The sequence below is a fragment of the Salvia hispanica genome, chromosome 2, assembly GCF_023119035.1.
Source record: "Salvia hispanica cultivar TCC Black 2014 chromosome 2, UniMelb_Shisp_WGS_1.0, whole genome shotgun sequence".
NCBI lineage: Eukaryota > Viridiplantae > Streptophyta > Magnoliopsida > Lamiales > Lamiaceae > Salvia > Salvia hispanica.
The window spans coordinates 7,363,891-7,435,979 of NC_062966.1; the positions used below are offsets into that span (position 1 = coordinate 7,363,891).

The 72,089-nt window shown below is 34.5% G+C and overlaps 6 protein-coding genes and 1 non-coding gene across 8 annotated transcripts; 1 reads left to right on the forward strand and 6 right to left on the reverse strand.

Annotated features, from left to right (window-relative positions):
* Positions 1 to 17,337: 17,337 nt before the first annotated feature.
* On the reverse strand, positions 17,338 to 19,923 carry LOC125207760 (glucomannan 4-beta-mannosyltransferase 9-like). Of its 2 annotated transcripts, XM_048107238.1 has the most exons (8): positions 19,320 to 19,923; positions 19,000 to 19,252; positions 18,815 to 18,925; positions 18,598 to 18,734; positions 18,409 to 18,522; positions 18,139 to 18,338; positions 17,866 to 18,060; positions 17,338 to 17,775 (listed from the first exon to the last, which is right to left on the reverse strand). In XM_048107238.1, exons 1-8 carry the CDS (start codon positions 19,737 to 19,739, stop codon positions 17,616 to 17,618), a joined length of 1,590 nt encoding a protein of 529 aa, XP_047963195.1. In that variant the 5' UTR covers positions 19,740 to 19,923; the 3' UTR covers positions 17,338 to 17,615. The 2 variants fall into 2 exon arrangements, with proteins under 2 accessions (XP_047963195.1, XP_047963194.1); XM_048107237.1 differs by having other exon boundaries at positions 17,866 to 18,338.
* A 955-nt stretch (positions 19,924 to 20,878) lies between these two features.
* LOC125204766 lies at positions 20,879 to 21,556 on the reverse strand. The gene has a single exon (XM_048103494.1). The coding sequence runs from the start codon at positions 21,422 to 21,424 to the stop codon at positions 21,005 to 21,007; it is 420 nt and encodes a 139-aa protein (XP_047959451.1). The 5' UTR covers positions 21,425 to 21,556; the 3' UTR covers positions 20,879 to 21,004.
* Positions 21,557 to 25,193: 3,637 nt separating this feature from the next.
* TRNAR-UCU lies at positions 25,194 to 25,266 on the forward strand. The gene has a single exon. It is a non-coding gene; the product is annotated as a tRNA-Arg (tRNA).
* A 259-nt stretch (positions 25,267 to 25,525) lies between these two features.
* LOC125204289 (transcription initiation factor TFIID subunit 7-like) lies at positions 25,526 to 27,373 on the reverse strand. Its single transcript, XM_048102894.1, has 2 exons — positions 27,014 to 27,373; positions 25,526 to 26,933 (listed from the first exon to the last, which is right to left on the reverse strand). Exon 2 carries the CDS (start codon positions 26,923 to 26,925, stop codon positions 25,702 to 25,704), a length of 1,224 nt encoding a protein of 407 aa, XP_047958851.1. The 5' UTR covers positions 26,926 to 26,933; positions 27,014 to 27,373; the 3' UTR covers positions 25,526 to 25,701.
* A 3,497-nt stretch (positions 27,374 to 30,870) lies between these two features.
* LOC125206205 lies at positions 30,871 to 31,485 on the reverse strand. Its single transcript, XM_048105492.1, has one exon. The coding sequence runs from the start codon at positions 31,483 to 31,485 to the stop codon at positions 30,871 to 30,873; it is 615 nt and encodes a 204-aa protein (XP_047961449.1).
* A 1,679-nt stretch (positions 31,486 to 33,164) lies between these two features.
* Positions 33,165 to 36,214, reverse strand: LOC125207663 (sulfite exporter TauE/SafE family protein 4). Its single transcript, XM_048107097.1, has 12 exons — positions 35,836 to 36,214; positions 35,547 to 35,706; positions 35,259 to 35,459; positions 35,101 to 35,162; positions 34,754 to 34,799; positions 34,619 to 34,671; positions 34,446 to 34,532; positions 34,289 to 34,339; positions 33,976 to 34,215; positions 33,804 to 33,897; positions 33,589 to 33,729; positions 33,165 to 33,499 (listed from the first exon to the last, which is right to left on the reverse strand). The coding sequence occupies exons 1-12, from the start codon at positions 36,007 to 36,009 to the stop codon at positions 33,417 to 33,419; spliced, it is 1,392 nt and encodes a 463-aa protein (XP_047963054.1). The 5' UTR covers positions 36,010 to 36,214; the 3' UTR covers positions 33,165 to 33,416.
* A 27,128-nt stretch (positions 36,215 to 63,342) lies between these two features.
* On the reverse strand, positions 63,343 to 67,717 carry LOC125204128 (probable glycosyltransferase At5g03795). The gene is made up of 4 exons (XM_048102691.1): positions 67,174 to 67,717; positions 65,325 to 65,572; positions 64,855 to 65,203; positions 63,343 to 64,249 (listed from the first exon to the last, which is right to left on the reverse strand). The coding sequence occupies exons 1-4, from the start codon at positions 67,519 to 67,521 to the stop codon at positions 63,575 to 63,577; spliced, it is 1,620 nt and encodes a 539-aa protein (XP_047958648.1). The 5' UTR covers positions 67,522 to 67,717; the 3' UTR covers positions 63,343 to 63,574.
* Positions 67,718 to 72,089: the final 4,372 nt, after the last annotated feature.

The window sequence follows — 72,089 nt, forward strand, 5'->3', positions numbered from 1 at the left end:
CAGACTACGTTGATTATAACCCGAGGAATAATCATCTAATAATAATATCCACTGTATATTGAGCATTTGGTCAATAAAAGGCAAAGGGTAATGATCTTTCCTAGTGGCTGCATTTAACATCCTATAATCAATGCAAACTCCCCAAACCCTAGCTACTCCTGGAATCATCTCACCATCATTCCGGGCCTTACGTCATCCCCCTTTCTTAGCTACTACTGTGTAGGACTCACCCATTCACTATCCGATAGACATGATAATCCGCATCTAGCAACTTAATTACTTCTTTCTCACTCATCTTGCATGATGGGGTTTAAAGTTACGTTGGTTTTGCACACGAGGTTTATGCCCTTCCTCAAGTAAAATCTTAGCATGCATGGTTGGACTAATCCCTTTCAAATCACCAATAGATCATCCTATGACAGACCTATACTTGTTCAACACACATAACAACTTTTCACATTCTTTGTCACTCAAGGTGCGACACGACAACATGGTAAGTGTTCTCGGCCATAGAAATGCGTACCGGAGGTGATTCAAGAGTAGCTTCAATTTACCTTAGGTGGACCTCGCGGTTTCCTAATGCCTTCTTCCTCCTTTCTTCTTCTTCAAGGGTGCAGAATGTGTTAGCCTTGGGGAATTCTTTGGGAAGAACCTCGAGTTTCGAATCATAACACACATTAGCATCACAAGTAGATGAATCAAGTGGGAGTGAAAGAATTTATAAGACAAGTTTGAGGGGCCCTGGTTTGATGGTATGTGACTTCCACTTCCCCCACACTCGTGACTATTTGTTTTACGCACATTTTTGATACCTTCTGCTCCTTCCTTCCCATGGAATTTCAAAGCATCATAGATGTTGAAAGTGATACTCTATTATGTAACCGAATGTTAGCTCAACTTGTACACGCCCTATCATTGGCCCCTGGTGGCTAGAAATGGTCTTCCAAGTATTAAGGGCACCTTCATCCTCCCATGTCCAAAACAAAAAGTCGGAGAAAAATGAATTCTCTACTCTTACCAAAACATCTTCGACAATCCTCCTTGGTGGTGTTGTTGTTTTGTCCGCTTTGCAAGGTGATGCACTTTTATTAGCATTAAAAATACCTCAAGTATACAAGTAGATCTAGTATCCTAAAGGTCGATTTGGATATCGAATTTTGAAGATTTTTGAAAATAAGAACAACTTGAAAAAGTAAACAACTAATTGCAATTAATTCACAAAGATAAAAGTAGAGAGAAAGAGAATTCTAGGGAATGCGTCACAATTATGATTAACAAAATTTCCCAAATACAATCCCCTAGCACTTTATACTTCATAGAACGAGTCACATAATTTATACCCATCGGTACAAGCTAGATTCAACACATGGTTGTCAAACCCAGATCCGTAACTCCCAAAAGCTCTAAGACCCTTGAAAAGTCCTCACTCTCAATTCGTTGCCGTTTTAAAGGGAAATTAACCGTAGTGTCTACTAAGTGGATCTAACTCGCTTTAAACCCCCTCTCACGATTATGTAGAAAATTATATTAAATCTTCATCGAATGCGTCACTCAAGCATGAAGATTACAACAACGACGAAGAAACGAAGTAAAAACAAAACGGGTATTAAATAGAAAATGGAATTGTATAAACCAAAAAAAGTTACTAAGGATCCTAAAATCCTATGAATTTAGTTACACATTAAATAATAAGCTAAAAACATGATTGTAGGGGAAATCATAATGAAAATAAGAACTAAAGCAAATAGAATCCAAAAGGGTTTAATCCTTGTAGCCTTGATCTTCTCTGATTCCTTCTTCAACCCCTTGCACAATGAAGAACTCTCAAATTTATCTATGGAATTAATTGGCAAAAAGATGAAGGATGAAAAGATTAGGGTTGGGAAAAGGGGCTTATGAAAGCTCCCTTTTTGGGGATGGAAGGGTGAATTCTATGAATTAGGTTATGGAAAATATAGGGTTAAGAAGGATTTAAATTAGATAAAAAGTCTCCTCCAAGCAATAGAAAAGATGGAATTTTTGCCCCCATAGTACAAGGAAAGATTTGTCTTCAAAGTCCGAAAGATCTTTATTTTTTGTTGGGGCCCAAAAACCTCATGGATTCTAACCCCCCACTTTTTGGGTAATTGCCAACCTTGCTCTAAAAGGCCAGGGTTACTTTCCAAATTAAACAACCTTTGATTAGTCACCTTCATATTTTCCTAGATCTCGATGATGTTTTTGTATTTCCCACCCATTTGGAGCGGGTTTGCTCCTTATCCTGCACATTTTTCAAATTAATAAAATAAACGGCATCGTATAAAAAAATCGAGGGGCCGGTTAATACAACCCCCCTTGCGGGAGCCCCCTTTCGAGATTCCTTGCTCCATCATTGTATGGATTCTCCTTTGTGAAGAAATCCATTAGACTAAAAAAAAAGAAAATAAAAATAAAAATAAAAACCAAAAAACTTTTTGTCCTTGAAGATATCAATCAAAAAGGGAAAATACTCCGGCAACGCGCCAATAATTTAGCATTTTTTTATTAGTACTAAAAAAACCCCAAGATACGATATATAGTATAGAAAAGGAAAAAAGGGATACGAAAGGGAATAAAGTGATGAAAATTTTACTAGCTTTTTCACTATTCAAAACCAAAAAGTTTGAAAGATTTTTGAAAACAAGAACAACTTGAAAGAAATACAAGAACAAATTTTAAAAATTAAAAGAGATAAAGATAGAGAAAAAAGAAATTTCCCGTGTTTTCCCCCCGGTTTTTTATAAAAATTTCCCATCTACAATCCCCTGAAAGGTTTAATTAATCAGTCACACTATTTTCCCATTTAAAGCGTAGATTACTAACATTTTGGGGCCAATCCTAATTGAACTCCAAAAAGCTCAAACCCTTGAAAAGTCCCCCTTCAAAAACAATGTCGTTTTAAAAAAAGAATTGAGTGGGTACTAAGAGATCTAACTCCCAACCCCCTCTCCATTATAAAGTTATATTAATTCATCATCTAATGTTCACTAAACATGAAGTATTTTCTTGGAAGAAAAGGGAAATAAAAAAAAACAGATATTAAATAGAAAAGAATTGTATAAAAAAAAGGATAACACGTCTCTAGAATCCAAATTTAGTAAAATAATTGAATAAGCTAAAAATATGAAAGAAAAAACAAAGTAACATAAGAACTAAAGAAATAAAATCCCAAAGGTTTAAAACCTTATAGCCTTGATCTTCTTTTTTTCCTTCTTCAATTTTTCAAAAAACTCTCTAAATTTTATGTCAGAATTAAAGGAAAAAAGAATAAAGGGGTTTGTGTTGGGGATAATCCAGGGAAATTGAAAAAAATAAATCCACATAAGAATCTATTTAGGTGATTATGTGGGTCGATTAATTTCATGCTTGAACATGTAGAAATATATAATTGCGAAATTAATCACATAATTTAAATTAAATTATGTTATTGAATACTTACAACAATGATTTCCAAAAAATCAAGGGTTTGTACTCTCCACGGTAGATCTTAAGTTTGTTTGGGAATAAAAACCCAAAGATTTTTAACCTATGACCCAACTCTATAGATCTAATGGGGGGAATCTCTTGGAAATTATAAGAATCTTGAAGGAGAAGACAAGAAAGAAAAATGGGGAGGCTGGGGTTTGTGATAACACCTTTGTCTCCTCCCTTCATTCTTATTTATAAGTTTATGAGGGGATTAGGGATCTTGGGGTTGTTGGGGGCCCCCCCTATGGACCTTCTTTACTAATTGTTATAACTCATAATTTTATGGGCAAACGGAATATTTTTTGTGCCACTAAAAAAGAAATATTGAGCCCATAAACCCGTGATTCGCAACCCCTTTAAACCCTCTTTAATATATTATTTTCCGTCTAGACTTTTATATCCATTAATTAATTTGACCCCTTATAGATTTTAAAATTTAAATTTTAATATCTTTTTTTTTCCCAAGAGTTTGTCTAGAGAGATGTATATCAAAAAATACTTTTCCTTTTTTTATTCTTGGGAAAAAAAACCGCCGTTTTAATAATAGAACTTTTAACACCTCTTGGGGATATAGTCAAACCACCAGAATTCAATGTAATAAAAAAACAACCCTCTAGTTATTAATTACTACCCCCCAAAATATCATGAATATGGGGTTTAAAAAAAACCCCACCCCCGATAAGTCAAAATACGATGATTAAATAACGGGTCCTATTTTTCAAAGATTAGGGAAAAATTAAATTCCAAGACACTTACGGGGTACAACAAAGACGGCATACTTTTGATCCATTCAAGCTATACCCCAAGTTTTCACTAGTCATTCTCAAGGTAAAAACGACCGGGGGAAAACCCAACCTTTCAATGGAGCCAAACCTATCTAGGGGAAAAGTTTTACTTCTAAAAGGGACCCTTGGGGCCCCCTCCGTGATGACCGTTTACGACCCAACCTTCAATGTAGAAGACTTAGCCCATTTTTTTTGGCTTTTAATTATATAATTTAATATATAATTAAATACGGTCAATACCCATTTAAAATAAAATAAAAAAATGAAGAAAACATTTAATTCTCATTAAAGAGGAGGTTTACAATATACAAGCAATTTATCAAATTCAAAAATAAACTCGAAAAATGTTTTTAGTATATATGTTCCAACAGCTTTGTTGGGGTATATATATAGGAAAAATCGAGCTCCATGAAATAAGGTAAAAAGTTTGCTAAGTTTGCACTTGGCGCCGAATAATGGTCTATAACCTCGACTCTTGGATAGCTTTTACACTATGTTGCAGTAGCGTGAATATTCTAGTAGCTTCGGAAATTTCCTCGATAGCAGCCGCCGACTCCCCGGTCCTGGATGTGTTCTTCGTTTCAAGACAACTTTCCCCGGGGAGCAGACCTAGGGGTACAAGGTCTTAGGCCCCAAGACCTGAAATGTTGAATGACCACCGGACTTCTTGAACGCTCCAAATTTCCAACTTGACTTTTTTCCGTCTTTTGAAACACGTTAAAATCCCAAAAATAGAGAAAATATGCAAAATATGGACATGAATTGTGATTTTGACATTAAAAAAGCCCAAATAAAGGCCTTAAAACTCAATTACAAAATATGGACCGACTTTTTGAACGCCCAATCGTATTAGCTATCTTCTAAAAAAACTCAATTACTATCTCGGGCAACCGAAAGACTTTGGGAATTTTTGAATACAAAAATAATTGAAAGCAATAAACAACTAATTGCAAATAAATCAAGGAGATAAAAGTATAGAGATAAGAAAATTTCAGGATGTGCGCTGTATGGTTATACAAATTCCAACTACAATACCCTAGCATAGTTAATACTTTGATAGACCAGTCACTTGACTTATGTTCATGCGATGCAAAACTTGATAACTAACATTGGGTTGTACCCTAAATCGAACTCTTAAAAGCTCCTAAGACCCTTGAAAAGTCCTTATCTCAATTAACATTACGTTTTTAAACGAGCAACTAGTGTCTACTAAGTGGATCAAACTCCCAACCTCCTCTCACGATTATGTACAAGTTATATTGAATCATGCATAATTGTGTCACTCAATTATGAAGCATGAAGAATTACTTAGGAAAAACAAAGTAAAAAAAAACGAATATTAAATAGAAAAAAAAATTGTATAACCAAAGTCGTTACTAACACATCCCTAGAATCCTATGAATTTAGTTACACATGATTGAATAATCTAAAGACATAGATTGAAGAGAAAAAAATTGGAACATAAAACTAAAGCAAATAAAACTCAAAGGTAGAATCCTTGTAGTTTTGATGTTCTTGAATCCTTCTTCAACTCATTGCACAATGAAGCACTCTAACGATGGAATTTTCATCCCCCATAGTAAAAGGGAAAAAGTTTTGGGAAAAGGTAATGTCTTTTTCTTCTTTAAATTTCCGTCACAAATTTACACTTGGCTTTGCGCGACTTTGTGAAAAGGCATAACTTTCTTCACGAACTCCATTGAGATGACCTGAAAAACCGAGAGAAACTTTTGGCCTTTTCCGGGGTGGGGGGCGAATCTCTCAAAGGCCAATCTTTTGGGTTTATCCCCTTTTTCCCCAAAAAATTTATGACCAGAATTACCCCTTTACACCAAAGTAACATTTCTCCCAATTAAGAACAAGGTTAGTTTCTACACATCTCGCAAACCTTAGCCAAGTTTTTTAAGACATTGATTATAAGACTTTCCAAAAAAAAAAATATCCATAAAAACTTTAACTTTCTCAATCAAATCATGAAAATGGCCACCAGCATCTTTTAAAAATCGGGGGCATTGAAAGCCAAAAGACATCTTCCTATAAACATATATCCCATAAGGGGAAGTAAAAAAAGATTATGTTGATCCCGGGGCAATTGCAATTTGATTATAACAATAACCATCTAAGAAACAAAAGGGGAATAATTCCTCCTAATCTTCGGCATTTGATCAACAAAAGGGCTTGGGGATTTAACATCCTATAATCAATGCAAACTCTTGTTTCTATCCTTGCAATCATCTCACCGTCCTTTTCCGGGGTTTCTCCTCCTTTTTTTGCTACTACGATAGGACTCACCCATTCACTATCCGATATGGCATAGATAATCCATTAGCAACTTAATTACTTTTTTTTCATACATTTGCATGATAGGGTTGAGTCTCGTGACATTCACCCCTTTTTTTATGACACTTTTGAGGGGGACTAAAGCATCTATACTCACACATAATCTCTAATCACATTTTTCAACCTCACACTTGCTATAATTGCCATCATAGAGCTTCAGGAAGTGTTATAATGTCGAAACTTAAAAATTTTATCGAAAGCCATTAAGGAAAAAAATAGTTTTTGGACACTAACAAAGTACATATCAAATGAAGGAAAACTACCTTGTCACTGATGCTATTCCTACCGTTTGAATTAAACTGCATTATAATAATGGGATCGTATTGAAGGACAGCTGGATTATTTCATGTTCTTCTTCTTTCTATGATAGGAGGTGGTTAAAGGTAACAAACAAGAGACTTTGGTCCAACAACAATTAATGCAACATAAGATTTCACATACTGATTGTCCATCCAAGTATCATCCAAAAACATCCTATGTATTAGTCAATGCCTTTGTTTATACTTTAAAATGTATAAAAGACAACCCATAAGCAATTGTAATGATTTGGCATCTAAAAACATCCTACGGAGCATTAGACAAGGACTTTGTTTAATATATATTTACAAATTACAATAACAACTGATAGCAAGTAGTTGCAAAGTTGCATATCACAAGAGCTTGGTAATAAGCTGTATTGGCATAATACTCAGAACAGTATCGCAAACCTGAAACGAGTAATCACTACTCAGGATCCAAAGGAAAACATGACAAACAATTTTCAGTTTATGACAAGTTTGACATATCTAAGATATTTGGCCACATTAAAGAAATCTCTAGACACACAAAAAAATACACAAACAAAGAAAATTTGACAACACATAATCATAATAGCATTCGAACGTATGGACTAACACCTAGGCAGGATTCGCACACAATTGGAAAATCCACCCACCAGCTTGAGTCCCTCATCAGCCTGTGAGTCATTCTCTCATGAGTTTGAAATTATTCATCCTGAACGGAAGCAATAGAAAGTAAAATCAGTTGAGCCCTAATCACAAAATCAAATGGTACATGAAAGAATCCCAAACTCCAAAACCACAAAAATGCTAAAATTGGAATTGGGCAGGGAGAGTGATAGAGTTGGGCAGGGAGAGTGGAGGAGATTGTGCGGTTTCATCCACCCATGTTTAGCGTAATTTTAATTTTTTTGCCTCTTATCCCTAATATTCTAATCAATGGCGCTTATTTCTTTTCTTTTTGCCCTGATTTTTTGCCACTTATTTGCCTAAACAAATCCTTTTAAACTTTAAAATACTACTACTGTGATAAAATATTTTGAAAATATATTGTATGTTTACTTCTATATTGTATAGTAAAATAAAAGCATCAAGCTGCATTGCCAAATATCATTCGTTTATTTATATAATAGTACTACTAAATATCGATTTAAAAATAATGATTCTGATTACTTTCTTAACTAATTCAAATCTAAAGATATAATTAAATTTAGTCGGTAGATTATCAAATCTAAAAAAAACTTCAGTGAATAAAGTTAAACAGAACTAGGTCTCATTTTACATAGTAGTATATCACTCTATTTATATATTCATTTTATATTTTTGGTTTGTATATCTAAATGAATAATGAATTACTTCAATTATTACATGACACTGAATAAAAATGCCAAGCAAGGAGTCCTATTACTGCATGCATTTTAAAGTGTGGTATTAGGAATTGATATAAACGTGGTAAATGGCTGGTGTATGGACTGAGTGTCTGTATTGGCACTTATTATGAAGTATCATAACGTAAATGTCATTTAATGTCAATTTTCTAGTAGTACTTGGCAAGGACGTTTGTCTAAGCCCTAGGCTTTCTAGGGATAAATTCTTTGTTAGGTTTGTGATGTACACCGGCTTGATATAAGCCCTTAAATATGCCCAAGTTTCGGTTGTACTGTGTTTTTTCTCCATCCCGGCTCGCTAGTTTAATTAGTTGGTTGTATCCCTCGGGTATACCCGTGTACTTTCATTTATTTTATTTTATTTATTTAAACACCAAAAAAAAAAGAGAGGAACCGCGGCTTGGCTATGCTATCTCCGTCCCTGCCTCCCTCCTCTCTCTGTCCCCCCACCCCCACCCACCCACCCCAAAAAAAAACCCAAAAACCAAATTGGCTAATTTAAAAATACAAGTAATAAATTTTGGAGTGCAATTTGCAGGTAAATCTGGTGGGAAATGGCTGAAATTATGTTGTTAATTAATAATTGAAAGAGAAATCATGTAGTGTATGAATATAAGAAGAGCATACACGTCTTTTCACTCATATAAACAAATCATCTCATTTCATATCTTAAGCTATCAAACACTAATTAAGGTTAATTTGTATTATCTTACAAAATTAAGATAAATCATCTCACTTTGAGTTATCACATGTTATGACATATAGCCAACCAAACACCCCCTTAAAGGATGATTGCCCTATATCACTACTCTATCTTTATATCTTTTAATATTTCTCAAAACTATTTTTACTAATTTAATTTATATAATATTTTAAAAATAATAAATATTCATCAAAATAATTAAGATTTATTAATTCTACAAAGTTAAGATAGTTTTTCTTAGAATAAGATTTCAAGAATTTATTCTAATAAATTACTACAACATTTTATAGAACCTAAAGTAAAATAAAATTTAATTGATTACAAGCAAATAAAGACTAATATATTAAAATTCAAAAAAAAACAAAATACCAAACCTAAAATTTCAAAAGTTATCGATTTTAACTGTAGTAATATTTGAATATTTTGGACATAGTATAACATATTTATTGAGTTAATTCCCAATTAATCTAGAAATTAAATAAGGTTTGTATCACTAATTTTATGTAATTACAGAAGTTAATTCCTTTATACTGCATTTAGTAAAATAATAGTTTGAATGTTCATTTTTAGGAATGAAGCTCATTTCAACAATACATAGTTAACCTAATCGTCTACAAATTGATATTTCTTCATCTTCTTTCGAGAGTCTTCCTCTATTCCTCGCAGAATAAGTACATTGCTCTCTTTCCCTATTTGAAAATATACAAATAAATAAAGATGAAAACACAATTTTCATAAAAAAAAATTGCAAAAAAAAAGAACAAATTGGATGCATTTTGCAGTACCATTGGAACTATTTTCAACATTAAAACTGAGTTTTAATAGCGCAGATAGGCAGCGGCGATACTCACCTCCTTCGCACTCGCACTCGCACTCGTGACCGATGACGATGGTTCGTGCCTTTCTTAGAGTTGCACGTCCATTTCACTCTGTAGTTAAGTCTAAACTTTCAAGGGTAAAACACGTCCATTTCTTAGAGAAATAATGAAATTCAAATACAGCCTCAAAACTTTGTTCATGTGTAAATTCTCAAGAGTCTCGTTGATTCAATTGGCCCTTATTACTTTTGTGTTAATTAACATTAATTGTAGAACCCGAAATTCCCTTTTTATATCAACTATTCAAATCCATATCCAAAATTCATAAATATTCAATATTAACCCAAAATTCGCCTTTTATATATGTATAGAATCTTAATTAAGTTCGGTGAAAAGTGGCGATGTGAGGTATGTGCAGCGGCAGATCCAGGTGGAGTCGAGCGGGGTTGGCCGACCCCACCGCCGGCTAACTAAGGCACGGGGAACTCCCTTAGCCGACCCCACGGTGCGCCGGAGCGGGAAAGAGAGCAGCCACAATTCTTGGTGGTCATATGTATGTGAGACCAAGAAATTTATAGACAAAGGATTTGTTTGAATATTTGAAAAGAAGAATTTAAAAAATTGAGTTGCAGAGAGTGAAAATGGAGTTACACACAAGTGAGGAGAGGAGGGAAGAAGACTATTAAAAATCGAAAATGAAAAATTCTCATTGCGAGACCCAAAATACTCCTACGTGTACAAAATTAATTAAATGTGATAGACACTAGTTTCAAATTAGTACCTAGAAATTTAATTACTATTTTTTCATATAATAGATATCTTTTCATATAATGGATTGCTAATTATTTATATAATGGATTGATAATTATTTATACATATCTATCTTATTTATTAAAAGGAACAAAAATACATGATTTTATAATATTAAAAAGTTATGTTTAACAATTTCATAAAATTTTAATTAGTTATGAAAGGCATCATATTATTAAGTCTCATTTAAACAATATAGTTGTCCATCTTAGTACTCTTTTTCCAAAAGACTTCTTATCGAGTTTATAATTTTACATTAACAATGAAGTAATAACCGGATATAATGTTATTTAAGGTGAGTTGCGATTTCTAAGCCATGTATTTTCGACGAAGTATTAAGCATGAAAATAATAGTTTAGATGTTGATAATATTTGCAGATCTGATTACTTTAGTAGGATTTATGAAGACGACAACAGAGGAGGAAGTAACGAAAAGGACGCCATTAGAGTCGAGAAATAATAAAAAATTCTTTACTATATTCGACCCTACGAATTTTATTTTCTAGATCCGCCACTAGGTATGGGGTCATGATACATGAATTCTTTGCCAACTAAATTATTCGTGCGTACACAAAATTTTATTAACTATTCAAATTTAGGGGTGGTGAAACGGGTTACCCGCGGATATCCGCACCCGACAAGTCGGATACCCGTACCCGACTTTAGCCAAATTTATTGTCCCCAATACCCGCCCTGCGACATACCAGGATTACCCGATACCCGTGTCGGGTATCCCGTACCCGACATTGCGGGTACCCGTACCCGACCCGAAATCCTAATAAAAAAATTTGGAAACCATAATAATCGTCATTGTTCCCTAATTTACTTTATTAATATCGATGATAAACTTCGAATAGATTGAGAATAAAAGTGAGGGGACACTCTATAGATAATTCCAGTGAGTTTTCAATTGTATGTTTGTTGGAATATAAAAATGTTTCAAAACAACTCTTAGATTATATAATGTACTCTCACTATTCTGCCTTAATAGGGGCATTTTATTTTCTTCACTCATTTTGAAAAAATAATACTAATATAAATACTCTTCTCTTCATTATTATCTCTCTTACTTTATTTTTTATCCATTCTAACTATTTATTTTTAATTTTTCAAAATGAGTGCGTATATGGCTATTATTATTTAACTATTTACTTTTTTTTCCTCCACTCTAACTATTTGAAACGCCTCTATTAATATGGAACGGAGGGAGTATTAAGAGATGGTATATGGCTAATACTAATAATAACGGGTATTATCGGGACTAACGGGTATACCCGCGCGGGTAATGGGTATACCCGCTACCCGCAAAACTCTAAAACACACTACCCGATCCCGCCCCGTTTTCCGTTATCGTCGGGTAATAGGTACCCGATACCCCGCGGGTAGCGGGTTGAAATGAGAATATTAAAATCATACCTAAAATTCATAAATATTCAAAACTAAGTTAAAATTCGCCTAATTCAAATTCATACCTTAAATTTATAAATATTAAAATCATACCTAAAATTCATAAATATTCAAAACTAAGTTAAAATTCACCTCTAATATATGCATAGATGTATAGATTTCAAATTAGTATTACCATATCTATATGTTTTAATTTAAAGGACAAGACGAGTCTCCTTCGCCAAGAAAATATGTCATCCTTTCTTTATTCTCCCACCTTTTAAAAAATTTTCAATTGTCCTATAATACTCTCCCTCCGTCTTTCTGTAATAGAGGCATTTCCTTTTCGCACGATATTTAAGAAAAATTATTTTAAATGAGTTAAGTAAAAAGAGGAATAGAATGGAAAGGAAAAAAGATAAAGAGATGTAGACAGATAAAGTAATAGAGAGTAAAATACTTTTTTACCAAAAAATGAAATGATTCAGCTACTGTGGGACAATCCAAAAAAAAATACGACTCAGCAACAGAGGGAATAATTTTTTTGGAGACAAATCAATGTTAAATTGGTGCATAAGTGTAAAACTTTAGTGTTAGCAATAGGGGAGTGTTATATTGCTAACTCAATACCTAATTGCTAACTACAACTAAATAATAGCCATTAGATATTCAAATTAAGGGCTAGATCATCAACCAAGAAATATCAATACGATCAACAAAAAACGTCAATAAAGCCATAGGATTAATTCCATAAAATATCAATAGGGGTATTAATGTCAATTAACTACATGTTTAGTTATAACTAACTTTTAAAAGAAATCCCAAAACTTTAAATTCATATAACATATATCAATTTAAAGATAATTTTATAAGGATTCCAACGATATCATATATGCATATGTTCCGACGTCAAAATTTGAAAAAAAATTCAAAAATTTTTCAATTTTTTCGTACAAGCAGAAATGTCAACATACTATATAAAATATGTCGATATAATACATGTAGAATGTCAATATAAGCAATGGGTTAACATTCTTAAAGCATCGTATTGACATTCTCAAAGCATTGTGTTGATATTTTCGAAACACTATATTGACATTTTCATCTAAAACCCTAATTTGGCGTTTTTTTTATCTTTTTTTATTTTTATTAATAAAAACGAAAATTACACATGGCAAATTGTAGACCACACATTTTCTAAAATCCTATGGCCTTAAATTAGTTATAGTTAGCAATTAAATGATGAGTTAGCAATTGATCACTCCCCGTTAGCAATAAATAGTAACTTAAATGTATATTTATGTGACGGGCGTAGACGACTAACGACATAATTTTTAGTTTACGAAGTAAAAATAATAATAGCACAAATTTGATCAAATGTAATAATTGAGAATTTTGAAAATTTTATTATTTGTCATTCAAATTTTTAAGATATAAAATTTCATAAAATTTCATAATTTTGTAAATAATTAATCCAAGTAAATATACCTTAGAAATTAAGACAGCCCATAAAAGCTTATTTTTAGTAATTGTGATTTTTCATTATAGGGGCTTTGACAGCAAATGTTTGGGCTGGAAAAATCATCCTTGAAATCATAGTATATTAGATATCCCGGTTATGAATCGCAAATAATATGATCAAAAGTTTATTTCGAGATCAAATTTTATTGAAGATTAATTTTTGCATTACTCTATTAAAGTTGAAAATCTAGACAAAAAATAGAAAAAGAAAAAGAATGGACAAATAGATGTACGGCATTTAATGGCAAGGATAAGCGGTAAACCTAATTCGCAAATGAATTGTGATTCGTCTCCCCATAAATCATACTCCTAGCTAGTTAATACGACAGTCGTAAAACATACGGTATCTCATTCTATTCTATGTTTGTACCCCATTCGCTACTCATACAAAACTTTTTTACATTATTTTTCAAATTTTAAATTAAAATATTATAATATTTTAAATTTTAATTAAAATTTATTAAAACAAAAAATTACACAATATCTACACATTAATTATTACTCCCTCCGTTCCACAATAATTGTCACTTTTTTCCATATCCCATAATAATTGTCAACTTCATTTAGACCATAAATGGTAAAATGATGTCTCACATTTCACTAACTCACTAATTTACTCATATTTTATTATAAAATCATATAAAAAAGTGTGTCCCATATTTCACTAATTTTTTTAATAATTTTTCTTTACATTCCTTAAAACCTGTATCAACACCGTGTCAACACCAAGAGTGACAATTATTAGGGACGGATAGAGTATTAAAGAATGCCTTCTTATATTTACTACAGCATACATAAGATTGATGCTAACTAACCACCGACTTTTATATATTAATTTTATAATAAAATGTGAGTAGAAATGAGTTAGTGGAATATGTGGTTCACTACTAAAAATGATAAAAGTGAAATAAGACAAATTTTGGGGGACGAACAGAAATGGAAAAATAGGACAAATTTTGGTGGACAGAGGTAGTAAATTTCTTAGTGTTAGATGATATATATTCATACAGTTATAACTTTACAAACATACTATTTAGACAATGTAAATGATTTTATACTAATTCTATTTTCACCTAACTATCTAACTATCAAATCCAAGCCAATTAATCAATTATGATTTATGAAGATTGAAAATTGAAGCATACTTGTACAAATTAAATTAAAAAGCATTGAAGCAAATAAAACTTGAGAAATTGAAATTGAGCCCTTGAGATACTCAATATGATATATCACCTATTTACATGAATTCTTACCTAAATCGCGCTAAAGAACTCCGGCAGAGGCAGACGAAATCAATCAATTCGAAAATCTCTAGCTTGTGTAAGGGCTTAGGGTTGGCATTGTTTGATATTTAAATTAAAAGGCCCAAAATAAAATAGTAATCCAATAGTTAATTAAATAGTCCAAAATAAAAAAAAGCCTACTTTTTTCTTCTTCTTCTTCCCCAATTTTCTGTTACAGAAATTAAAATTGAGGGGGAGGACGGGAGGAGTACAGCCTGCACAGGGGAGACGGAGTCGGGGCTCGGCGGCTCACTCCAGGGCGGAGACGGTCAGAGCACGGCGGTATAAGGGTGGTTCGAGGTCCGGCGCCGGGCAAGCCCCCGCTGGCGCGGGGGCTTGGCACCGAGTAGATCCGTCGCTGTATATAGGGATGTCAATGTAGCCCGCAACCTTTGGGCTGGCCCGAATAGCCCGCTAAATTTGTAGGGTTAGGGTCGGAAATTTCTAGCCCGATAAAAATAAAACCCGATAAGCCCGCACCCGATTAACCCGCAACCCGTTAGGGCCAGACCCGAAAACCCGATGGGCTGGCCCGGTAACCCGGTAAAATTTTCATTTTCCATTTTTTTACTCCTAATTCGACACTTCGTTGACTAATTTTATGACATAGATAACTAAAAAAAGATAACTTTCAATTTTATGGTAAATATATAAATTATGTATTGAATTTTTATTAATATAATAATTGTTATATAAACTAATCTCACTAAAAGAATATTAAAATTTTTAACATGTATTAAAATTTTACGAAATATCACAAATATTAGTATTTTATGATTGAGTTTAAGCATATATACCAAATTTATCATAATTAAATATTTTATATTTTATAAATATAACTAATTTTCATCATGATCTATTGGATTGTTCGAGCCTTAACCTTATCGGTAGCAACCCGATTAACCCGTCGGGCTAGCCCGAAACCCGAGCTTTTAGGGTTAGGGCCGAACTTTTACAACCCGAAAGAAATCACAATCCGGCAAGCCCGGACCCGATTGACCCGCAACCCGAGTAGGGTTGGCCCGAAACCCGATGGGTCGGCCCGATTGACATCCCTAGTTGTATATATGTACTAAAAAATTGTGTGAGCAACGATAATGTTAAGTGCATGGACACATAGTGGTAATTCTGACTCCTGGAGCATATATAGATGCGGTTTCAACTATACTATAGATTAAACGCATTGTTAAAATTTTTGAAGAAGTTAGAAGTATTATTTTCTCAATTATTAAACAATCTTATCTGTTTGATGAGTCCCTTACGGAATTACTCTATCCGTCTGCCATTAGGAGTCTCATTTATGAATGGCACGGGTTTTAAAAAGTGTTAAGTAAAGTGAGTGGAAAAAAGTTAATGGAATTGAGGTCCCACTTGTATATATTAGTTTTAAATGAAATGTGAGTGGAATGAGTTAGTGGAAGGTGGGACCCTATTACCATTTATGGAAAAAGTGAACCGGGACTCCTATTCGCGGACGGACTAAAATGGAAAAACGGACTCCTATTCACGGACGGAGGGAGTACTCCTTAAATTGGAGCATCCACGGCGCTCCGGGCCAGACCACACTTGGGTCCAGCTCGGAGTGTTGTAGATGGAGATTGGGTCTGGGCCCGTGACTTGGGCCGCCAAAAGGCCTGAGGCCGTGCCTGTTGCAGTCCGGCTTGGTGTTGCGAGCTCCTGGGACGCGCCCCGTTACGATTCGGGCCGACGTTGTGGGTACAGGCCAGACACAGACCCCAATTTCTTTTATTAAAAATTGATTTTAAAATTTTTTAGCTATTTAAACTCCACAACATTTTCATTCCTTTTACATTATTCCTATGAATTTTCAGAAATATAATTGTTCAACATTTTCAATTTTTATGAATTGTAATTTTTAGTTTATAGGGTTTGTAAATTTTTTTAAAGTTCTAGGGTTTGTATTTTATAAATTCTGAATAAACAATGAATTTTTGAAATATAATTATTCAACGTTTTCAATTTTAAGATTAAAATAGTTTGAAGTGGTGAATAATGCAATTTAATGTTGGTGGCCTGAATGGGCCCTGGATGGGGCCTATAAGGTTGTGGGAGTTGTGGCCTGAAGCATAAAATGAGTTGAATGATGATGTGGAGGAGACTTGGGCCTGGAATTCGGGAAGGGATTGTGGATGCCCTTAGTTCTTTGGTTTTTGATGTTGAAATATTTTATTTATGAGTTTATATAGGACTCACAACTACCGGAATAGAGAGCCTTACCTTTCAATTTTTCTGATCATCAATATTTAAAGCAGCACTTGGGTGAATACAATATTTTATTGATTGCATCTCCTATTAATCCCAGTAGCTGGAAGCAATAAGTTTCTACTGTTAAATTACTATTGTGTTTCTCTTTTTTTTTACTTATTTATTTTATTTTATCAGAAAACAAAATTAAGATTGGAAGTTTGTTTGGTATTACAGTGCAGTGTGCGCTAATGTTCCATCTGCTGCTTTCCAGACTAGCTTTGATTTCCTGTTTTTTGCTCTCTATTAGACACACAATTTTGAATCCACAAACAACCAGAAAATGAAATTGATACAAATAAACAATAGTGTTGTGTACAATTTTCTGTGAAAAAAAACATAATTCCACTACCCTGAGCTCCAACTCTTATGCCTAAACCTAAAAGAATACACTTACTTTCTACATGAAATCTAATTAAAAAGCAGTATAAAAGATTAAGAAATGAAGAGAAAAGTGAAGCAAGAACTTGGAAGCCAAGACTGCCCCATGCTTCCAAATTCAGCAAAACACTAATCGAAGCAAGCAACGAGCAGTTCCTCCACGTAGTGATCTCATGAAGGGACGAAGGTGCCAACATAGCCAAATCCCATGATGATGAAGGCCATTGACTGGACAAAGAGGTATATGAAGAAGTTGTGTTTCCCATACGAATAGTCATAGCAGCCACAAAAGAAGAGGTAGCAACCAGTAAAAAGCTCTACCAATTGGATTCTGTTTGGGGAAAAAAATAGCTATCAGATTCTTGCATATATATATTTATATACGTGATCAAGAAATGCACTCACTGATCACAAACTGTACCTATCTCCAATCCTAAACCGATGTTTCTTGAAAGCTTTGATTGCGGATTTCAACCTAAGGGCCTCCCCGAGTTTCTCAGTGACAATCCATTCGTTCACTCTCCCAATCTCAAACAACCCCATCAGGGTGGCCTTGGCCCGGTGCATTGCCATCACATTCTCGAACAGGATCCAGAAAATAAGCAAATGGACTGACCTACACACACACACATTCAAACTCATGACAACAAACAAAGAAAAGTGAAATGAGGCATTAGGCCAACTCGAATGGGACCTCGGAGTTCCAACTGCGTTGAGGAGGGTGATGATGGTAGGAATGTAAACCGCGCCCCATTTCGGGATCTCAACTTCGGGTATCAACACAGTAGCAGGAAGCACTATGCAGTAGAACAGAAAAGTGACTATATGGGCTATTATCTTCCTTATGAAGAAGAAACTGTATATCACATAAACCTTCTTCCATGCTGTTACTTTCTGCAAATAAACACATGTAGACTAGTTAGTTTGATCATCTTTCCCAATCCATATTCATATTCAGACAAACCTTGTTTCTTATAATCTCACAAAACATCTTTCTAAACAGATTTGCAGGGCCACACGACCAACGATGTTGTTGGTGTCGATATGCCTTGAACGTGCTAGGCAACTCGCTTCTCACCTGCAACAACAAACAACAATCTCAGTATATTTTTCAGTACATCATTTCATCAAATATGCATTTTCCAGTTAATACCTCTAGAGAGCCAAGATACAAAAACTTCCATCCCTTGAGGCTCGCGCGAACAGCCAAGTCCATATCTTCAACTGTCGTACGATCTTTCCATCCTCCCGCCTCCTCGATTGCAGCAATCCTCCACACACCGCCAGTTCCTTGAATTTTCACAAACATCAAAAATTCATTACTACTAAAATGCAACTATATAATATCATAAGAATGTGTGATTATATACCGTTGAAGCCAAAGAAAGCATATGTAGATGAGCCAACTTCTTGCTCAACAGTGAAATGATAGTCGAGCGACATCTCTTGCATTCTTGTCATCATGCATTCGTTCGCATTCACTGCGAAGCAAAATCATTAGTATTTGTTAAAATTAAAGACTAAGCATAAAAATAAAAATAAAGAAATTCGATACCGAATTTCCAGCGAGCTTGAACGAGGGCGAGGGCAGGGTTGTGGACGAGGAAAGGGATGGCTCGCCACAGGAAATCGGGTTCTGGTTGGAAATCTGCGTCGAATATTGCCACGTAGTCGCAGTGTTTAACGTAGGAGCGTGTGAGGCCTTCTTTAAGGGCTCCGGATTTGTAACCAGTTCTCTTGTCTCGGATTTCGTATTTGATGTTGATCCCTTTGCTCGCCCATCGCTGGCACTCCATCTCCACCATATTCTGTTAAATTGAATGTTAGTACATAAATACAATACTTGTGATAATGAAATAGTACTTATTTACGTACCTTGATGGTGGAGTCGGTTGAATCGTCGAGAACTTGGACGATGAATCGATCGGACGGCCAAGAGAGGCCGCATGCAGCTCCGATGGAGAGCTGGTAGACCTCTCTTTCGTTGAACATTGGGATTTGGATGAGAACGACGGGATACGCAGAGTTTCCGTGCTCCAAATCGTCCTTCAAAGCCTCCCATTTGTACCTCTTATCTGGTTTGCGGCCGAAGATCTTGACGTATGTGATGACCACGCCCATGTACAGCCTTTCAATGAACAGCATTACTGACATCGACAAGCACACAAACACTCCCAAATTCAGCAACGGTATGATTAATGGCGCCTTAATTAGCCCCCAAATTACCAGCAATTGCTCCGTCATGACGCTCTGGACGCCGGAAAATGATTCCGGCAGCACCCAAAACCGATCCATTTTTTAGGTATATATATTAACACTATTTCTTTTGATTTTGTTTCTCTCAAATGGGAAAAAACAAATCAATGCAGCTCAACAACCACAACGGCACGCGTCTTTTTTTTTTCTATTTCTTTTGTTTTCTTTTTTTCAGAAATTGGCCAGAAAAAACTTGTTCTCTGGCCTTGGTGAGGAATGCAAATGTTGCTAGAAACGAGATGAGGAGACAGAAATGGATGGAATGGGAGGCAAACAACCTCTTTATAGAAGTTCTATTTTGAGGTTTGCTAAATATTTTACTACTACAAATTTTCATGTTATTTTCTGTATTCTGAGTGCTAATATTTCGCGGGCTAATCTGTTTTTTAACAAACTCATGGATCTTGACGGCTGAAAACGACTCTTCAATTGCAAAATTTCCGCCGCGGATATAGTTTTCCTACACTTATTTTGCTGATACACACTACAATTCACAGACACAATCAAATTTCATCAGTAATAAATATTTATTTGATGGAATGATATAGTTGTTTTTGTTATTTAATTTAATTTTTTACTACAAAGGTAGGGTCAGGGCCCAGGGTGGTATCAAGACATGTCTATTGGTCATTGGATCAGCTCAGCAAGCTAATCAAATTATATGCTGCCGTCCAAAAAAAAATTAGACCAATTTTATGATTTTTAGACATTCATTTTAGACAAATTTTTAAATATGGAAATTTTTTAACATTTAAATGTGCTACTAATAATATGATCTATCACAATTCACTAACTCCACTTCTCTCTCTTTTTTTTCTTCTTTTACTTTACCAATCAGACATTTTTAATTATATTTATAGAATGAAAAATATTTAATTATGAGAATTTTTAAATATATGGTTAAATTATAAAATAAATTATTTGAAACGCTTTATGCGATTGGTATTTTGACTTGAGATTTATTAAACGTAATTATATGTTAAAAATTTTACACTATTGGGAGTAGTATTTAGTTATGTTTGTTTTTAAAAAATATTTTATAAGGAAACTGAATTTTTCTATTCATTTACTGTATTTATTATTGTAGAGTACTTCTTGTATAAATAAAATTTAATAAAAATATCATTTATTTAAGTGTTGTAGTTATCAACACAAAAGAATTCAATATAGACCACTTATTTGATAAAGCTTGGCCGTGCCGTTTATATATGAAAAAACACAGCATATTACAGCAATTTCTTGGAAACAAACTGGGACAGAAATTCACATTCAAAAGTTAACTCAGGACTAGACCGTTATTCTAGTTAATTAATATTCAAGCGAGGATCAACTTGAAGACGCGCCACCCCTTCCTCCGCCAGCTTAGGCGTCTCCACCTCTCCCACCACCATCTCATCGCCCGCATCCTCCTCCACGTAGTTGGGATCCTTGTGGTCAATCGCGGGCTCAGCCTCCTGCTCGGCCTCAAACTCCCTCTGTGGGCCCTCCCACGTGTACTTGCCGCCGTGGCCTTTCTTGGGCTGGTGCTTCAGCGGCAGCCCATCGGCCGGATGGCGGTCCAGCCTCCCCACACCCTTGTCGGACATCTTCCTCTCCACGTACTTCACCGTCTCGGCATCGTGCGTCCGCAGCTCAACCTTCTCCAAGTGCTTCCGCCCTTCGTCGGCGCCGCACTCCGCTGCGATCACCACTTTGTCCTGTTTCTTGTCGACCACCGCCTTCATCCTTGCTTGCTTTATATAATACACGTGTGTTTGTTGGTTTTGGAATGTTTGGTGTTGTTGATGAAGAATATTGGGAGGAATGGTGTATTTATAATTCTGGGATTGGTGTAGAAGGTGCTGGAAAGGTGTGGGCAACTGTAGAAGATGAGTGTGTGCGACAACTAGAATGTTCCCGGTGGTTCGTTGCGTGTCCATTGACCATCTACACAGATATAGTACTAGTTTGTAGTATTAGTAAATTGTTACACTTGCATAAAATAATCTCTAGGCGAGATATACAACTTCAAAAATTGGTATTCCATATTTATGGGAAAAAACCAATAATAACAATGAAAATGTTGACTTTCACATACCTATATATAAACCTGTGGTATCTATGGAATGAGTTATCATATTAGCAATTTCAAATAATGATTAATTCTCAGCTATTAGGTTAGGTTAAGAGATCTAATGAATAAAATAATATCAAGTGTATTATATTTTAAATTTAAATAATTTTAAAATAAATTTGAAGGATATTTAGGTCAATTATCTCATCAAAATTATCCCAAAAACTTTAAATTTAGTAAATTTTTTTATTTAAATTATTTTTTCGTAAAAAATACTATCAAATTAAAGGTAATTTTATAATGGTTCTAACGAGATCTCAATTACATATGTTCCGACGATGTTCGGATGATGAAATTTAATAATTTTTATTTTAGTTTTTGTACATGAGGATAAGTGTATTTTTTTTTTACCAACAAATGCAAAAAATCTCAATATAGTGTACGTAAAATATTAATGTGTTGATATTTTCGTATACTTGTGTTGAAATACTCATTCCTTGTGTAGATATTTGTAATACACTATATTGATATTAAAAAAATCCACGAAAATTATCATATGATAACATAATGACGATATTACCCTTTTGCTGATATTTTGTCTACTACTCCTTTCGTCCACCATTAAGAGTCTCATTTGTTGGCTGCACAGGTTGTAAGAAATGTTAAGAAAAGTAGGTGGAATATGAGTCTCATTTGTATATAATAGTTTTAAATGAAATGTGAGTGAATTGGGTTAGTCGAATGTGAGGCTCTATTGTCATTTATAGTAAAAGTGAACATGGACTCTTATTCGCAGATTGACTAAAATGTAAAAACAGAACTCCTCTTCACAGACGAAGGAATTATTTATTAAAATTTGTGGGTTTTAATCTTATCCTCTCATTTTAAAATATAAATATGTATATTTAGTCTTAGTTTTGGATTATGCATCCGATGACCATTACGACCATCTATAGAATAATGTAACATTTGACAAATAGGGCGCGGCCAATTTGCATATTTTAATCTTGTTGAGCGTAGTTATAAAATATATCCTCTCGTCCGAGCATCTCTAATGGAAGAAATAAATAGTAAGGTAAAATTTTATAATTATTATATTTATGTTCTTTTAAAAATCATTTTTATCTTTTTATGAAAGATTATTTTTAAAGAAAAAGATATTTGATTAGGTATTATACTTTTTTCAAAGAGATATTTTTATCTCTTTATTGTAGTAAAATCTTATGACTACCATATTTGCATTCTTTTCATGAATAATCATTCTCCAATAGGGAAAGTATCCGAGAAAGTTATTATGTCTTTATGCTTTGAAGGAATGCATCTTTTACTATATTTTTATTTTATAAAATAATTTACTTTTCAATATACTTTTTCCCTGTGGAATTTGTTAGTACTTTTTTGAAGAGTATATTTTCGTTTTAGAGACGGTAAATAGATTATACTCTCGTTGTTCGCGAATAGGAGTTACGTTTTTCTATTTCGGTCCGTCCGCGAATAGGAGTGCTGGTTCATTTTTACTAAAAATAATAATAGACCACACATTCCACTCACATTTAGAGATGGCCACGGTTTACGGTTTGGGCGGTTAACCGCAAAATCGTAACCGGTGGTTACAAGTTTGAATCGAAGCCGTGAGATTTAAATGGAGCCAGAACCGCCACCTTTGGAACCATGGGCCGGTTCAAGTTATACAATTTCAAAAAACAAAACCGTGTCGGAACAGCAAAAAACTGCTGAAAACCGGAAAATCGAACCAGAACCGCAAAAATTCACCGAAAAACCGTCGGTTCAGAACCAAAACCGTAACCGCGAAATACGCTCAAGGTTCGGTACCGATTCGAGATTTTTCGGAACCAGTGGTTCCAGAACGTTGGGCATGTCTACTCACATTGCATTTAAAACTAAAATATATACAAGTGAGACTCATATACCACCAACTTTTTTTCGTCTATTTTTCTTAATATTTCTTAAAACTCGTGCCAAAAAGAAATGAGACTCTTATTAGCCGACAAAGAGATTATATCTTTTCTATATAGCTTACCCCTTGGAGTTGCTCTAATATATCTCACTTTAACTCAGCACATATTTTAAAAAATGTAAAGAAAAATGAGTTGAAAAATTAGTAATGTGTGTATTCTGCTATTACATACTCCATCCGTCTTACAATAGGAGTCATATTTAGTTTGAGCACGAGTTTTAAGAAATGTAAAGAAAAGTGGATTGAATAAGTTAGTGAATATAAATCCTACTTATATATAGTTTTATAACAAAATGTGGGTGGAATGTGAAGCATACTTATCATTTATGGTAAAAGTGAAATATGACCCTTATTGTAGAATGAACGAAATGTCAAAATTGGACTCTTATTATAGGATGGAGGGAGTACTTCTTATAATAAAGTGTGAGTAATCTTATGCCATTTAACTTCCTTGCTTTTTTTTTAGTAGTGAGTTTTCTTTTGTACTTTCAGGGTTCTTGTGCCTGAACTCTGTTGTTTTTAAATGTACATGGCTGGAAAGCCGGTAGTTGTAACTCATGTTGTTGATAGTATGACCGACAATCTTAGGCCTACTCGTGCTGAGGCTGAGAAGCTTTTCAAACGCAACTAATGAATTAGTTTTGAAAGTAGCACTTGAACATGGAAAGGTTTCAAGAGTGATCAAGTCACACGACCGAGTTGTGATCTGCCAGAAGGTTGGAGATGCATCCATAGTAAAGATTATTAAACTCGAAGATTAAACACGTTGACTGCCTACGATCTTCCACGGAACTCATTTGCGATTGGCCATATCGTAGACTTAATCAATGGCCGTACCGTAGACTTGATCAAATACGTTTGTTGGGGTTGGTTTTTTTGGTGGTTACCAAGGATATCTACCACTGGGGCTAGTGACTACCATGGGTGGAACAACTAGTCCAAAGATTTAAGGCTGCTCCATATTTTTTAGGGTTATTTTAATAGCGCTGGAAAAGGATAATAAGCCTTTTGATTGCATTGTTGCCAATTAAGGATGATGTGACATAGAAAGAGAAGCTATAATTGTAATTTTAACAAGCAGAGACTGTTCTCCAGAAACAACTCTATACACAATTAATTAAATGAAAGACTTTTGCAAATTTAAATCTTAACACACTTATTAATCTGTGTAGAGTGTCAATCGATGGACAAAAATTTATCCTACTTTGATCCGGCACGGATTTTAAGAAATGTAATGGAAAGTGATTTGAAAAAGTTAGTGGATTGTGGGTTCTAGTTTTATATATTAGTTTTATAATAAAATGTGAGTAGGAATGAGTTAGTGGAATATGGGGTCCCCTACCAAAAATGATAAAAGTGAAATGAGACAAATTTTGGAGGACCGACGAAATGAAAAATGGTAAATTTTGGTGGACAGAGGTAGTATTATATACTAATACAAATGCAAATGTTGAAACAAGAAGCGCCCATGGCCTAATGGATAAGGCGTCTGACTTCTAATCAGGCGATTGTGGGTTCGAGTCCCACTGGGCGTGCATTTTACAATTGTGTTAAAATTTTAGGTGTATTTCTTGACAATATGAAAAGGAGTCGATATATATTGTCATGGGCCGAACTTAAGATACATTGTCCCAGTCTGAATCTCTAGCATCCTAATTTTTTGTTTCTTGCCTGGCCGCTTGCAACATCAACTACTCGTGTATTTGTGTCTCTCCAGTGCCTCAATGCTACGTATAATCTTTACCTTTCACCTTCATAGTCACCAAATCTCAAATATTAAGATGTAACATTCTGTGTTCAATTATCATCTATTGCCAATAAAGAAAACAAAACATCTTTTCCTTGACCAGTAAAACTCCTAAATTAAGCAGTTAACTATGAAATTTGTAAAATGTAGTGTAAATAGCTATAGCTAATTAGAGCAAACGATCCATCAGCTGTACAAAAGATTAAAACTTTTCTTATCATCATCATCCAGTAATGGAAGAGGGATCAGTCTTCTTATTGGAAGATTGATGCTCCATCAAATCAAGCTCCTTGTGCCTGATGAGCAGCAACATTCTCTCATTCTCAAGTTTAGTCCTCTCATTGATGAGCTTCTCCCTCTCCATCTCCCTCTCCTTCTTGCTGCTGAACTTGAGCCACTTGAGCCTTTGCTTCTCCAGCTGGAACGACTGCGAATGGATCCCGAGCCTCTCCTCCTCCAGCGCCACCATCTTCCCCTTCAGCCACTGTCTCTTCTCCGCCATCGTCCTCCCCCCCTCCCTCGCCATCTCCGCATCCAAATGCTGAGCCAATGGCACCATCGTCCCCGCCCCCTTCCTCGTCCTCGCCCTCTTCCTCGACGACAATCTCTCATCATTAACATCATCCTCTTGCTCGTCATCATCAACATCATCCTCCTGTTCGTCATCATCAGCATCATCATCCCCATCATCAACATCATCCTCCTCGAATTCGTCCTCATCCCGCAATTTAGTCCCATCCTCACCCCCTCTGTTCAAATTGGGGGTTTTCTCCACCGCAGCGTGCAGGCACGCGGCGGCATTCATCTCAGTCGGAGGCGGCGATTGAGAATGCTGCATCGCACCACCGCCGCAGCTGTTGTGGTAAGCGCACATCTCCCTGAAATACAAGTGCTTGGAATTGAGCAGCTTCTTCACCTCATCCTTAACCTTAGGCGCCAAATCCATGGAATCGAGAAGCGATTGATTCTCCACAACGCGGCAAGAGGTTCCCTTCCCCAAAATGTCATTAACCCTCTTATACCTCTTATTCAAATCGTTGAATTTATCCTCGCATTGCTGCGGGGACACGTAGAAACCCCTCTCCATCATCGCCCTCGACACCGATTTCCACTTCCCCTTCTTCTGCAGCACCCCGCCGCCCTTCTTCTTCCCCCCGGCCTCCCCCGCCTCCGCCGCCCCCACCTCGTCGCCGATGTAGAACACCACCATGATCAGAAGCCTCACCATGTTGTCCGTCCACTTCATCCTCTGCCACGGCGACACTCTCCTCTTCCCGTCGTCGGCCGTGAATCCCGATTCGTCGTCGTCGCTCAGCGTCAAGCTCTGGTTCTTCGATTTGGGGTAGGGCAATGCCGCCATGGGGCTGTGCCGCTGCTGCTGCGGCGGCGGAATGTGGTGTGGATTTTGGGGATTCTGAGCTGGTGGTAAATTGTGGTGGAGCGACATTTCGAGCCCTAACATATTAGGCTGCAAATTTGAGTAAATCCCACTCGATTCCATCCAAAAACTTAAAAAGATTCAATTTTTCACATACATATAGCGTCAAAATAGGAAATTAAGAACAATGAATGGGACAAATCGTGATTGACCAGATTGTTGATTGATGCTGACCGCGTTTCTAATTCAGCATTGTAATAAGCAGAAAAGGTCAAGAAAAGGGGAAGATAAGAAGAGGTGGTTTTGGTAGTAAGAAATCAGGGGAATGCGATATGTATAGAAGGGGAGAATCGGAAATCATCATAATGTGGGCGTTTGTGGAGAAATCAGGGTAAGGGGCAGATGGTTTTGGTGGAAGAGGAGTAGTAGTTTTAGCTTGTTGTTGATTGCAAGACAGAAAAAACAGCTATTTGCCCATGGTTTTGGTGGGTTTTTTCTGGAGTGTGAGGTCTATTGTTTTGTGGGGTAGAGAGAGAGAGTCCACAGGTTTTGGCAAAACAAGCATCTGTGTTCAATGAATTTGAAACCCACCTTCTAAGATTTGGTGTGATCTGGGCCGTCCGTTTCAGATTCTATGAGAATTAGATTTAGTGTCAGGGTAAATACGTCATTTGCAAAGTGCGAGGCCATTGACATAGTATAGGTGGAATTTTTTATTATGTGTTATCTAACTTATATTGTCCTTTTGTTTCTAAAGCACAAAGTAGCTTTTACATATTATACTCTTCCTCAATATTCTATATTGACTTTATTGTTTTATAATTTGAGAACACATTTATATCCAATTTTGGGGTTTTTAAGAAAAAGCGAAAAGATGGATTAAAAAAATCAAATTTGAGAAAATATGTATATCCAATTTTTAATTAGGTTTTTGAGAAAAAGTGAAAAGCGGATAAAAAAAAAGTTAAAAAGTCAGTATCGATTTTTATATACTATATACTAGTGTTAATATAAAAAATATTCACGAAACTTATCATATGATAACATAATGACGATATTATCATTTTGTTGATATTTTATCTACTATTTATTGAGATTCGTAAGATTTAATTTCACGATACTTTGTAATACACTATGTTGATATAAAAAAACATTCACGAAAATTATCATATGATAACATAATGACGATATTACCCTTTTGTTGATATTTTGTCTACTATTTATTGAGATTCGTAAGATTTAATCTCATCCACTTATTTTAAAATCTAAGGGTGGGGATTTAGTCTTGATTTTGTATTAGGGTGCTATAAGCATTAGAATATGACCCAGGGTCGCGTTAAAATAAAACCAACCTTCTAATTCAGAACCCAGAACTATCTCAATATTATGTATTAAAATTATCAACACAAAGACAAAACTTTCTCAATAAATTTGTGTTGATAAAATTATATCTTTGTGTTGATAATTAAATTTACATGTTATGTTGATAAAGTTATATCTATATGTTGAGAAATCTCTAACATAATGTTGAAGTTCTGGGTTCTGGATTGAGAATTAGTTAGCATTTTAATTACCCATGTAATTCAATTATTTATTTGTATTGGGTGGGTTTGTGTTTAGAATTTGGGAGGAAAAAATAGGTGACATTCACAGATATATTTAATAGATTAATTTAAGAAAATTAATTCTGTAGATGTTAATATTATTAACATGTTTTTTGGCAAATACAGTTTATTTATTTTCTACGTAATACATGGAAAATTAATAAAATATTTATTTATGATGATTCGGTTTAATTGATACTATAATACAGTATAGTGTGTTATTTAATTAAATGGCCTCATTTATGTTATGTACTGGTGAATTAATTGAGGTTTGAATTTTAATGTAGTGTGTTTATATTTTAATGTTCAACGTGTTTATTTTTTTGAATAAATAATATCTTTAATATATGAATATACTAATGAGCAAATTTGGTTATATTATTTAATTTTTATAAATTATTTTTAAAAAATGTACCGGAGTTAATATGTAATTTTATATATTATTTTAAAAAATGTACCGGAGTTAATATGTAATTTAAGTAAAATATATAAGTATAATTAATACTTATAAAAAGTAGTAAGTGAATATTGAAAGGTTAGTTTGACTTTGAATTTGATATGAATAACTAGAGATGGTTTTACTATATTGAAAAAACTCAAATTTTTATTTATGGACGTATTAAAATAATAAAATGAGATATTTAATACTACTAATTATATACGTAAATCATGAACATCGTCAAACTCTCCCACTTATAATTTTATGTAATGCGTATATATTCATATCTCCCTTTATTTATTTTGATAGCATTATTTTTATTTAATTAATTTATCCTCACAGAACTGGGCTATATATTTTTTTAAATGGTTTTGTACACTATTAACAAGGGGTGCGTTAAAATGATAACACCTCTTAAAGTAACATCATACCATCATTCCTAGCCAATCATTTGTACATGTGGATGAATAATCAGCTGCCATGTGGCAATCATAAAAAATGCTTAAACGTAAATTTTCTCGACCAGCAATATCCAATACGCTACACAACAATTTACAACAATTTTTTCTCAGCCAGCAATATCCAATACGCTAGACAACAATCTATAGTTTTGTGTTCATTTATACTATTCTTGTATAGTTTTTATAATATTATTGAATATGTAGTGTCACGGTGTCACTTTAAGAGGTGTTGTCATTTTTTAACACAGACATTTGTTAACAATATATATAAATCAAATAAGAATCCTACAAACATCTTTTTTAGTCGATCAAAGTTAAATGTGTATAGTTAATTTTCAATTGTGATTTATTTTTTATCATTACATACTTTACAAGCACACTCGAACATAGTGGCCGATTATCCTAACTAGTATAACACCGGCAATATGCACGGACTATTATTCTATTTTGATATTTGTTTAATTTTTAAACAATTAAGCAATATCTATATGACATAAAGAAAATAATATCAATTTTAGTAAATTCATAAATAATACTCCATCTGACCCTTAAATATTGTCACAGTTTGACCGGATATAGGTTTTAAGAAATAGTATAATGGAAAGTGAGTTGAAAAAGTTGGTAGGATGTGAGTCTTACTTTTAAAATATTAGTTTTATAGTAATAAAATATGAGTGAGAATAAGTTAGTGGAATGTGGAGTCCACTACCAAAAATAGTAAAAAGTGAAATATGATAAATTTTGTGGAACATACGAAAATAAAAAAATGTGACAAAATTTCAAAGACGAAGGGAGTAGTATTGCTTATGATAATACACAACTCCGGTGATATTGCTAATAATATAGAAAATAATATAAATATATATACAAAACTAAGAGCATCCACATTCGTGCTCTTTGGCAAGAGCACGGACGTGGGTCCGGACCCACTTTTACTCCGTGCTCTTAGAGAAGAGCACAACACCCACATCCATGTTCTTCCGTAAAGACAAGCTCAAGGGTCCCACCATTCTATTATTCAATTTAAATACTTCAATTACTAAAAACATTTCTACAATATAAAAATACATTAAAATATAAAAAATAAATAATTAAATCCTAAAAAAACAAAAATTACATAATTAAAATCCTAAAAAATAAAAATTACATAATTAAAATCCTAAAAAATAAAAATTACATAATTAAAATCCTAAAAAATAAAAATACATGATTAAAATCCTAGAAAATAAAAAAATACATAATTAAAATTCTACAAATTAAAAATTACATAATTAAAGACTAAAAATTACCCCGTGGAAGACTAGTCATCTATCCCCAATGTTCTTCGGAGACCCCGTATCATTGCCACATGTGTTGCAAGTTGGTCGGGAGTCATGCTAGACCTATCGGCCGCATTGAGTTGACCCAAGAGGGTCCACAACGAGTTGGTCGGGGGTTGAGGTGGCCAAAAGGGAGCGGGAGCGGGATCGGGGGCGGATGGAGTCGGGGCGCGACGGCGGTTGGCCGTCGCCTACTTCCTTCCTTGCGGCCGGCGGAAACTGTTCGGGCCAGCGTCGGGGCTACCCAAGTTAGTTCCGGCAAGCTGGTTAGCCACCTCATCGAAGGCACCATCGGATAGGGCTACCGACCTCGACCGTTTGCTGGAGGAGCTGGAGGAGGATACTACGCTTCCCTTATACTTCGGATGATGGCGCGACTCCTGCCAACAACTGAGGTACATGAACGGTTTCAAATTCATGGATTGGTAGGTCGCTAAGGCAGCACTGATGATGTCGAGCTCGCTCTTGCCGCTCCCCGCCATCCGCTCTTCCTGGGGGTAATACCCCTGGAGCTTGTGGATTTCGTCGTTGGCTCTGTATATGGCATTGCGCACCATACTCTCATTGCGCATGATGGTTCCAGCCGGCCGGTATTCATTGTACCGACGAGAGACGCGCCACCAAAATCTATCCTCGGTTTGGTTCGTGCCAACCTCGGGATCTTCGGAGATGATCATATAGGCTTTGAATAACACATCCTTCTCCGCCGGAGTGTACGGGGTTCGGGTGCCACGAGGAGGAGGAGGAGGAGGAGTAGGAGTTGGAGTATAAGCAGTTTGAGAGCTGCCCGATCCGGGTTCGGACATCCACCCGCATCGCTCGGGGGAGTCTTGGTCGTCCACCGGGTAAAGTCGGTAGCCACCCGGAACTTGAGAACCTTGGGTTTGAGGAGGGGCTCTGATTCGAACCAATCATGGTTCCAACCGCGGAAGCCGGAGGGGTGATCGCCGGTGCCGGACATTTTTTTTGTAAGAATGAAGTGAAAGATTGAGAATTGATGAGAGAATTTAGATGAGAATTGTGTAGTGTGGTGTGAAATTTTTTATGTGGAAGTGGGGGTATTTATAGATGAAAAATGTGAATTTTGGGGGAAAAAATTGAAAAATAGAAAGAAAACGGATATAATTTTTTGGGAAGTGTGAAAATATTTTTTTTATTTATTTTCAATTTTTTTAAATTAAAAATGAATTCAAATAAAATAAAGAAAAACTGAAAATGCAAACGGCTATGTCGTTGGCCAATCCCGTCGCGCCATGTCAGTGTGCTCACTGACACGGACGTGCTCGATGCATCGAGCAGCGGCGCGTCGCGCCAGCGGCACGGACGCCGTCTGTGCCAGCAAGCACCGCTGCGGATGCTCTAACATTGTAAATTCATAATGGTGGTGCTATCTCAACCGATCGCCGACGACAATCTCGCCCCCTTCTCTTCATACATTGCGCGTTCGTCTTCTCTATGTATAATAGTACTCCTCCCGTTCGACTCAAGATGTTCATATTCTTGAGGACACAGAATTTTAGGAAGAATTATTAGGTAGAGAAAGTAAAGAGAAAATGGTAGTTGAATATTTTAATAAAATATAAAAAAAAAGATGAACTTATTTTCAAATAATGAAAGTGAATATTTTGAGTAAGACAAGCTAAAAAAGAAAAGTGAATATCTCGAATGAGACGGAGGAACTACCACTTGCTCTTCCCCTCACGTCCATATCCTTATTAATTACCTATTTTAAAGCATTATAAATGATATACTGCATAATAATTATAGTGGCGCGTTATCGATCCATTAAATTCACGTTTAATAAAATAAATACTATAAGCAAATAAGGAGAAGGAGAGATCGAGCAGGAAAAAAAAAAGAAGAGAGAAAGTGGGGACTGCATAAATCTCCCCATAGAATATTAGGGGGGAAATTAATGATGGTCTTAAATTGCTTTTATATTAGTACACTTACTCTTCCCCTCACGTCCATATCCTTATTTTTTTCTCTCTAAAACCCATTATCATAACAGGGGTAAATTAACGTATTTCGAGCCATAACAAAACTAAACCCATACTAAACATTCAAAGCCCAATCTATTGAACCCAACAAATGGCTCCTAAACGAATTCTAGCCAGAGAAAATGAAGATATGGCCATGTGTACCATACATAAATCACATTTGGGCCAACTGATATTGAGACTGTGTCCCTATCACTTCCTTATCCTATAAAAATTCTAGAAAAAACGAAATCGACCATCATCCTAAACTCATAAATTATTTGTTTTTTTATATTAAACATTACCATTGAGTGATTGAAGATAGATAGAAACAACAAAAATATCATAACCAAGTACACGTCTGTGGATAAACATAAATCAGTTTTGAGATATGTTGAATCATTGATTGCCGTGAGCAGCCAATATTATAAGGTTCGGCTAATTTGTAATGAAAATATTGAGGAGGTAAATAGTTTGGCTAAAACTATACATCCGAAATCATTGAATAGACAGAAATGAAGCATTTATTTTTGAGAAGCAAGGATTGTTGGTCAATTAGGCATTGACCAACACACCACACCACACCACACACAAAAACAAGAATTCTGGAGAGATGGTCAACTAGGCATTGACCAAAACACACCACACAAATTTATAGAGCAAGAATTTTGGGGAGAGGTGGTCAATTAGGCACTGACCAACACTTGGCTCACAGCAAGAACTTAGTCTCTAGGTATTTTCTTGCATCTAACTAAAATTCATTGGCTGCTGCAAAAATCTAAGAACCCCATGAACTCGTGATTGTGTATCATCTTCACGCTTTTATCGATCCCGATCACACCTGCCGAGAGAGACAGAGCAACGTTAACGAACTCTGTATGAAAGTTGCTAGCAAATAAAAATATTGTAGCATCAGTTGATAGTTCTTACCCATTGTGAGAGCACTAGCGAAAATGACACCGGAGAGGACGAACACGATGAGGGAAGCCCTTTTCAGGATGGTGATCATCTTTCGTATGAAATATTGACCCCAGAAGCCCGCCAAGATCGACACTGCCATCAGATACAGGGCTGCAAAGCAAATTTCGAATTCGATTAATTATTCTCACTAGAAATAACAACATGGTGATTGCAAACACACATACCATATGGCATTGGAAATCTCTTGAGAAGATAAAACTCCACCACCGATAGAGATGAGGAGAACATCATCACAAACGTTGCCGTCGCACTAGCAACCTGCAAAACATCATCCAGTTAGCCAAACATGAATAAGAGCATATCAACAATCATTGATACGGAAAATAAATGACGTACCTGAGGGATCACCCCAATCTCGAGCAAGAGGGGTCCGAGAATAAAACCTCCACCAGATCCTAACAGTCCACCAACGGTACCTCCCAATACACCACAGAGGGCACAGAAGGTGATATTTGTAGCATTCCATTCGATTGCTGCCTCGCATACATGTTCTTGAATTCCAGCCATCCTCCTTTTTTTGCTTTCCTTGTACAGTTTGACGCATTCATAGCCAAACACAACAAGCGCCACCGGGAGCTGGATAATACAAGGAATATTAACGATTATACAATAGTTAAGATGATATTATATTCATAGGTAATTCTTTTACCTGTAACAAGGTAAGCGTCCAATATACAGGACTACAAGCAGCCGTGCCATTCTGTAAACCAAAACATATTAAACAATATTTTAGTCATCATTATCAGCCAAATAATTGTGTTTGTTTTCGAAGAGAATGTTGCAGGGAAAACTGTAACTAGACTTGCCTTGATCACTTGAAGAAGCAAGAAACAAATCCATACAAGTACCAACACCGACATTCTCTTGATGTCCGTGTTATCCTTCATAATTTGCTGAAACATGAGGCAATGTTAATTCGACTCAACTTAGTAAATGAAAGAAGCAAGCAAAGAGCACGACATTCATCAAATATACTGACCGGTGCTGTTTTTTGTTCTTTAGGCACCAACGGCTCATACGCATCAATTAGCACTGACAGGGCAAAATAAAGAAAAATTATCATATGGTCACTTCTTGAGCTCAAAATGCTACATTTTGTCATAAATAGACTTACATTCTCCACGCGAACTAGCAAATCCTCGTCGGTCTTCCATGGATTTCTGCATTAACCATCAAGTCAACAACCGAGATTTTTTTTAAAACAATATGAATAGTACGTTTAAAATATTCCTAGTAAAATAGACAACATTTCAGTTGGTCATGTGACTAAGATGCTTCCTATTTAAAATTTTTGTTAGGTAATCACTCGCTTTCCAGACAGCTGAATTATCTACCATCTGATTTGACCAAAGGTTTGTAAATTTAAGGTCATTAACATAGATCATAGGGATTGAATATTATAGTGACAAATCGCAATTAAGCAAACAGCGAAACGAGTATTAAATAAATCAAAAACCTTACCTTTAGCATAGTTTCCTCCTTCCACATCCCAATCGCCTTGCAAAAGGATCTAGAAGAAGTCCCTGTTGGAAACAATGAAGAGAGAATAAAATTGTCAAAAGCATACCCCTGTTTCAGTGCAACTAAACCAGTATGACTACTCTTAAACACAAGCATACCTAAGAACAAAATGATGATTAAGACTGTAATTAGCCAATAGGGGAAGACAACACTCAAAGAGACACCAAGGGTGATGCCAAGCATGAGCATCGGCTGAAACAAGAGAGCCAAATCATAATCAAGTATGGGCACTTCTCTGCATGGATGAGGCACCCTCAAGTTGTACCAAACAGAAGATGCAGATGCCCCCATGATCATGCCTGCACACAATTACACAAACCTCCCTGTTTACTCAAAAAAGACTTAACTTCAAATCAAATTGGAGATAAATCTAAGTTAATTATTACACTTGGAAATGGCAGCAGCAGACTTGGTGTCAAAGCCAACAATCAGAGTGAGCATGGGGACAAAAATGCCACCCCCACCAACACCACCCACTGTTCCACAGGCTGAACCCAAGAACCCAATTACGGTCGCCAAAACAACCCTCCAACCAAACTCCAATTCCTGCCAAAGCCCACCAATAAAAATACAATCTTTTCAACAAAATCACAATAAAAACACAATCTTTCAACAAAATTACAGGATCTTGAGCATGCAATAATGTATGAAGAGAGAATTAGGCCACAAACTTACAGGCCAAACATGGTCTTCAGATTCAAGATTGTGGTGCAAAGCATTGGATGTGGAAGATGAAAGAAGTAACGGTTTTGCATCACCACCATTTGCATAATTGTTGACGAAATAGACGGAAGCAACAGCCAAAGAGAAGGCCGTCAGCAGGTAGACCACCAGCCCTTTAACAGCCATCGATGTTAAAATCACAACTTCTCCTTTTCTTCAGAGAATCAAACGCCGGAGCCCTTTTTTTTAGTCTCCCACCTTTTGATGAGTGGGCAGTTTCTTGCGGCGTTTGTGTATGCCTTTTATTTGTTGATGAATTTCGATAAAACAGTGTGTGCGATTTTTTCCTAATAAATAGACGAAATCCCAAAATTCAATTTGGATACAAACTCAATTCTCACTAAAGATTCGTTTTATTTCTGACATTCTGTATCACATAAATATCCTCTATATATGTACATTTTCCTCTATTTAAAATTTAAAAATAAATATTTATGTTAAAAGGTGGAATTAATTAATTCGTTCATTTTCTACTAAAACATAAAAATAAGTACCAAGTAAATTTTAAAACTTTCAAAAATACATTTTTATTTTAGGTCCACGTCTCACTTCAATTATTTAATACAGTACAATTTAAAACAAGGTAGTACTGAAAAATGTTTATACAGTTTCATTTAGAGATTGAAAAAAATCTCAATTTCAATAGGGCCATAATGAAGTTGGTCAGATTTCTGTTTGTAACAGTTTAGAGTTAATCCTTTAAAATGTTAGCTTAAATCTCAAATATTGTATGTTTTGTCTCGTTCACACCACTCTTGGATAGTATTCAATTCATCCTTTATAAAATTCATAATATAAACATGGTATGTAATTAACTCGGTTTCCTTGATGTAAAATCGTATAAAATCTCATTGCATTTATCAATAATTGCACTGTATAAATAAAATTTTAAGATAGGCCAAAATCTACTTATGAAAATTCTGTAAAAAAGTATGATGGAACAAATTATTGCATACCATAATCTACTTATGGAATATTCTCGCATCCAATGAGAAACAGTCACTCAATAAGGAATTTTAGTATAAGGAAATAAGTATAATTGAATATTCAAAAATCATGTGGCTAGCTATTTGCTGAGCATGTGACTCACAGCTCACAAAAATTCAGTTCTGTGATTACTATTTGGACATAAATTGCTCATAAGGTCGTCAGAGACGCCACCTGGCAGAAAGCTTATTATATGCGTTTAAGTGAACTAAAACTTATGCGTTTATCTCACCAATGAATTCTGGACTTTAAAAATATTCTCAGACAACTCTGGACTAATCGTTTATCTCGAAAATGGACCATTTTCAAGATAAACGCTTAATACTCATGAAACAGTGAAAAAAGACCATTTTCGAGATCAACGCTTAATCCAGAGTTGTCTGGGGATATTTTTAAAGTTCAGGATTCATTGGCGAGATAAACGCATAGTCCAGGGACTATTTTTATAGTTCAGTCTTTTACTAAAACATGTAAAAAAACGAGAGGAAATAAGTAACATTTTCATCATTGTAATAGCGCCCAATCTTAGGTAATAACACTTAGGGCCCGTTTGATAAGTTAGTAATGCCTGGATATAGATACTTATATAACTATTTCTAAGTGTTTGATATCATATTTAACCTATTATGTCAGCCCGTGGTTTTCTCTATGGCCCATCCGAACTCGCAAATTTTTCCTTAAAATACAAAGATATGTATCTCACAAATTTGGTCGGATAGCATTTCTAACTCATTTATTATGATTTATTAATACAAAATCTAGATAATTTCTTGTCTACCAAACAACAACGAAAAAACCTTCATCTGAGCTTATCTTGACACGAAGCCCGCATTTCTTTTCTTATTTAACAAATTTTATTATAACTCATCTTTCTTATCAAACGAGCAGTAACTCGAAACAAATTAATATTTGCTACTATTAATTTATAAATATGTAATTGTATAATATCTAGTCATCAATTAATCTGTCACGTCACCTTTTTTGGGAGAGGATTCGATGCACCACTGGTATGTAGTCAAAAATATAGGCTAATGGGGCAAATATTTGGTGAAATAGTAATATAAGTGTGAAGAAAATGACTGGAAAAATAATGACTTGTTTGGACTTGATACTGAATTTATGTAGACAGATCAATTTAAAGATACGGATCTTCCTATTCCGAGATTTCACTCCATAAACACATTTTTTTGTTTGCAAAAGTTATTGGATTAAGATTTCTACTATCCCCAGTTCATATCATTATATAATATGCGTCTGAAAATTGACACCAGTTCTTCACAAATTCCAGATCAAGATTTCCCTAATATCGTAATCACAAGCCATATATATATATTAGGTGGACTGTTATTTTTAACATGAATTAATCCCTAATTTAAATTATATAGGCAAAATAAGATATATAATTCGCTCCATTGAAAAAAAAATCCGATGAGATATGGTCCAAAAATTACGTAAAAGTATAAGAGTTTAATTAGTTTTGATGAAAAGAATAATTAATGGAGTATTATGAGTATTGATAATGAACGTGAATATGAATGGAAGTGCTATGAATGAAATATACGAATTGATATAGATATATAAAACTCACAAGTATGAAATATCGCTTTCTTTCGTTCTTAATTTTTTTCAATCATTATCATATTTTATGTTTTTTAAATAAAAGTTAAAATCATCGACCACTTGTAGTTGTAGATGACATATTTTATCTTTTTTTAAAACCGAGTAGTAGATGACATATTGAGGCTACTTATTAGTTTAGGAATATGATAAGTCGCCATAAAATAAATACTATAAATTATAATTAGTCTGACACAATCCCCATCGGTTCCGCTTTAAAATAAACGATGAATTTAATTAACGTTTTCGTCAATCATACATTTATTCTTCTACAAATCGAATTTGTTAACTACTATAGTACGGTGCATTTCTGCAAGAATATTTGTCCTCTTTTTTTTCCCAAATATTTTAGAACCCACACCACAACTACTAACTAGTTGGTCGGCCCTTTAATTTCGAAAGAATTAATGTTCTTTCATAGAATATTAATTAGATTTTTACACACATTGATAAGCTTGTGAAAGTAGAGTGAATGGCTAAAAAGAAGTAAATGTATAATTTGATGCATCCTTTTCATTTAGACAAAATTTGATTTACTATAACTTATTGTAGATGTGTTCATATACACGTGTATATAATATGCAACACAGCTCGAAAATTTGAAATTGCATAATCAAGTCGAAACATGGATGCTAAATATGATTAGATCTGTTTACCATCTCCAGTCTCCACCATTCAGCCCAACAGATATTTATCAATTAATTTGAACAAATATTTAAACATTTCTTAACAATGACTAAAGTTAAAACAATTCGAATGGAAATATTTGTTTAATTCAATACGATTAATGTAAACATGGTACTTAATTATTATTGTATACGTTATTCCACTAATATTTAATTAATAATAGTAGTAATCTTAATAATAATAGGTAGTACTATATGATGAGTCATGAGAATGAATGAGTGGGCTTATTATAAGTGATGGTCATTATTTACGTTGTCATTGTCAAGTAAATGACTACAAATGGGAAAGTTATTTTGTGTATTTATATTATACAAATGTACAAGAAATAGTTTCAAAACCTTTTAAATGTGTAAAACAAGTACTCTAATTAACTACTACTACACCCTATTCATAAAATTTTTCCATTTTGAACATTATAATTCCATTCCATATGTAAAATCGTTTCATTTTTTAGTAGAAAGTATAACACATCACATACTCTTACTTTTTCTTCTTTTTTCTACTTTGGGGATTCTGTCTAGAAAAATAATCTGATTCCTAAAATTTTAAATTCAAGTGTTTGTTTCAGATTTTAATCAAACTGGGAAAGTAATCAGAATCCGAGAACAAGGAAAGTTAGTACAATTTTCCAGGATTCTGAATCCTAGCTTTTCTTAGTTATTCTTTTTCCCAGTTTTAGGATTCTTACATATTTAATGCAATATAGTATAGTTTTATTATTATTATTATTATTATTATTATTATTATTATTATTATTATTATTATTATTATTTCGAATATTTTAAAAATAATTTAAAATTATAAATCATACTACTTAATTTTAGAAAATAAATAACTATGATTAAAATTATCATAGTTATAACTTATTTTATAATAATTCAAAATAATAATTAATAATATATTAAATAATTAAAATATAATTATATAATATAAATCATATGATAAATAATTATTATTATTTTTATAAATTAATAATTATTAATCAATAAAGTCATAGTGTAATTTTCATTTATTAAATTTATTCACTTATAACATCCTTAAATATTACTCCCTCCGTCCCTCTTTAGGAGTTCCGGTTTACCATTTTGGGGTGTTCACTTTAGGAGTCTCAGTTGAAATATTCCATAAATGGTATTAGGCCCCCACATTCCACTAACCTTTTTCTACTCATATTTTATTATAAAACTAATATAAAGAAGTAGGACCCACATTCCACTATCTTTTTTCACCAACTTTCCTTTACATTTCTTAAAACTCGTGTCGAACTCAACCGTGACTCCTAAAATGGGACGGAGGGAGTATAATTATAATACTAATTATTATTATTATTATTATTATTATTATTATTATTATTATTATTATAATAAACGAGTATAATATTTCAAACTATAATTTTATGTATTAAGTATTTTATATTATGATAGATAATCCATATTTAAACTATCCATTGTAATAATAAATATAATACTATAATAATTATTATTCGTAATTAATAGTTTATTAAGAATTTTAGATTATTATTCTTTTTTATAAATAAAAAATAATAAGTATATTTTTAGTTTGGTGTTAAAATTAAATATAAATTTAAAATCTTGATATTTTCCAAACACAGGAAAGTAAAGTTACTAGGAATCATATTCCCGAGATTCATTTTCCCAGAAATCATTTTCCTTGCCAACTTTACTTTCCCGTCAACCAAACATGGCCTTTATTCTTTTTACTTTTTCTTCTCTATACTTTATTAATATCTTTTTATTTAGAATGAACTATGCAAATGGTACCTAAATTATGCATTTTGCACGCCAATGGTCCTTAGATTTTAAAAATATCATAGGTCCTACACGAAGGTAGTAAGGTGTAATCACATTCTTGGTACTTTTTCATTATTCATCACAACTTTTGTACCAAAAATACCCCTCGGGCAAGTAGGGCATTTTTGGACTTTCAATTTAGGTAATGATATGATATTTTTTTTTCTCTCTCTAGTGTTTGATATGATATTTTTTCTTATAGTTTGAGTGCCTAAAATGATATTTTTCACTTCGATTTATAAATCACTTTATATCAATTCCTCTTTTTCTCTCTTTCTTTAAAACTTTTAGAAAGTAAAAAATTAAATAAAAAATACCATTAAATTCTTAAATATATAATTATAAAAATTAAAATTATAAATTTAATTATCAAAATAACTTGTAGCTAAATTTAATTTTATTGTAATTCGATTATTTTTAATATTAATAATTAAAATTTAGGTTTAATAAAAAAAATTAAGATTAATAAAAAATAAAAAATTTAGGATTAATTATTTTTTTAATTTATAATGTTAAATAAATAATCAAATCAAAATCAAAATAAAATTTAGCTAAAAATTACTTTGATGATAAAATTTATAAATTCAATCTTTTATAATAATATATTTAAGAATTTCATTATATTTTTTATTATAATTTTTTACTACTTTATAATAGTTTAAGAGAAAGAGAGAGAAAGAGGATTCGACATAAAGTGATTAAAATGTAAAAGTGAAAATTATCATTTTAGACACTCAAACTATAAGAAAATTATCATATCCAATACTAGAGAGAGATAGAGAAAATATCATATCTAGTACATAGATATGAGAGTTCAAAAATGATCCCCACGCCTTATGGGCATTTTTGGTACAAAAATTGTGATGTATTGTGAAACAATACAAAGAATGTGATTATACCTTAGTCTAGAGACTTCCTATGATATTTTTGAAGTTTAAGGACCACAATTGGCGTTCAAAACGGATCGTTTAGATACCATTTGCGTAGTTCACTCTTTTATTTAATAATACATTAAACACACTTTACTTAATTTTGTGTCAGAAAGAAATGTCTCCACTGCTATGGAACGAAGAGAGTATATTTTTAATTTAATTTTTGCTTTTTAGCTGAGCACCTTGCGTGGGCATATCTTCCCCCACGCGCCCTCCACCCACACATGGCGAGCTGGCATTGGGGGGTGACGCTGACTCGATGCCCGCAATTGGACGTCAAATTTTATTGATTTTAATTTATTTTAACAAAAACATAAAAATTAAAAAAAATACCAAAGTTAATAATATTTTTCCAATTCCATAAATGTTAAAGTTTCATGATCATTTTCTTAAAAAAATATTTTTTTATTATCCTAAACTCTTCTATATATACCTCATTCACTGCATAAATTTTTTATACCAATCAAACATTATCTCACTAAATATTTAATTACGTAGTTTTCATATTTTTTTATTAAATATATGAATATTATATTTAAATAATATTTCATCCTAATTAAATTAAATTTGTTTAGAAAAAAAAATTGAAATGAAATAGGAGTCTATGAATAGTTAAGAGATGAAATGAATTGGAAACGAGGATTGAAGGTGTTACTCCCTCCGTCCCCCATTAAGAGTCACATTTTTCCATTTCGGTCCGTCCCCAATTAAGAGTCACACTTCATTTTTACCATAAATAGTAAGTAGGTTCCACATTCCACTAACTCAATTCACTCACATTTTATTATAAAACCAATATAAAAAAATGGGTCCCACATTCCACTAACTTTTTCAACCAACTTTTCTTTACATTTCTTAAAACCCGTGTCCGTTCAAAGAGTGACTCCTAATAGGGGACGGAGGGAGTATCTTGAGATGAAGCGAAAAAATGACGTGGAAACCATAAATAACAATATGAGATGAATAATGAATTAGAGAATGAAGTAAAAAGTGGTGTGCATACTCTAAAAACTTAAAAGTACTATCACATTTGGTGCTTACCTTTTACTCTGAACTGTCGTATCATTAAAATAGAAACAAAAGACGTTAGTTTTGGGAAATTTCATGGAATCTTCCTTATACGATATATAGCCTCATCTGCCCATCCAATGAAATTATTCTGAATTTTCCTCAAACTAAAATTGTTTGTAATTGATGAAAAAACACAAGATTGTGAATTGTGATTATCTAGACATTTTGGATTATAGTACATGGAGATAACTTATTATACAGGTGCTGTAAACAAATGGGGTCATCAATATAATTAAAAATAATGAAATTTGAGAAATAGACAGTCCATCCTAAATGACTATATTTTTATAAGCATAAACGTATAACAAAATTGAGAAGTTAAAAGTTTTAACTACTACTCCTACTACTCCATCCGTCCCATAAAAGATGTCACACTTTCCTTTTTTAGTTTGTCTCACAAAAGATGTCACATTTTCTCTTTTGGAAAAAATTCATTCTCACATCAATTATAAAATTATATTTTCTCTCACCACTTAACACACAAAATAATATCTCCTATAATCTCGTGCCATTTTCCAAGTATAACATCTTCTTTGGGACGGAGAGATTACTTGTTATTAGTAATCAATTATACATCCGTTAAAATCGACCCAATAGTGCGTTGGACCTAATATATATATGTAATTCCATGTAATATTTTAATCATTAATAGGATCACTAGTCAATCATGCAAAAGTAAAAGTAATCTTTTGAATTTGACTAAATTGATATAAACATATGTGAATACCATTTCGGATGTTTTAGTCTTGTTTATTTTGTTTTATATACTAGTAGTAGTTGGCAATGCATTAAAAATGTTATTAACAATTTAAATTTACGAAGCTCATAAAATCAAAGTTCAATTTATTATTTTGTACCAATTCATGGTTCAACCAATTTGACCAATCGAACCAGAATATTATACTCCCTCTGTCCCATTAAAAATGCAACGTTTTCCTTTTTTGGTTGTCCCATTAAAAATGAAACGTTTCCTTAAATGGAAACAACTCTATCTCTACTTTTTCATCTCTCTTACTTTACTCTCTCTTCATTAACTCACAAAACAACACTACATAAAATCCCGTGGCGATTCTCAAATGTTGCATTTTAAGTGGGACGGGTAATCAAATATTAACCTATCCTAAAATGCTAAGTTACTAACAACTATAGACTATACGTTTTAGAGATCTAATGATCTCTAATATTGGAATGTATAGTTTTATTTGTTTATTATTAATGATTACAATTACTATTATATTTAGAATATAAGATTGTAATATCAATACAGTATATTAAAAATATTAGCATTCCAATATAAATAAATTGATTAAAATTACATAAATAAATACATTCAGATTTGATGGTAGGAATTACGCAACACCCCCATCATGAAATTGGCTCTTTGTGGTATGAGTTTTAAATTTTTAACATGACAAATATGCAATTTAATATAGTAGTAATAACTAATAAATTAATACACAATGAGATGATTGAAAAACTATTAAAGCCAATTAAATGTCTCACCTTTTCAGAAGTAGTGATGAAAATTGACGTGGCTATCACGAGGTAAAATTTTCTAGGAGTATATAAAATGTTGTGTTTTAGATAAAATAAAAATTTGTTAAACTCACTCCATTTCATAAAATAAAATAAAATAAAATATAAAAATATACTTACTTCATTACATAAAATAAAATAAAACATAAAAATATACTTACTTCATTTCATAAAAATATAAATAACTTTCTTTTTCACTTATTCGATTTTATCTCATCATGATTGAATGTTTCTTTTAAATATGAGAATTAAAAAAATGACGTTAATTCATTTCATAATGGTTGAATCATATCATTTAAACATAGTAATATTTAAGAAAATGGTCTTTAATAAGTTAGATAGAGCAAAAGTAAAGAAAATATAGTAAAAATAAGAGAGAACTAAATTGATAATTCAAAAAAGAATAGTGGACAAATTAAATTATTAAATATGCTGATTTTTTTAATCATATGACATGCCTCAGTCGTCAATGACAGAACCACGAACTTAGAAAAAGCTGAAAATTTAAAAACTATATTTCCTCTATCCTACGTTACTTAAGTCATTTTTTTTTGCACTCGTTTTGAAAAAAACAATAATAAATAATTAAAGTGGAGAGAAAGAAAAATAAGAAAGAGAATCGTTACGAGGAAGTCGTTTTCATCTCTGGGGAAAATATGTCAATCCGAGAGCACTAACCGAGATGTAATTTGTCTTGCGGAAAGATGGTTTTTTTTTGACTAATTTTCATTGTAATTTCCATTTCATTTATTGTTGTTTTTTTCCTTTGATTACAAAAGTTAGAGTACCGCATGTATATGGTTCCAGAATTTTATCCCAATATTTCTTACAGTTCTTAGAGAGAGAAGAATTGTAACATCCTTAACTCAAACATACATAGTATTTATCTTCATCTTTACACAATTTATTATTTTTAGTAGAGAAATATGAAAGATTGTTTTAAATATATTTTTAAAAAATGTCAACACTTAATATAGTCTCTTTATCATTGTCCAAATAATTGCGTTTGTCTCAATTCAATTTTAAATATGTTTAAGTTAATGTCTTTAGGTGTAAAATGAATTGAGGAGTATATATTTATTGAATTTTTATTACATAGTAGTATATTTTTCTATTTTAAATCGTATATAATTATATTATTTCTTATTTTAATTAATCAATTAACAATTTAAAATTGTATGACAAAAAAATATTTCGGCGTGCATCGCACGTAGGTTAAGACTAGTTTAAATAACATTGGAGTATATTTTATGTTCTGTAAAATCGTGCGAGTCGTCAATCAAATTTCGTTCTTTCATTGTAATTAAATTTTCTTTCAATCTGATTGAGTAAATTCATGCTCCAACATATAGTTGGGCTATAATATATTACTGGGCTGTAATATAACAAATAAATAAAAAGGCCCAAGTTATCTAATCTTCAACTGTAAATAATAACCTAAAATGGAAAAGGGCCCAGTGGAATAAAAGGAAGACTGAAGAATCAGAATCTTGCTACTACGCAAGACTTCGCCGCAGCAAAACTGCTCTAAATCATGAGCAGCTCTTTGATATTAAGAACCTCTCCGTCCATGCTTTTGCCAAAGAGAATGCATGTAGGTCCGAACTCACTTTTATTAACTTTTTACTCCACGTCAATACTCTTTCGCAAGGACATATTCAAAGGTCCCACCATTCCTTTATTTTATGTAAATACTTCAATTACTGAAAACATTTCTACAATATAAAAATACAATTAAAAATACTCGAACTACTATTACAAATTAAAAAAAATATAAAAATTACATAATTAAATCCTAAAAAATAAATATTACATAATTAAAATCAAAAAAATTAAAAATTACATAATTAAAATCCTACAAATTAAAAATTACATAATTAAAGGTTAAAAAATACCCCCGTGAAAGACTAGTTCTCTGGATCCCCAATGTTTGTCGGAGACCTCGTATCATTGCCCGATGTGCTTCAAGTTGCTCGGGAGACATGTGAGACGTCTCGTCCATATTGAGTTGAGCCAAGAGGATCCACAACGAGTTGGTGGGGGGTTGAGGTGGCACAAAGGGAGCGGGGAGCAGGAGCGGCGTGACGGCGGTTGGCCGTCGCTTGTTTTCTTCCTTGCGGATATATTATTATATTGTGTTTGCTTGTGCATTTATAAGATGTTTTATAAACATTTAAATGTATAAGAAGCAAACAAAGTTTAAGTCTTTTGCTTAGTAGACTGGTTGTGGGCGACGTCCACTTTAAGGTAACACCTGATCGGTTCTATGCAATGCTTTGCAAAAGAAAAAGAAGAATTTCACAACCCAGATAGGCTTAGACTACCTATCGTGAAAGGTTGCAATGTCAGTCCGATTATATCTGAGCCTTACTTGAAATAAGATGACGTTGGTATGGTATAGCACTGAATGGATCTAACAACAAGACGTGTCTTTATGCTATCTACTGAAACACTAGGTCTTGATAAATAACTATTTCTTAATCTACATACGTTAGCATTGAGCATACGGTATTGATTATGCACTACTTTGACTTATCAAATGGTGCGGGTTTTTCACAACTCAATAATCCTGATATATTGGGTAGTGGTGATTAATATCTAGCGGTGCTAGGATTGCTATTATGTTGAATCACGCGTGAGGTGAGTCTCGTTTGATAATGTCCTCAAGAGGAGCTCGAACAAGGTTTTATTATTCGGAATACTGGCCTGTTGGAGCTTTATCGCTCTATGAATAATAATTAAGTGTTTCTTGCTAAGTCCACTCTTGGAATTAATAAGATATTAATTAATTAAGTCCATAGCAGACATTAAATAATTAATGGACATTTATATCTTAAGCGCGGGAAATAAACAACAAACAAAATAGAAACCCGGATTACTTGTAATTTTGGATTTGGATGGGGAGAGTTCAATATTACTTCTGTAGTGGCTGCTCGTAATATTCCAATATAAGCTTGTATTAAATTGCGGGTTCAATTTAATTAGTAAAAAGCAAATTGGAGAGCTCATATCCAAAACCTTTCACAGATCCCTGTCTGTGCCCAAATAAGAACTTGATACAAATAGGAGAATAAATGAGACAGAAATCACTTTTCCAAGAGAGAAAAATAGCGTTCCCTCTCCTAATTTTAGTAGGGAATGATTTTTTATATATATTTCTCCTCTGTGAGGTTTTTCAGCTCTCCTGCGTGAAAAAGTTTTGTCTTCCTTATTCGAATCCTAGTATTTTGATAAGATCAGCCCACCCTGATATCGAAATACAGTTCGGGAACCAGTCAGAAGAACCGTGGTCTAGTATTGAAGATCTTCACGTGGAGAGGGCGCGAGCAATCGTCGATTCTTTGGAGAATCAAATCGATAACTCTAAACCGTAGTATTCATGTTTAGGATTTACTTTCTATAAGCATGAATAATTTGCTTAACATGTGAATTGATTAATCACATAATTGGTCAAATAGATCCTTTACCCGATTTATTTGTTTTGTACAAGTCTTTCGCTGTGCAAGGGGCACCAAACCCCATCAATTGTTATCAGAGCCAATTTTTAGCTCTGATTACGTGGATTAATTTCATATTACGTGAATTGCTTGAATGCATGAGTTTCTTTGTTTGGTTTGCGTGGTTGTTTTCTGTTGAATATTTAATGACGAAGATCGCCAACAAAACGAAGATGGCTGTACGAGCTAGCCACGGCTTGGACGGTACGAGAATTGTGTGTTGCAATATGAGAGAAATAATTCTTTGTTGTAACGTGAATATAGTGGTGTGATTAACATGTTCTTTGCTGGTAATGATTACATACACTTATGCCATGATTAGCAATTCTCCAAAAAGTTTGTACGTGTTTTAATTTGAATCACGTACTCGGCAATTCTGGAATTCCGCTGCAATCCAGCGATGAGTGGGAGCAGCGCCGGTGGCTGCGATCTGCTCCAAGAAACTGCATCAGCAGTTGCGGTTCGAGTGGGAGCCTTTCGTGGGCAGTTTCCCAGACTCGAGACGAACAGTGCAGAAGCAGTGGGAGTTCCGCGAGCACCGAGTAGCAGCTGATGCGAAGGCGACGTCGCTGTAGCGACGACGACGCAGCAATAGCAGCGACGGTGAGGGAGTCTGACGGAGTGCTAGATTAGGGGTTTTCCTATGCCTCGTTCTGGTGACTTCGCTTTCAAAATTTAGATTAGGGTTTTCTAACCCTTGGAATTAATTTTGGAAATAATTCAAGATTAATTTAGAATTAAGATTTGAATATATCTTGTGGATTTTATATATTATATGAGATTTAATTATGAATTAAATCATGGATTAATTAGATTCTTTCCTTATTTTGTGGATTTTTATGGATTTTATTCCTAGATGAATCCTAGTTAAATTTGGATAATGACAATCTAATTTTTATCTATATCCTATGGATTTATATGGATTTATTCATAGACAAATCCTAGTTGGATTTAGATAATGATAATATTATTTCATTCATATCTTATGAGTTTATTTGAATTTATTCATAGATAAATTCTACACGGATTTGGATAGTGATAATATAATATTTTATTCTTGTCTTATAGATTTATATGAATTTGTTCCTAGATAAATCTTGGATAAATTTGAATAATTATAATATAATATTTTCTAATTCTATGGATTTATATGGATTTACTCCAAGATAAATCCTAGATGAATTAGGATAAACATTTATATTAATTTATTTTATCCTATGGATTTGAATAGATTTAATTCTATTAAGACAAATCTTAGATGGATTAAAATAAGTATTAATCCAAGTTATCCTTATCTTTTGAATTTATATCCTAGATAGATTATGATAAAGATGATATATAAGAAAATCCTTATTTAATTGGATTTAGATAAATTTATTTATCTAAGAAATCCTAAGTAATAATTGATACATTCTAGATGTCTATTCTAAATAGTATTAAGATTTGTATAAATCTTGGTTGATAGGATTTTATTTTTATCTTATGGATTATGATGGAATTGTTTCTATCTAGTAATATCCTAGTGCGATTTAAATAAGGGTTTTTGGCCTTAAAAACCATAAACTTTCCCCGAATTCCGGTTTTTTCCATGAACTTTCAATTTTTTTTTTAAACCACGAACTTTCGATTTGTATGCAATTTGCCACGGAGAGTCAGAGACGGGTCAGCGGTGAACGCCGGCGTGCATACGTGTCAAAAATAATCCTATTTGGCATCTCAAGTGATAGCTGGATCCTATTTGGCGTTTATCATGGTGATATGAAAATTAATTAAATTGTTAGACTAAAATATTAAAAAAATAACAGTTAAAGTATATAAAAGCCCCAAAACTTAGGGCTTCGTATTCAATCACAAACACTTCGTCTTTCTCAAGTAGTAGCCGCTTTTTCCTTTGGGATTTACGATTGATTGGAGATTGGAGAAGAAGTTGGAAGTTGGAAGTTGGTCGGCTTTGCACTAGCTTCGTCTCGAAGCGGCCAACAATGGCGCATAGGTGCGTTCCTTTTCCCTTCTTTATTCTCTTGGTCCCCACTCTTTAAGAGTTAAAAATCGAAATTATTCTCTTTGTCTGGTCTCGGTCCCCACCCTCCTTCATTATTTATCCGTTTCACTCAGTCCCCACATGGTGAAAATGTGACAAAGTGGGTTTTTTTTGTGCATTTGTGAACATGAGACAAAAACATTATTTATTAGGGTTTTAGTTTCCAATTTTGTGTCCTTTTTGAAAGTTAGGGTACGACTTTTGTCTTTGTGAACAGTGCGTGCATGTGAAAAGTTCCTTTTCAAAGTTAGGGTTCGACTTTTTATAGAATTTTTTTATTTATTGTTATTTTTTTCCTTTTTGCAGCGATGATTTTAGCATACAATTCTGTCATGGTGGAAAAATTGTGGAAGATGGTACGTTGGAGCTGTATATAGGAGGGGATACAACTATTAAATCTCACTTTGATGCAGATAGGTTTGGTTACTGGGACTTGGTTGATGAAATTAAGCAGTTGGGATATGTTAAGTGGAGCAGGATTACATTTATGATTCCTAAGACTATGAAAATGGTTGACATAAAGGATGACAAAGATGTTATGCATATGTTGTCTTATCTCCAAATGGGTATATGTGTGTTATTTGTGTACATTGTTGGTGGAGTAAGAGGTGGAACCCATGAAGTTTGTGGCAAGGATGTGCATGAGGGAAGCCAGTATGGGGGTGGTGATGACAGTGGTGGTGCTGAGGGTGGTGATGAGAGTGATGGTGCTGAGGGTGGTGATGAGGGTGGTGTTGAGGGTGGTGAAACAGAGAGGCTGATGATAATGGCTGAGAAGGATGGTGGGGATGGTGAGGAGGACAGAGACTGTGAAGAAGAGGATGAGTATGAAGATGGGAGCTACCTTCCATCTACTGAAAGGGAAGGTGATTCAGATGAAGACTCCAGCTTGGATGGATTCATATCAGATGATGATGAATTCATCAAGTCTAAAGACAAGTTTAAGAAAGCAAGCTTGAGGGTAATAACTGATGATCTATTCAATGGTATTGTCTCTGGTGGTGGGGTGACTAATACTGCAGATGGATATGGGGAGTCAGACTTTGTGGATTCTGATGGTGATTTTGTTTCTGATTCAACTAATGAGGATGATGTCCGGGCAAGGATTAGAGAAAGACATAAGAGGCGTGTGTATAATCCTAAATGTGATCACAAGACATTGAGAGTTACAACTGGAATGAGATTTGTGGATGGATTCCAAGTTAGGGATGCTTTGACAACTAATGCCATTGAAAATGGATGGAAAATACGCTTCAAAAGGGTCTGTAAGAACCAAGTGGAAGCTTCTTGCAAGAAACCATGTAAGTGGAAGTGCTATGGGAGTTACATCAACACCACTGGGGCATTCATGTTAAGAAGAGTGGAGTTTGAACATACTTGTCCTAGGAATATGAGAAGCAAAATAGTTTCTGCAAACTAGATTGCAAAGAGGTATTTGAATGTGTTTAGGCTTAAGCCTGACACAACTGTTAAGGAATTGAGAGCAGACTTAGTGCAGAGGTTTGCACATGATGCATCCAGATGGAAGTTGTATAATGTCAAGAGAAAGATAATAGAGTTGCTGTCAGGCTCAGTGGAGGAGCATTATGGGAAGCTTAGGAGTTATGTCCTAGAGTTGATGAGGGTAGACAAAGAAGGTAGGTTTGAGATTGATGTGGGTATTGGGTCTGTGTTCAAGGGAATTTACATTGGCTTTAGTGGTTTGAAGATGGGATTTATGATGGGTTGTAGGAGAGTTATTGGACTTGATGGAGCATTACTGAAGACATATTTAGGAGGTGCAATTCTGACAGCAGTTGGAAGTGATGGGAACAACCAAATTTTTCCCATAGCATGGGCAGTTGTTCAAGCAGAAAATGAGGTTAATTGGAAATGGTTCTTGAGCATTTTGGCTGAAGACTTGAACCTGGGTGAAGGTGTTGGAATCACTGTCATTAGTGACCAACAAAAGGTACACTATTCCAACAAATTCAATGATTTTTATGAAGCTTATAACTTTTAATAAACTTACATCATGCTTGTTTAATTATAGGGATTGGAGAATGTTGTTAAGGAATTCATTCCTCTGGCCGAGCATAGAAATTGTGCAAAGCATGTGTATTCAAATTTGAAAAAGACTCACAAGGGCCCAACTCTGAAGAGTTTGTTCTAGCAAGTTGTGAGGAGCACTTATGTAAAGGAATATCGTGCAGCATGCAATGAATTTGAAAAGGAGCTGCCTGAAGCATTTGCTCTATTAATGACCAAAAACATCACCAGGTTTTGTAAGGCTTTCATCACTCCTGTTCAGAAAAATGATTCCAACTTGAATAATGTGTGTGAAAGCTTTAATGCTTATATTGTTGATGCAAGGGCTAAGCATGTGATACATATGTTAGAGGACATTAGATCTTCCTTGATGGAGAGATGTTATAGGAAATTGCATGAGGTGCGTGACAATCATGATGTATTGTGTCCTAGGATAAGAAAAAAAGTGGAGGATTTGATGTATAAGAGCAGGTATTGTATCACTACGCCTGCTTTGGGGGGTCAGTTTGAGGTTACTTATGAAGAAAATAGATTTGTAGTCACACCAGCCTTGAGATCATGTGGGTGTAGGGTTTGGGATATTACAGGAATCCCTTGTATTCATGCTTGTTCAGTTATATCTTTCTTGTATGAAAATGTTGAATCATATGTGAATGAGTACTACACTTTGGAGAAGTACAAACTGGCTCACAGCTTTGGCATTCCACCTTTGAATGGTGACAACATGTGGCCTGAGGCTGAAGGATACAAGGTCAACCCACCTCCTGCTAAGAAGATGCCTGGCAAACCCAAGAAAATGAGGAAGAGGGACCCACTGGAGAAGGATCCATCTAGGCCCCACAAACTTCGAAAGACATGTGTCATGACTTGTCAGAGATGCCTTCAGCAGGGTCACAATACTAGATCGTGCAAAAATGATCCAGTTGCCAAGCCATCAAAGGAGAAGGTACAATGCACTTATACTTATGGTATGCATATGGATTTGGTACAATGCACTTCAATCCATTCAAATCTCACTTTAAGTTTGTGTTGTTCTTATTAGGATAAGCCAGGACGACCTCGAAAGGTGGTACCTGTAAACCTGCAGCCACAAGCACGCCGGCAACGAGCACGACCACAGACTGGAGCACGACCACAGACAGGAGCACGCCCACGTACAGGAGCACGCCCACAGACAGGCCAAGCACGCCCTCAGATTGGCCGAGCACGCCCACAGACAGGCCGAGCACGCCAGCAACAAGCACCCTCAGGATTTGAAGCACAATCTGTCTTAGCCACCCAAGAGAGCCGGGTTTAGGCAGTTTATGAACATTTAGAGCATCCACAATAGCGGCTAGCCGATCGGCTAGCCGAACCATTGCAACCGGCTAGCCGAGAATCGGCGAGAAAATCGGCGTGGACTAGTCGATTCGGGTGCGCTGGCCGCCATTGTGGTGTGCCGATCGGCCAGCGCCAATTTTTGTTTTTTTTTTAAAATTTTTTTTGAAAACCTATATATACGCGATTTTAGTTTCATTTTCATTTGAACCACTTGTTTTAACAAGTTTTCTCTTTCTCTAAATTTTTGTACAAGAGCAATATCAAGCGATGGACAACAACAACGAGTCCAGTCCGACGACGAGCGGCTCTCAGACTCCCACGGTACACAGATGGGAGCCAGATGGGCGAGCAGATGGGCCAAGGGTTTAACGTCCCTTGGCACGCCGAAGAAGAAGAAGGGCAAGAGGAAGGGCAAGGTGGTCGGCCGCAGTCGTCACACCCCCGGGCCGTTGACGACACCCCGCGCAGGAGGAAGTGGACGGAGGATGGGTACGCCGGCGTGGCCAATGAGTGGTTGTCGGTTTGCGACGATCCGCCAAGGTTGCGAACAACCGGTTGGCCGGTCGGCAACATGTGGGCGAAGATTAGGAGCAGTACTATAGGAGGAACCGCCCGCACGGTGAAGGACTGCAAGCCGGGAGGAGTGTCGTCGGAAGGTGCAGCGGAACGCATCGTGGCCGCTGGCCGGCCGATTTGCCAGGTTGTGCAGACAACGCCCTTCGCCAGCCTACTAGTGGGCAGAATGAGCAGTACGCCGGGAGTATAGCGGAGAGCCTTGCCAGGGAAGTATAAGGAGTTCAACTTCTGGTAATGCTATGTGTTGCTAAAGGACTCCGAGAAGTTCCGGGCGGGGTGCGACGTTGGGTGGCCGAAGAAGCAGGAGAGGCCGAACTATTCCGGCGACTACAGCGGCAAACAGCCGGCGGATTCCACGACCCTCCCCCCGGATGCTGAGGAGTTTCCGTCCCCTCCATCCCCTACTCGCCGCCCTCGCCCGGTTGGCCAAAAGCGGGCTCAACGGGTAGCGAGGGGAGGATCCCCCACCCCCACGTGCGTACACTTTATTCTCGCGTGCAAAGACGGAGGAACGTATGTACACGGTCTTCCAAGAGTGGAAGGCCGCCACTGACCCCACGGAGAAGAGGTTTCTCTACTCGATGCTCGAGAACATGCAGGTGGATTTGGATGCCTCGAGGGCACTGGTGTGGGGTTCAGACGCGGGCTCAGATATCCCGGGTGGCGCCGACGAGGAGTAGAGAGCGGCGGGGCTCGTGCGTGGAAGCCCGTTTTTTTATAAAAAAAATCATGTATTTTTTTATCTATGTACTTTTTTTATTTTATGAAATGAATGAGTTTTCCCGTATATATCTCGTAAATTTATTTCTGTAATTTAATCGTAAATTTTATTCCGTAAAATGTAGTTTTTTTGAATTTTTTTATTGCGGCTGGTCTATGGCTAGCCTTTGCTGATGTGGCAGGTGGATTTTTAGTGCTGATGACGTGACAGAGAGAGAGAGAGGCTGGCCTATGGCTGGCCTATTTCTATTGTGGATGCTCTTATGTTGGTTTTTTATGAAGTGTGTTGGCAAACTTTGTAAAGCCTTCATTATTTTGGCATACTTTGATCAGCTTTGGGCAAACTATGATCAGCCTTAAGTATTTTGGCAAACCTTGATGATGTATCTAACTACATGTTCATACATCTACATTTGATGTTCTACTTTTGTGTTGTGTTTTATCTAAGTTTATGCACACTAGATAGTTTATAAACACATATGCTTTGACAATTAACATTATTTTGGATGCTGTTTTGATAGAACCATCATCATCTCATGCTGCAAATAAGCCTAATTCAATGTTAAGATTAACATCTCAAAATAAGGTACCAAAAGGCTACAAATTCACCATCATCCATTATTTACATAAACATACATAACATTAACATCCCACACTAAGGTACCAAAAGCCTATAAATTCACCATCATCCATTACATAAACATTACCAAACACAAAAGAAAAGATCATACATAAACATTACCAACCTAGGACAAATATTATCACACGCAACAACATGATCACTATCTGTAACTTTAGCACCTTTTTCCCTAATTTTTCAATCCTTAATTGAAGGGATTCACACTCTTCTTTCTTCACTTCACACTCTTCGATCTTTGCATTCAATTTCTCTTCAAGGGAGATAGCCTTCAAGTATTGACATCTCCATTTTTCTTCAAACTGGTCTCTTGCTGCCCGGGTCGTCTTAAGTTCAATGTGTAGGCTTAACGGAGAAGAAGGTTCAATCCACCGAAAGAATTTACAGTCATCGTTCTAAAAAATTAAATAAAATTCCATAAAATTCAAAGTGTGTGTCAGCTTACAGCGGTGAAATAGAGACGCAACAAATACCTTCCAGGAAGCGCAACGATAAAATCGTCTTCCGGGATTAGTTTCAGTCCTGGATGTCCCAATCTCAGCACGAACTCCATGATTGCATATAACATATTCCCTATGATTCCAACCGGAACTCCAACATGATGTTTGTGAACATCTCAAGCACCTAAGCTTCCAACACCCAAGTTTTCAGTTCAACTCATCGACAATTTACCCAAAATTACCCAAAAAAACCCTAATTCGAAAACAAATTGCCCAAATAAACTTAAAAAGCAAATCGGGCTGCAAAAAATTGGAAACCAATTTTCAACACAAAAGCAAACGCTGAATTGAAGAATACACCTACCTGGAGTTGAAATCTCGAAGAAAATGCTCCAAATCAGGCTTAAATCGAGCTTAAATGTCGAAGAAATACTCAAATACATTATGATATGTGTTTTAAATTAGGGCGTGCATAAAACGACGCCGTTGCCCAGTCATTTTTACGGCGTCCACGCTGGACAATTTCGTGCCGGAATTTAAGTGGTAATTGGGTATTCGGGTCGGATGGGCAAATTGCATACAAATCGAAAGTTCGTGGTTTTAAAAACAAATTTGAAAGTTCATGGGAAAAACCGGAATTTGGGGAAAGTTTATGGTTTTTAAGAAGGAATCGAAGTCTTTCTAAGACAAGTTTGATTAAGTGATGAGTTGTACTCATTAAAATCTTATCATTGATGTGATAAACGTTAAAGAAACTACCAACATCAGTACCTTCTACAAAACACGAGTTGTGGACTAGAGCGTCTCTACTCTAGAACATCTCAAGGTGTAATGTTGTTCCAACACGTGTTGGAAAAGTGTCCAAGAAATTGGAGTTGAGTACCGAGGCATGTTTTAAGGTTTGTCCCAAATGATGTAAGGTTATAAGTTCTGTAATCTTCAAAGATATAATTCTTGTATAAAGATCAAGAGATGAACTACAAGCCTAACAACGTGATAACTCTTAAAATAAAGAGAGAGATATCGGATTTTCCACATTATCAAGAAGTCATACTATTAGAAACTTTTGCACTAATAAAATCAACTTCAGTACTTAAGATTGTAAGAACCATATCGTAGTGGGAGCGTTCCACTGGAACACAACAAGTTCATGGGTCTCAAGAGTGTCGTAAGACTCAGTCTTAGATTAAGTTGAACATAATCCCTGTAACTACAATGTAGTATTGGTTAATTTGGATAATCATCTTTGAGAAGGTGATAGATTCCATATTACAATCTAAGATAGACAACTTGTTTTACAAGACTTGCAATACTACCTACAAGTTATGTCAGTCAGTGGGAGCAAGTATCTTTGCAAGTGCAAATGTGGATCTCAAATGGCTAGACAATGACAATGGGTTATGCCCAAAGAGAATTATCTTCTCGCTATCGTTGTGCCAGGATTTATTCGATCATATTGTCTATTAGAACTTATATAAATTTGAATGTATGTATTATGATTGTCAAGACAGCCTTCTATAAATAGAAGTCTTGAGGAAATCATCTACTAGAACATTCTAATGGATATGTAATTAAGGGCAAGAAACGCATGATTGGAAGATTATATAGACCTTCGTGGTCTTAGGCAGACATCTAAATAAGAGTATATGTGTTTTTATCAAAATTGTCAAATATTTGGAATTTGACTTGTGTCCTTAACAGTGCTGTAAGCACAAGGAAGTTGAAAGTGCATTACATATGGTATTATTGGTACTCTACGATGATGAAATCTACAAAAGTTGCAAACAACTAAGATTGGCATCTGGCGTAGGAAACTGGTTGTCTGCCCAGTTTAAGATAAAGGATTTAAGAGAAACTAATTACATTTTTAGCATCTAAGTCCTTTTAAGATTGCTAGAAAGAATGTTGAGATTCTCTTAGGAATCATATATCTACACATTACTTGGAACATTTTAGCATTAGAAATTCCATGAAAAGGTTTATACCTTTCAAGATGGAATTGTCTTGTCTCTAGTCAAGTGTCGTTTGACGCTTAGTGAGATCAAGAATTATGAGAATAGTTTCAGAGATAGTTGTCTCATATATGCTATAATATGTACTAAGTTTGATATTAGTTGTGCTTATGCATGAAAAGCGTATATCATATTAATCATGGCAAAGGACTTTGATTGAGGTAAAGAGTATACCATATAGTACTTGAGAAAGACTAAATGTTATATTCCAGTTTACCAGTTATTCATGTAATGTCCTTGGGGTTACACTGACTTAGTTTTATGACTAATCAGTGATCGAGTAAGTCATTCTCTGAATATGTGTTTACCTTAGGAGTATCTTCCCAATAGCTTTAATCGTAAGTTTGAGTAAGCCTATGAGTACTACATTTGGATGTGATTACTCTAGTGAAGGCTAACTCAAGGGACACACGAGCTAATAAAGCTAAGCAATCACATTGAGATATGAAATTAATAAAAGATCAAGTACGCAACAAAGACATTATGGTGGAAAAGATATGATCAGAGAACAAAGAAGCATATTTTTTACATAAAATGCCTTTGTGGCAACATGTTCAAACATGATGTGAAATGAATGGTGGTTCGATATATCTAGTTACAATACCTGCTTTGTGTATAAGTGGGAGAGTTTTTGGCAGTGGGTATACTCGAAAGCATGTTTTGGGTATAAGTGGGAGATTGTTAGGTTTGGTATACTGAAAAGCATGTTTCGAGCAAGTTTCGCTCGAATAGAATCTTGCTTGTACACGTAAAACTCTATAATCCACTTTTAACCCGATTCAGTATTATTCGAGCAGTTTCGCACGAATAAAATCAATTTATTATTACATTGTGTTTGCTTGCATTTATAAGATGTTTTATAAACATTTAAATCTATAAGAAGCAAACAAAGTCTAAGTCTTTTGCTTAGTAGACTAGTTGAGGGCGACGTCCACTTTAAGGTAACACAGTCGGGTCTATGCCATGTTTTGCAAAAGAAAAAGAAGAATTTCACAACCCATATAGGCTTAGACTACCTATCGTGAAAGGTTGCAATGTCAGTCCGATTATTTCTAAGCCTTATTGAAATAAGATGACGTTGGTGTGGTATACCATTGAATGGATCTAACAGCAAGACGTGTCTTTATGCTATCTACTGAAAGATTAGGTCTTGATAAATAACTATTTCTTAATCTACATACGTTAGCATTGAGCATACGGTATTGATTACGCACTACTTTGACTTATCAAATGGTACGGGTTTTTCGCAATCCAATAATGCTGATATATTGGGTAGTGGTGATTAATATCTAGCGGTGCTAGGATTGCTATTATGTTGAATCGCGCGCGAGGTGAGTCTCATTTGATAATGTCCTCAAGAGGAGCTCGAACAAGGTTTTATTATTCAGAAAACTGGCCAGTTGGAGTTTTATCGCTCTATGAATAATAATTAAGTGTTTCTTGCTAAGTCCACTCTTTGAATTAATAAGATATTAATTAATTAAGTCCATAGCAGACATTAATTAATTAATGGACATTTATATCTTAAGCGCGGGAAATAAACAACAAACAAAATGGAAATCCGGATTACTTGTAATTTTAGATTTGGATGGGGAGAGTTCAATATTGCTTCTGTAGTGGCTGCTCGTAATATTCCAATATAAGCTTGTATTAAATCGTGGGTTCAATTTAATTAGTAAAAAGCAAATTGGGGGAGTCCATATCCAAAACCTTCCATAGATCCATGTCTGGGCCTAAATAAGAACTTAATATAAATAGGAGAATAAATGAGACAGAAATCACTTTTCCAAGAGAGAGAAATAGTGTTCCGTCTCCTCCTTTTAGTAGGGAACGATTTTTTTTATATATTTCTCCTCCGTGAGGTTTTTCAGCTCTCCTCCGTGAAAAAGTTCTGTCTTCCTTATTCGAGTCCTAGTATTTTGATAAGATTAGCCCATCCTGATATCGAGATACAATTCGGGAACCAGTCAGAAGATCCGTGGTCTAGTATTGATGATCTTCACGTGGAGAATGCACGAGCAATCGTGGATTCTTTGGAGAATCAAATCGGTCAAATAGATCATTGTCTGATTTATTTGTTTTGTACAAGTCTTCCAGTGTGCAAGGGGCACCAAACCCCAGCAGTTGAGCCGAACCATTCGTGGTTCCAACCGCAAGAGTCGGAGGGGTGATCGCCGGAGCCGGAATTTTTTTTTATAAGAGTGAAAGATTGAGAATTGATGAGAGAATTTAGATGAGAATTGTGTAGTGTGGTGGAAAATTTTTTAAGTGAAAATGAGGTATTTATAGATGAAAATGTGAATTTTGGGGAAAAAAATTAAAAAATAAATTAAAAAGTTGTGAGAAAACGGATATAATTTATTGGGAATTGGGAAAATATTTTATTTTTTTATTTAAAAATGATTTTTTAAATTAAATTTGTATTAAAAAAATGAAAATGTCGTTGGCCAATCCCATCGCGCCACGTCGGTCTGCTCAGCGGCACGGACGTGCTCGATGCATCGAGCAGCGCCGTGCTGTCGGCAAGAGTACAGCGGCGGACATCACAATGCCGTGCCAACGGCACGGACGCCGTCCTTCAGAGAAAGTACCGATGCAGATGCTCTAATAGTCCGGTACTGGCCAAGCCCACCGATTGGCAGCTTTGCATGTGCCAGTTCCGTCACTCTAATTAGTGGGACAATCTAAACAAAATAGACCAAACTATAAGGACATGTTTGATAAGAAAGGTGTAATATGAGAAGATATGTGAAACAAGATAAGAAATACGGGCTTTTTGTCAAGATATGTAGAAATAAGATTTTTTTCGTAATTGTTTAATAAAAAAGAAATTATCTAAATTTGTATAGCATTAAATAATGGTGGCTTAACTTGACAAATTGGTGGATTACATAAACAAGGTTAAAGTTTTAATTATGACAAGATTGGGTATGGCCGTTAATGGTGGGAATACGGGTATCCGTGGATACCAGACTCGAAAAAACCAGGTATCCAAACCCGAAAATCATCTAAAATTTCCACCCGATACCCGACCCAATATATTTTCGGATAATCCAATACCCGCCCCGAGTATCCAAACCCGACGAATCGGGTACCCAAATACTTGACTCTTTACATGTGTTAATAACTAATAAAAAAAATCAAATTATAATTATATTTATATTACTATAGAAAATATTTAAATAGACTAATATCTTTATTGTTGCATTTATTGTGTAGTATAAAACTATAAAAAAAAATGGGTTACTTTTATTTTAGTGTACACGATTATATTTATGAGGATTGGTAATGTAAGTAAAACCGTAAAAGTTACGCATTTAATTGAAATACAGAAGCAGTGACCTAGAGTAATAGAGATTGACTTATTTATACTATAAGTTTAGAGAAAGTTATAATTAGTAAATAAATTAGTCCGGCACTTGAAGCCCGAAATGACTAAACCTAACTTATAAAAATACTTAAAATAATAAATGGGTATTCGGGTAATTCCCGATACTCATTCGGGTTACCCAATACCCGAATTATCTTAAATTTCAATATCCAATCTCATACCCAATCCCACAAAAGTGGATATTGGATACCCAATACCCGGCGGGTATCGGGTTGGGTACGGGTAAACCTAATACCCGATATCTGTATTCCCACCCCTAATGGCTGTTGTCTTATAGTATTGGACTTTGAGTTAAGCTTAAATATAATATCAAATAATTAAAAATATCTACATATAATTCTTTATCTTGGTATTACCATCTTATCAAACATGCCCTAATGGTATAATCACACTTTTATAATCATAATACTCCCTCCGTCCCATAAAAGTTGAGTCGTATTCCTTTTTAGTCCGTCCCAATAAAGTCGAGTCATTCCCTTTTTTAACAAAAGACAAAACATTTAATCACTCTTACTTTATTCCATCAATTATTTTACTCTCTCTTATCTTTCCTACTTTTTTCATCTCTCCTATTTATTTAATATAAATTCTTAATCTCCGTGCCCAAAAGTTTTGTCTCAACTTTTATGGGACGGAGGGAATACTTTATTTGTATTCATCTTACGTGACAATACCATTAATATTGAACCATTTCACCGTACACAATATTAGACTAAGTTTTACTATTTCAGGATGTACACCAAAATTAGACTAAGTCTAAAACTTGAAAATTTTTAGGATGTACATTAAAATTAGACTAAGTCTAAAACTTAAAAAAATTCAATCAATACTAATCCCCTACACATCATTCTAAATGTGGACCCTACAATCCACCATCACTCATTCCACTACCTTTTTTCCCTACATCTTTCTTACTAAACTAATTATACGTCAAAACTCGTGCCATTCATAACATTGTCTATTTTTGGTAGACGGAGGGAGTATTAATACTGAACATTTTATTTCATTTCTAATACTACAACAATTTTTTTAAAACTCTTCTGGGTTTGTAAGTTCGCATTAAGATTAAGTAGATACTCTCTCCGTTCCATGTTAATAGAGACATTTCTTTTCGGCACAGAGTTTAAGAATAGTTTGTTAAGTGAAAGGTACTAATAAAGTAACATGAAGGATTACTTTTTGACAAAATGACTCTGTTAACATAAAACGGATGTAGTATTAATTAAGTTACTCCCTCTGTTCTACAATAAGAGTCACATTTGGCGTGGACACGAATTTTAAGAAATATAAAGAATAGTGGATTGAAAAAAGAAAGTAGAATATGAAGTCCACTTTTTTATATTGGTTTTATAGTAGAATTTGAGTGAAGTTAGTAGAATGTAAGACTTACTTAGTAAAAGTGAAATGAGACTCTTATTATGGGACATATCGAAATGACAAAATGTAGTAACTCTTATTAACATTTGATTCGACACTAGTTTAAAGAAATATAATAAAATATAGGTTAAAAAAATTATAATCATACTTTTATATATTAATTTTATAATAATAAAATATGAACGGAAATGAGTTAGTAGAATATGGGATCCATTATATGGGTTAAAATTATAATTATACTTTTATATATTAATTTTATAATAATAAAATATGAACGGAAATGAATTAGTAGAATGTGGGATCCACTATATGGGTTAAAAAAATTATAATCATACTTTTATATATTAATTTTATAATAATAAAATATGAACGGAAATGAATTAGTAGAATGTGGGATCCACTATAAAGAAAATGGTAACACTGAAAGGTAAGTGGTAAGAGTGAAAAGTAATAAATTTTTAAGGACGTGGGATCCACTATAAAGAAAATGGTAACACTGAAAGGTAAGTGGTAAGAGTGAAAAGTAATAAATTTTTAAGGATGAACGAAAATGAAAATAATAAGTGATATTTTATTATTAGTGTAAAATTTGAAGTTATCAAAACTAAGATAAAAGTTTGAACATAAAAAATTGGACACGGTGCATTTATCTGAATAAATTAACATAATACTCATCAAATTCCTAAATCTCCTATGAAACCAAAATAAGAGCAAGAGCAAAAACAAAATATCCAAAACAAAAATGGAAAACAACACATTAACATCCATAATCAGGTCGATGAAAAAGTTTAAACATTTGAAGCTGCTTTCATAAATCACAAACATAAGAATTATAAGACACTCACTACTACAATTATGAAAAATAATGAACCAAAAAAATCAACATCATTTCATTCTTACAAGATTAGAGATCATACTACTACTATATATACTTCAATCCAAAATAAACCACAAAAACAAAGAAAAGAATGCTTGAAAATGTGTAAGCTGAATTCCACATCATCTGTACATTCATGAATCTTCAACTCCATTCAGTCTTATATTCATCCTTCTCAACCAAATCGAATGCAGAGTCATATGAAACACATCATACCTTTTGGGTGGCAAATTCACCTCAAAATGCCGCCGCGCTGCCACCCCGCGCCTCTGCATCCTTATATACTGCCTCGTCGAGATCCCTGCGAGGATCCTCTTGAGGTTCGGGATCTCCTTCACCGAGACTTCAACCGAGAACGCTTTCCAGTTGAGAACGTCGCTGAAAGGGGGCACGTACCCGTCCTTCACGAGGACGGGCACGCACCCCGTGTACAGCGCCTCCACCATCCGTGGGCTTGCAACCTCGTACCCGCTGGGGCAGATGCAGAACTTGCTCTTTCGCATCATTGCTGAATACGAGACGCCTTTGGGGAGATACTGGTGGACTTCAATCTCGGGATCTTTGTTCTCCCAGTGCTCGAGGAGGATCGGCCTAATGGGGCCGTGGAGCCCTCCTGCAAAGAAGGCAAGGATCGGCCTTCTAGAAGGCGATGGCCCACCAATTAGTCCATTTGTCCGGCCGCCGGGCAGGTTGATCTCTGGGATCGACACGTCTTTTGATGGTTGGAACCCTTCGGATACGTTTGCGTTGCATAAAGCTCGTATGGAGTTCTTGAATAATTCTGGTACCGACTTTGAAAGTTCAGGCCCCTATGAGATCCGATTCACGAAGAGCATAATAAGATTTAAGTGATTAGCCTAAACAATGATACTAAATATTGTACTCCCTCCGTCCCATAAATTTTGTTACACTTTGATCGAATACGGGTTTTAAGAAATGCAATGAAAAAGTGAGTTAAAAAATTAGTAGATTGTCGTCCTACTTTTATATACTCCCTCCGTCCATGAAAATTTGTCCCAGTTTTCCATTTCCGCCCGTCCCCCAAAATTTGTCTCATTTCATTTTTACCATTTTTGGTAGTGGACCCCATATTCCACTAACTCATTCCTACTCACATTTTATTATAAAACTAATACTTTAAAAGTAGGACCCACAATCCACCAACTTTTTCAACTCACTTTACATTTCTTAAAACCCGTGCCCGGTCAAACCGGGACGAATTTTCGTGGACGGAGGGAGTATTAGTTTTAGTGATAAAAAGCGGGTGAGAATGAGTCAGTGAAATATGGGGTCCACTACCAAGTAAAAAGCGAAATGTGACAAATTTTGTGGGACGGACGGTAATGGAAAAATGTGACAAACTTTCCGGGATGGAGGAGTAAATAGCTAGCTAGAAAAAAAACATGTGACATACCCAATCATGGCAAGAGAGCATGAAGTGGTCGGATCCGAGGCTGCGATTCCAATACGGGTATCGTCCAGCTACAAGATCGACGTAGTCCTTCACAGTTTGTTTCAAAGGCAGCCAATGATCAGGAGCGCCTCTGTCATAGATGAAGTGAACCATTGACACCACACTAAAGGGAAGGAAGTAAACGCTAGCTTTGTCGGGATTTTGCGTCCGAAAGCTTGACGTTTCTAGCTTGTAAATGAAATTTCCCTCCATTGAATAGATGCTTCCACAAGGGCCATTGTGAAAGATAGGTTGTTCCCCTTCTTTATAGATGAACACTTTGAAGAGCTTTTCCATCTCAAGGTAGCTCCTGAACATTATTAAACACATATTAGTTGTGTCCTACTACATTCAAAATTGTTGTCCATAAATTTGAATGCAAACTAATGGGACATGTAAAAACATAGACCAAATTAACAAACCACACTTACCTGTGAAAAGATGAGGGATTCCAGTAAACGGGACCCGAAGGGACATAGTCAGGATCGGACGATGTATTTCCATTTTTTGCATTTCTAATTGCAGCTCGAGCTTTCTGAAGTTTGGCCTCCAGTACTTGAAAGTTGGTAAACCTTTTGCTTATTTTAGGGGTCAAGGGAAGAGCACGAGTATCGTTGAATAGAGTAGAGACATTCGACTGTTTCGGTGTTATTATTAATTCCACTTTGGTCTCATCGCTCTGTTTCATGATTAATGGTCAATATAGAAACTATATAAGAAAACCAGTATTATACAAAAGTTGAACAAACAACAACATTGGCATTACTTATTAATAGGAGTACAAAAGATCAATACTTCTTTTTTTTGGAGAACAATTACACCTTCTAAAACTAGGTAACCACATAAACAGAATGAGTCACAGTGCACTACATGTCAAGCCGAAATAATTTCTTAACTGCGAATTTTAAGCTTCTAACGAAAGGATAAATACTTCCATGTCAAATTCTGGTGATTTGATGTTATTTTAAACTTAAGTTATATCATGATATACATTGACAATGACATATGTATATACAAATCACCTATCACATCATTTCAAGATTATATTGCAAAATCCTAAAGAATTAACTATCAGATCCTACAAATACTGGTACTTGAGCATATGAAATCAACATATACATTAAAAAAAATAGTACTAGTACTAAATTAAAAAGTTCTACATAACCAATTAGTCCGGGTTTACACGATTAGTATGCACCTTTTGCTTGCATTATGTCATTATCAACTACTATAAATTTACAAAATTTCGTAACAAATTACATAATATGCATTATGTCGATATCAAATAAATAATAATTAAATCTGTTTCTTATGGACCCTCCTAGTTCTCTAAAATGACATCTACTTTACTCAATTATTCTAGTCATCAACTTATCTTCTTTTCTTTTTATTTGTCATACATAGTAATATACTGTTGTGAAAGATACAAAGTTCACGGCATTTTGTTTATTGATATTAACCAGAGCATCCATACAATTAACTATACAATTTCCCTAAAAAAATTTAAAATTTATACACATTAAATCTCTTTCCGAAAAATTCTAAAACTTACACAATTCGCTTTCCCTGTAAATTTATTATTTTAACTTAATGACAAACTCTAACTTAAATAAAAATATTATACTATTGTGGAATCATGATGTTATACTATAAAAATCCTATACACTATGCTTCGACTTTCTTTATAAATTATTATTAACAATAAAATACATGTATGAACCAAACAATTAAAAATTCAAAGCGATATAACTCACATACTCTCTAGATCTATGAAGAGCCTAGCGTCACTATGTACAGTGTATCTTAGAAATTAAGATGCTTTATACATATTAGGTTACAGAAAGAACTAAAGAGACTGAATCGTTCTTAATTACAAATGCAATTGCAAACGTAATGTGTCGATTCATGTAACATTAAGAAGTAAATTGAACAACAAAAAATCATAGAATTGTGTGACCGATTATAATTGACAATCCCAAATTCCTTTATTAAGTATTGTAAAATTATATGCACTTAAAAAGGATTTATGAATTTATGAATTAGTGAAGAGTAGGCATCACATGGGATGCCCCCCTGCACTGATATTTATGAACTAGACAACCCTAATTAGAACGCAAAATCTCGTGCAATTAGGCCTGATTTGGGGAATTTGAGGGCTTGGGAGTGAAAACTTTTTGGGTTTTCCATTTTAAGAATATTACTCAAGTCAAGATTTCAACCCAATTTCACAAATAAAAAATAAACTAGAAAAAAAAAATTAAAAAAGAATAGAATCATTACCGGCGGCTCGGCCTCTGCAACTAGAACACCAAGCGGCGGAGCGGCAGCGGAGCGCTGGAGAGTGTAATCAGCGGAGAGCGCCTCCTCCCTCTCCTCCCCGCCGCCGACCACTCTCCGCCTCAAGTCCAAAGCCTCCCCCGGTGCCTCGTCGAAGGCGGCGGCGGAGGAATTCCGGGCGGCGGAGAGAGACGAGGTCCAAGTCCACGGGTAGTAATTGGAGGCGAATATCCAATTGGAATTAGAATTGGAAACCGCCACCATCACCGAAACCAGCAGCAACGGCACCATAAACCCCAGCAGCCTCGCCGTCGACGACAACATCCTTGAATTTGAATTGCACCCCTCCATCCTCGATATTTATTATTTTCTTGGATTCTTGAATTTCTATAATCCCTCTATGATTTGCATAAAATCTCCGCATTTAGTGTGTTTCCTTTTTGAAAAAAATTACTACTGCTTGTAATATTAAGCATCTAATTAATGAATGCATGTATAAAGGAAAAATAGGCCTTGGGAAAGCAACGATTGGGGAGAGGTGGCTGCAATACACCGCGCCATCTCGCCAAGCGTCTCCAGCTTTGGGCCTTTATATTCGAGTCTTCATGCAGAAATCACGTCTTTTTCCCATTTTCCGATTCTGCCCCTCTGCGTTTTGCTACAGCTGTGACGCACTCTTTCTTCGTGGGGGTTTCTTTGGAATTTTGGGATTTGGAAATCTTTGATCATATTTAATGAGGGGGTGGTCCCGGGATCTATTTTGGATTATTAGTGTTAATCACTGTTAGGCTTTAAATTAGTCGCATATCATGCTAATAAGATTACATTCTTTTCTGTTTGATCGTTTACTTTTCTATTTCTATTAAATTCATTTCTTTATATTACTTGTGATATGAAAATTTGGATTGCGTCATAATTACTAATGTCCTTCATTCGTGTACGGGGATTATGTTAATCAAGTGCAAAATTCCATATATCCTCAAATTATAATTTGAACCACTAGAAGGAGTAATTTGATGTCCGACAAATAATATAAATAAAAATGGTTAGTTGATATTTTTATTTGACGTTATTTATCTATTAATTAACAAATTTAATAGTCCAGTTTATAGTGTGAAGTTTGTAGGATACATGTAATTTGCATTATAGTAGGATCCTAAGACGGTAAGCAACATGAGAACATAATTTTATTAATACAATCGAATTATATTTTTCTATATTTCTAAATATAATTTTTTTTTATGGATGAACATACTGTTTACGAGTGTAATGTGCAAAAGTTTTTTAGCATGTATAATTAAGTACATTATTGATTTTAATCAGCGGAAATTATATAACTGAAACATTAAAGAACACGTTAAGAAAGCATCAATCAATACAAAATTTATTAAAATTATGTTGTTTTGTGGAAATCAAAGTATATAGTACGATTTCCGGTATGGCTTTTCATGCGAAGATTCATGTATGGAATTTTGTGGAATTAATGAAAACAAAAGGGCAATGTATATATCATTAATGTCAATTAATTAACAAATATAAATAGTACAATTAAACACAATTGAAAGTTTAAATTTTTCGTAAGTGTATCTTTCGTGTAACGTTGATGTATAAATTTCAATATTTACGAGAAGTTTATGAGTACTACTATAATAATAGGAGTATGCTGATTAGAGGCGAAATCGTTATCAGTGGGTTAAATCAAATAATTACGTGCGAGTTTAAGGTTTTGGAAAACAAGAAAAAAATACAATAAAAACAAAGAATGCGATGACTCTTTAATTTTAGTAAAACGTGGCGGCTTTCAGGATGACGACAGGTGGAATACCGACCTCCTAAATGACATGTTTATTCATAGAAAATAATACTTAGTTTATTATAGTACTCCATTTATTAGGAAAAGTAATTAATTGCAATGTTTGGATTAATTAGGGTACAATACTTTTGTTTTGTGGTAGCATAGCAATCATTGTATGATCTGAAAATATTCTACAACAGAGAGGTTTGTACATGAAGAAAAATGGGAATAGGGATGGAGATACCAGACAAAGGACGTGATATGTCACACCTCCTTATCCTAATAATACAAGTATCTTTTATTTATTTTAGAAAATCAACTTATAAACAACAGCTTCATTTGGAGTTTGCACATATTCATTTCAATTCTTTCTTTTCTTTATAAAAACTCATTTAATTCTTGTTTATCTACTAAATATGATCAAAGGTAATGCTAAAAAATAATTATGTCAATCTAATCCCAGTGAATTTCATAGAATTAATTGAATCTATTTCTAGGGCTTCTTGGAACTCTGCCGAGTGCCGACTTGCGTAATTTGTACATGGCATACTTAAACCCACTTTTTCTGTAAATTTTCTATTTTTATTTTCTAATTCGCAATAAAACTACTATATGCAATAGTGTTACCTTTTTTTTTAAATGATCTGAAAGTTATGAGTTCTACTTTGGCTTATCTATTCTACAGTACTCTGTTTCTAGTCAGTTCTAGTGATTCTATATACTCCCCATCTACAGTTATAGTTATTCTGCAGACTATTTACTTCCTGGATTAATGGCAGAAGAATCCATTTTTGGTGTGAATTTGATGTACTAATAGTTAAATAGTTTAAAATGTAAACTAGGTATATTGATCAGTAGGTAAATTTCATTGCATTCGCATGAAATTTAGTCAAGATTAAGTCTTTCGTTTAGTACTATAATTCTTCAAACTAGTAGTAACAAAACAACAGTGCACAAGAGATGTGATAGTAATAAAATGAAAGAATCGTTTACTTGTCCCAAAGGAATATGCAAATGATGCAGATTTTATTTTAGTTTGTAAATAGAACTAGTACAGTACAGGCTTCGTCATTATGAACTTTCAAATTTTGAAAATTCAACTACACTACTAATAATATGGACTCACTCTCTATTAATACTACTATCGTAGAAAATTATGAATTTTCAAATTTCGGAAATTCAACTACACTTACTAATAATATGGACACATTCTCTATTAATACTACTTCCACTATCATTATTTAATCTCTCTTTTACTTTATCAATTATGCATTAAAACTCGTATTCAACCAAATGCTTATATTTTTCATGGACGAAGGGAAATTTTCCATCCCTAGTTAAAAAACTACTACAAGTCTGTTATTTCATTTTGTCCTAATTTTACATGGTTTGAGTTTGATACTATTTGGTTTGGTTGTGAAGGAAATATTCCTTTGTTTATTTAACTATTTTGTTTTTTTGTTTGTTGAGGCGTTTTAAAAGTATTTGTTGTATCATTACTAATTTTAGATAGCATACATCATTATATGCAGAAATATCGCCGGAAATTGTTGAATATATATAGTGTTTGCCAAAACTACAATTTGGTTGGTTGCATCAGCAATCTGAGCATGTGCAACCGCATATATTTCTTGGAATCGAATGGTTTCTTGGGCTGGGAATATAAATAATAATTGCTACGCGATAAAAATGCCTAACATACATTTTCATTTCGTGTATTTATATTATTTAATAAAATACACATCTAGAAATTATAGATAGGCCGTACTCACACCCAAACATATCAATTCTTAAATAGCAATTGCCACCACCAAATTGGCAACTGATGAACTAAACATAGTAATTGTAAAATAACAGTGCTTTGATTCTCTTCAAAAGATTAATACTACTCCTATATAAAAGTAAAGTTTTCAGTACTTAATCATAACAAATAAAATTTTATTCGGAATATATACTCCAATTGATTTATAATATAGAAGTAAATATTATTTATCGTGCATTAATTTGTGCTATAAGTAGACAAGCATTATGAGTAAATGTTTTGTCGGTATAATTGAACACCTAGATTGCATAGTGTAAACTGTTTGGTCTAATATAACTTGTGGCAAGGGTAGCACTACAGAAAATATTGAATTAAAGGAGTAATTGGTTTAATGAGATGAATTATGGCATTGTATTCTTCAAGTAAGCATACATTTTACACTATTATACTAATAATTACTCACTACTCTGACTATGAAATTGTTTAACGTCTCGAGCGAATAATTTCATATAGTAAATATTAGTAAATCAAAATGTACATTAATTAAATAATTCCATGATTCTTGATTGAGGTGTTTGAGTGATAGTGGGGGTTCGCGCGACATCAACGTAGCGTGGACGTCTATAGATGTCGATGACAAACATCAGTCAATTAATTAATTGACTCTTACTTGTATAATAATACTCCCTTCATTCACGATTAAGAGTCTCATTTCTAAATGGCGCGGGTTTTAAGAAATGTTAAGAAAAGTAGATGGAAGAAAGTTAGTGGAATAAGGGTCTCACTTGTATATATTAATTTTAAATGATATGTGAGTGGAATGAGTTAGTGGAATATGAGGTCTTTTTACCATTTATGGTAATTATGAATCAGGGCTCTTATTCGTGGACGGACCAAAATGAAAAAACAGGACTCTTATTCGTGTACGGAGGGAGTATTAATTAATACTCCCTCTGTTCCACATGCATTTCATTTTCTGCCCTCGTTTTGAAAAAATGATAATAAATAGTTAAAGTGGAGAGAGAGTAAATTAAGAGAAAGAATAATGTAGAGAAGAGTTTTATCTACAATATTATCTCTTTTACTTTACTTTTTCTTCACTTTAACTATTTATAATTATTTTTTCAAAACGACGCAAAATGAAATGCCTCTATTACTATGGAACGGAGGGAGTAGTTAATTAGATTCAGTATTTTGAGGAGGGTCGTATAATATATACTTGGAATACCGAACATACCTAAAATGATGGCACACAAGTATCGAATACAGTTTGACTTCTAAGATTTTTTGTTGCATATAGTATTTTAGCTGATTAACATTTGATAGTCGAATAGTTGTTTAAGTACTGGGTTAGGTTTTTGT

Excerpts from the sequence above, each read along its gene's own strand:
- LOC125207760 (XM_048107237.1), bottom strand. The coding sequence starts at position 19,739 with ATGGATCGGTTTTGGGTGCTGCCGGAATCATTTTCCGGCGTCCAGAGC. Across the intron at positions 18,926-18,999 it reads TCAAGCTCGCTGGAAATTCG|TGAATGCGAACGAATGCATG; the intron begins GTATCGAATTTC and ends TTTGCTTCGCAG. Across the intron at positions 18,339-18,408 it reads GTGAGATTATAAGAAACAAG|AAAGTAACAGCATGGAAGAA; the intron begins GTTTGTCTGAAT and ends GTTTATTTGCAG.
- LOC125204766 (XM_048103494.1), bottom strand. The coding sequence starts at position 21,424 with ATGAAGGCGGTGGTCGACAAGAAACAGGACAAAGTGGTGATCGCAGCG.
- LOC125204289 (XM_048102894.1), bottom strand. The coding sequence starts at position 26,925 with ATGTCGCTCCACCACAATTTACCACCAGCTCAGAATCCCCAAAATCCA.
- LOC125206205 (XM_048105492.1), bottom strand. The coding sequence starts at position 31,485 with ATGTCCGAACCCGGATCGGGCAGCTCTCAAACTGCTTATACTCCAACT.
- LOC125207663 (XM_048107097.1), bottom strand. The coding sequence starts at position 36,009 with ATGGCTGTTAAAGGGCTGGTGGTCTACCTGCTGACGGCCTTCTCTTTG. Across the intron at positions 35,707-35,835 it reads CTGAAGACCATGTTTGGCCT|GAATTGGAGTTTGGTTGGAG; the intron begins GTAAGTTTGTGG and ends GGGCTTTGGCAG. Across the intron at positions 34,672-34,753 it reads TGCTAGTTCGCGTGGAGAAT|TGCTAATTGATGCGTATGAG; the intron begins GTAAGTCTATTT and ends TTGCCCTGTCAG.
- LOC125204128 (XM_048102691.1), bottom strand. The coding sequence starts at position 67,521 with ATGGAGGGGTGCAATTCAAATTCAAGGATGTTGTCGTCGACGGCGAGG. Across the intron at positions 65,573-67,173 it reads TTGCAGAGGCCGAGCCGCCG|AGCGATGAGACCAAAGTGGA; the intron begins GTAATGATTCTA and ends ATCATGAAACAG. Across the intron at positions 64,250-64,854 it reads TGCTCTCTTGCCATGATTGG|GGGCCTGAACTTTCAAAGTC; the intron begins GTATGTCACATG and ends CGGATCTCATAG.